Source organism: Humulus lupulus, chromosome 7, assembly GCF_963169125.1.
Source record: "Humulus lupulus chromosome 7, drHumLupu1.1, whole genome shotgun sequence".
Lineage (NCBI taxonomy): Eukaryota > Viridiplantae > Streptophyta > Magnoliopsida > Rosales > Cannabaceae > Humulus > Humulus lupulus.
This window is the reverse complement of record NC_084799.1, coordinates 4,158,220-4,220,142: the sequence shown is the minus strand read 5'-3', so window position 1 is coordinate 4,220,142 and position 61,923 is coordinate 4,158,220. Positions and strand designations below refer to the sequence as shown.

Genomic DNA, 61,923 nt, shown 5'->3' with positions numbered 1-61,923 from the left:
TACAAGTGGTTCTCAGTACAAAATGGTCATTATAGTTGTAAAGTTACAGTCTCGCCGACCTAAGCAGCAAAAATAGGGTAAACCCCCTAGTTCCTCTGAGAACACCTTGACCGTGGCGGTCAAGTGGCCGCATATGTACACGTCACCACATCAGCTCTCCACTCAAGGCTAGGTGAGCTTCTCTTTCCCTTTACCTGCACCACATAGCACCCATGAGCCAAAGCCCAACAAGAAAACATAATACTTTTCATAACATCATCAAATGATTATCATTATAATCACACTGAGCATAAAGCTTTCAAACAAATGAATAACACATGATTTTAGCGGAAGAGTGGCTGTTAAGTAAGCCACTAGCCTCCAAGCTCTCTTTTCTAGCGGGAGAGTGGCTGATGGGTAAGCCACTAGCCTTCAAGCTCTGTTTTCTAGCAAGAGAGTGGCTGATAGGTAAGCCACTAGCCTTCAAGCTCTGTTTTGTAGCGGGAGAGTGGCTGATAGGTAAGCCACTAGCCTCCAGGCTCTGTTTGTTCATCGACCCTCAGGGTCGGTCAGGCATTAATGCTCCTTGAGTCATTCAATGCTAATGGTCGATTAGATCTAATCTCTGTTGGCTTGCGTGATTCACGCTAAGGCCATTCTGACAAGTAAGTCAGCGCTTCCTGACCTGTGTCCAGTAACACTGCCGAGCCTGACAAATAAGTCACAGCCTCACAGCTGATACTAACACTTTTGTCGATTCTGTATTCAATCCATGTCCATATTTATACAATCAACATGCCTCACAAATATCCATGCATGTCACACTTTGGGTGCAATTTTCTTACCTTTGATTCGAGCTAGAATGAGCAAAAGAACAACCTTTGAGAACAATTTAGCTTTTAGTCCTTTAGCGGTTACCTAATCACAACACATTTGGGATACCATTAATAATCAAGATAATCAAGGGTTCTCAAACCATTATCTAACCTCCAAGAGGTCAATCCAAACTAATCCAAGTAGCAAGGACATTCTCGAGGCCTAAAACTAGGTTTCCGGGGTCAAAACGAGCAAACAGGGCGAAAACAGGGCAAGGGCTGCGGCCCTAGCACCTTGGGCCGCGACCCCCAGAATTTTCCAGAGGCAAGCGCCGCGGCGCCCAGCGAAACAGAAAGGCCACCTGCTTCTTCAAAGAAGGGCCGCGGCGCCACAAGAACAGGGCCGCAGCGCTCCACCCTGGGCCATTCCCAACCGCGTTTCTAACACTTCAAAGCCTCCAAAATCATCCGTAAACATTCCCCAATCATCAAAACAAAGTTCCCAAGCTTCCCCATGCATCAAAACCCTCAAAACCCAAGGCTCGAACGAACAGAAAACTCAAAAATTCACAAATTCAATTCAAAGCTTAGAAACTCGGAAAAACTCAGAACTTAAACTTCGATTACCTTCAATTGGGTTGTTTTCCGTCGAATCCTTCAGTTAAGAAGCTTCTAATCTTCCCTAGGATCGCTATGCCTCGATCCTCACTCGATTCTGACTCCTAGAACTCAAGATTTCGTCAAAAAGGCTTAAACGGTAAAACGAACTTTGAAAAGGGAGAACGGAAGGTTTTCTTATCGTATGTTCTATCTGATAAGCTACTTCAACCTTAAGTAACCTCAAATAAAACCTAATGCTCGGGGTCCCGAAAACACCCCCGGGGACATTATAGTCAAAACCTCCAGAACTTCACCCTGATCTCAAATATTCCCAATGTATCATGAAATGAACATTTCTATTACCCCAAAATTGACCCCATTATGGTAAAACCGCTAATCCACTAAAAATAACCGTCTCATGTCAAATAGCTCGAATATATCTCCATAATAATGGAATCTCATTCACAAATCACATCATGCACCCAAATACACAAATTACCCTCAACGGGCTAAATTATCATTATACCCCTGTAATTGTAAATATGGACTCATATGCATGCATTTCACATCATATCATAATATAATCAACATATACATGCATTTAATCAATTAATAACATAATTAAGCAAGTATGGCCCTCCCGGCCTACTATTCACGCCGTTAAACTCATCGGAGAATTCGGGGCATTACACAGGCGTGAGGTGGCAGGAGCTTCATGCTGGAGGTGTGATGTTGCATCAGGCGTGAGTGGCATGGTGAAGCTGATTGGCATTGGGCATGGGCCTGGCGAATTGGGCCTTGGTTGAATGGAGGATTGGTGGCATTGGCCATTTGCCACTTTTCTTTCTTGCAAATGCCACAATTTTTCTTTATTTTTCTTTCTTTTCAAGAGCATAAATTCCCTACAAAATAAATATAAAATAAATCATAATACAATATTTTCAACTATAAAATAAATCAATTTAACTCTTTGAAAATATTAATTATAACTTAATTTATATTTTATATTTAAGTTCAATAATACAACATTTTTTACCACTAACTTAACAATAATAATTCAAATAATTAACTACAACATTTTATAACAAAATAACTATAAAAACACATAAAAGTATATAAAATCATGATAAGACTAATAAATTCAAAATTACTTAAAAACTTAATAAATCAATTAAAATCTCAAGAATTAAGCAACAATTTAACACAAAAAAAAGTGGTAAAATAACTCTATTTTGTAGAGTTATCACATGACTTCTCTATTTATAGAGGAGGATTCAGAATACTATCCCACATATTTCGGGAAGTTATCCTTTATATGCAAATAAATTTAATGGTATTCAAAGCCTATAATCCTATATACAAGGAAACGTCCCCTGAAGATCAGGGGGTGTATAACTGAACAATTAATATCCCCTGATTATAGGAGATTTTATAGCAATCAATGTAGATCGCGTCTCTCATTAATGATTCAATAAAGATATTCAAAGTTACTATCTTATATTGCCAAGGCCTTATTCACCCAGGTCTCTTATTGACTCTCGAGCTATGGCATCTTCCCGAGGTCACATGACTTCGACCTCATACGCGTGTCAGGCTCGAAGTCCCGATCCGAAGCCATCCCGCAAACAGACACACCTCGAGGTCTGTCTTTCGAGCTTGTGAGGATCCCGAGGCTACCATCTGCGAGGTCGTCTCTGCTTCGCAGGCTCGATGCCTAGACTTCATAACTTTACGAGTTCATTCATTATGAATCCAACTTTCGAGGTCACAATTCTTATGGTTCGAAATATGGGTATAACATTTTGCCCCCTTAAAAGTATTTGTTCGAATCCTATGAGGAGGAAACTTTTGAACTACTTTCTTCGGGAACCGCACCGTCATATACTTGAAAATGTACACGCGTCAGTTGGGTATTGTTCATTCAAGGTACTCGAGTACCTTGGAAATCCGCCCACGATCGTTCGCCTGCCACCTTTCTGGTACCATCACGTCACCAATCCCTATCCATTGGATTTTATAAGGATTCTGTTCAATGGCTCGGATTAATCCTCTTTTACCATCTATATATAAGGCTTCAGTCATCGTCTTCCTTTTATTTTGCATTCATCAAAAGAAAGAAAAAGGCAAAACCAGAAACTATCCGTGAGAAGCTTTTGCTTGCACATGTTTTCTCGGCCGAAGAAACAAAGGACTGCCAGTTTGTACGAGACCGTAAGCTCATACCTGCAGCCTCTTCTCCAATCAACGGTCTCTCTGCAACCGCCATCAGTGTGTAAGTATCTGATTATCTTCTATTATTATTTATTATGCCAGTTTTTGTCTGAGTTGTTCTTGTTATTTCTGGGAATGCACCAGCTTATTCTCTTAGTATGATGCGCTAGGAAACTTTAGACCGATAGGCTTTCATGTTTAAGTATGGGCTAGACCGTAGGGTAAGCTGGTAACGAACAAATCAAAAATTTTAAATAATATAATTAGGAGAATATTATCACTCAGAATTAAGATCGACTTAATATATGGTCAACGTTGTGACATTGATTAGATTTGATAACAACGATACTTATTTATCAATCAATAATCAATATTGGTCCTAGTCCGATGTAACTTAATACATCTGATCTTATCTACTTAGTCAATGCCTTGGACAAGACATCACACTCTGAATGTGTAAGTAGATCATATCGTAGATTGCCTGATCAGTGAAAATCCAATGCACTGATCTAATCTTAGGACTCGTTCTTTTGAACATATAATTACAACTATAATCCACTGTGACCAAGTCACTATAATTGTAACTATCCATATGTTCGGGATTTTATAAATATTTGTATTATTTCAATAACTATGTAATAAAACAAGCAAGCAACACGGTTGTCAAACTAAATGATTTCTACTACTTTTATTGCTAATATGAAATCGTACTACATGTCCGACATAGTTTTATAAGGGCATAAAACCCAACAGGTATCCCATATTCGGTTATAACTAGGTGACCGCTAAGGAACTTAAATGTTTATCGTTCTCAAGGGTCGTTCTTATATTAATTCTCGCTCGAATCAGAGGTAAGAAAACAACACCCCATATGTGACATGCATGGTTATTCATGAGGTATGTTGAATGTTTAAATGTGGACAAGGATTGATTATTGAATGCTTAGCAAATCTTGCTCATTTGTGCATGGTACTGACTGAATAGTTAGAATTGGCAAAGGTGTCAATATCAACTGTGAAGCTGTGACTCATTAGTCAAGTTCGGCAGTGGTACTGGGCACTGGTCACACAGTGCTGACTCATAAGTCAGGAACGACCTTAGCGTGTTCAACGTAAGCCAATAAAGATTAGATCTAATCGACATCTGCATTAAATGACTCAGAAGAGCGTTAACGCTGGATCGACCTCAAGTTCGATGAATACTATAAGCGCTTGTCTTGCCAAAGGCTAGTTATTTAGAGCCACAATGACTATTTAGTCACATGGCTATGGGTGCCGAGCCCCGTGTGACTTACCCATCAGTCACTCATCTGTTTAAGCTAGTGACTTACCCAACAGTCACTCATCTGTTTAAGCTAGTGACTTACCCATCATTCACTCATCTGTTTAAGCTAGTGACTTACCTAGCAGCCACTCATCTATTCAAGCTAGTGACTTGCTCGTCAATCACTCATTATGGTTTACCAGAACCTCAAGTGTTAAACCACTCATTTGATTAAGAGCTATAAGCTCCTTTATGGTTAATATAACCACAAAGTGATATTCACTCTGTTCAGAGCTATAAGCTCTGTATGATTATCATGATCATCATTTGATATTATATGTTTGCATTATTGTGTTTTCTTGCTGGGCTTTGGCTCATGGGTGCTATATGATGCAGGTAAAGGGAAAGAAAAGCTCACCCAGCCTTGAGTGGAGATCTTAGGTGGTGATGTGTACATATGTGGCTGCTTGACTACCACGACCAAAGAGTTCTTAGAGGGACTAGGGGGTTTACCCTATTTTTGCCGCTTAGGTCGGCGGGTTTGTAAATTTGAAACTGTAATGACCATTTTGAGTTGTAAATAACTTGTAAATGTTTTGATGGGCCCATGAACAATTTTATGTTTTAAATAAAATATATCATTTCCTTTTGACTGTTTTTCCACCTTAACCTATTAATAACACTTAGAAGCACGTTTTTAACCAAAGAACTCGGGTAGCGAGTTAAATTCACGGTTCAACGTACACCGTAACGGTCTTGGGGTATCCAGGGTGTTACATTATTATACTGTGTTATGTATATAATGAGTGAACAACGAGTGACCAGGAACGGCAAAGGCCGAGATCAGCGTTAAGCACGCTGAGTGCAGGCCGCGGGAGAGACCCTCCTAGGGTGTTGAATCCATCCTCGCGTGAACCCGGGGCCTGGTAAAACGCCTGGGACAGCGTAGGCCACTATGTGTTTAACCCGTTGACTGTGTTTGCTGTATATTGTGGATTGTTATATTATATGTTATATGTTGAGTTTTCTTGTTGGGCTTCGGTTGACGAGAGCTCTATGGTGCAGATAAGGGCAAAGGAAAAGTCGACCAACCATGAGTACGGAGAGCGTGAAGCGACGGGTACATGTTCGGCCACCTGGCTGCCACAGCCAATGTTATTTTGAGAAAAGTACTGTAATGAACTGCTTTGTCACTTAGGTCGACCATAATTATATTTTTAAGTTGTAATATGCTTTCTAAACAATATTTTGGGATTCCAATGATATAACTTTCTATGATTTCAATGAAGGCCCAAATTTGTATAACTAATGTCAATAAACGAGTTTTATTTCAGTTTGGTCACACTTTTAACCTAAAATCTCGATTAGCGAGCTAATGACACATTTTTAACTCACACAATAATAGTTCTAAGGAAGCAGGACGTTACACTTAATAACCTTTTTTATTGTATAAAATTGTCTCCCATTTTATAAGAAGTTTATTTTTAGTTTAACAAGCTAAAATTTAAAAATAAGACTTGAAAATACTAATGCAAATAATTTGACTTTAGAAATAAGTTCACCCAATTTAATGGTCCAGCTATTGATTACAAATGAATCATTATTATTTAAATCGTTATGGACGTTTGGTATAAGAGTTGAGTTTGGTGAGAGTAGAGTTAGATGATGTTTAAATTAAAAGAATGTAAAACTGAAATGTTTAAATGGATCAAGATTACCATAAAATCGAGCTAAAAATGATACACACTTAACACACTTACAAATACAAACACCAAAATTATTAATTTTTTTTTACCAAACATGGTTGAGATTTGACATTCCCATAAAATCTACACCTATACCAAACACCCCTAAGTAATCCAATAATAAAAAAATAAAATATTAAAAACTATGTAACTAAAAATTAGAACCAAAAGTTAACAACAAAAAAATAAATCAAAAGCCACCGATGTACTATTTTGTAAGAATCTTTTCGATTTAAATAATTTCAATTCAATTACAAAGATAATGTTAAATCAATGCAATAGCCGCCCAAATAAAAACAGTCATTTTCACCTAATAAAAGTGTCACATATGTACACAATTTTATTATATGTAAATATATTAATAATCATCATCATCATAAAAAAGCTCATATCGATTGCAACTACCCTCTTTTATTTTATTGACACTTTTTTTAGTAATACTTTTTGTCGCTAAAAACTTTTTTCTTTTTCCTATTGAAATACAAATATTATTTTTTAAGCTAAAAAAAAGATCTTTATTTATAAGCATTAGATAAAGTTTAAATTAAAGAGAGAGGTAATAGAGAAAGAAAAAAGTATTAATAAAAAATTAAGATTCCAATGTTCAACCTTATTGTTCAAAACTGTATTTATTAATTATGTTTCAACAAATTCCAACAATAATGATAAATAATTAATTTATTAATGAAAGTGTACAATAAAATTTCACTGTAATTATAATATTGGAACCAACATATTTTTATTAATAGGAGAAAGTTATTAAAAATATACTCATTTAAATCTAAATTAAGTAATAATTGATAAAATATATCAAATTAAATATATAAATATTGATGAACAAAAATAACATAATAATATCTCTTCTATATAATAAGTGTGTAGATAACATAAATTTTTGTTTTTAAGAGTTTTTTATATTTTTTTAATGTTAACTTTAACGGAATATTCTTATATTTAACATAATATTTTTATATTTAATGGTAGTTTATAAACACTTAAACTTAAAAAAAATTAATTAAAAAATTAAAATATGATATTTTTGAGATATTTTATAATGATAATTATTTAAAAATAATAAATAATTAAACAAACTAAAATATGATATTTTTTAGATATTTTACAATGATAATTATTTAAAAATAATAAATAATTAAACAAATTAAAATATGATATTATTGAGATATTTTACAATAATAATTATTTATAAATAATAAAATAATACATTTTATAACTTAAATAAAATTGAATTAAACTTAAACCCACTTATTAGAATAATATCATATTAAACTTATAATATAATCTACTGTCAATTAGCAACAATTTTTTTTTTTTAAAATCTAGCAAGAAACATAAATATGAAATCTACGTATAATATTTAATATTGCATTAAACATATAATATATAATCTCTTGTTGTCACTTTCAAATTAAAAAACTATAACAAACATAAGCTTAAGAAAAAATAAATAAATTATTTAATTAAAATAAGATATTTATTTGAAATTTATATGACATTAATATAAATTTAATAAAAATAATTAATAAATTCTATAAATAAAATAAGCAAACATGCATATTGCACGTTGCTTGTATATAACTACAATACATATCTATATAATATTGGGAATTCATAAAACTATTTTATCTGAATTGATAATTAATTTTAGGGAAATTTATACAATACACTTAATTTCGCTAAAAAAAGTCATTTTTACGGATTAACAAATTTTTTTTTTCTTTTCAATTTTACGATTTTTAGGAAATTTTTACATTTTTACGTTTTTGTCTGTGTTTTCGTCTTTTATGTTGATTTTTACGTTTTTTGGAAAACTGAAAATTGAAGACTGAAATTTGCATTGTGGTTGCGGCCACTGATACTCCTAGGTGCGGCCAGGGGTGCTGACAACCAATTTCTTTTTTCAATTTTTTTTCGATTTGAACGTTTCTAACATCCCAGATAACTCTCAAATCTCCATTTCAATTCCATAAACATCCAATTAAACATTTGAGGTATCTCAAACTCTATAAATAGGAGTCCAATGCTCACTTGTAAGACAACTTTATTTCTATCCACTATATCATTTTGCTAGAAATACACAAAAAAAACTTTATTATTCTAGAGAGTTATTTCCAATATTAAGAGAATCCCTTAGTACTTGAGATAGGGAGAAATAAGCTTTTGGACAAAAGTTGTAAACGTTGTTCAAGTTGGTGATCTCCAATGCTCTTCACTTCGGTTGTGTAAGTGATAGAGTGATTTTCTTCTTACATTGTTTTAGAGTTGTAATATCTTCTACTGCTTCTAGTTTATTTGTATATATTGTCTAGAGTTGTATTTTATATTATTCTCTTTATCTACATATTTCTACATTTATTTGTATTTTTAGTTATTGAGTTGTAATATTATTTAATCAATTATCTTACAATTAATTTATATTATTTTGGTTAGAGTTGTAATAATTTTTCTTATTTTATTATAAGCTATGTCAAAATTTAAGAGTAATTTTTTAAGGATTTTTATTTTAAAGCTCTCTTAAAAAAATAAATGTTTACTACTTTTTCTTTCAGAAAATTCTCACAATTTTAACGAAATTTTATTCATATTCTAATAATTCATGCCAAATAAAATACATATCGAACCAGCTAAATCCATGAGTGAGAAATAATACAAACAAAAACACATAAAAGCAAACTAAAGTTATTATTATTATTAAGAAAATAGAATGAACAATTCAATTGGCTAGTTCGATATAAAGATGGAGTGGGATCACAATAATCCCGGAAAAGTCCTTTTAAAAAGCCATTTTACTTTTTTTATTTGGAAAAAGGAAATGATATGATCACATTTAAAAAAATATATATATTCTAATTAATCAAATAATTTGAAAAGAAACACTAAACACCATAAGTTGTTTGTAACATTTACTTAGACAATGAGATAGGTGTAGACTTTGACATAGTTACACCCAACTTTAGTGGTACAAATATAAAATAGAATCTTTAAGACTAGCCATCAACTTTTGTTTCCTTATCCGATTAAACATATAAATTATAAATAAAATGAAAATTTGCATAATATAATAATTTTATTTCATTAAAAAAACTATATTTTCACGCCACTTTGACACGTTAGATATCTACCCATTATTAGAATATATTAAAAATGAATAATAATTACCAAAAACTTCAATATTCACCTCAATATTCTTAATATGGTTAGCATATATTTAGTTACCTAATTTATATTGATTGTTAAATATTTTGACATCAATTGTGGCTAAGACATTAAAATTATCACCTATATAAATATAGAATATCGATGACTCCATGCTCATATATTTATTCCTTCATAAATACCATAAAAGTAAGCAAGCGAGAGATTGGAAGATCATTTGAAAAACTCGTAGCATTTTTTTTAAGAGTTTCATGATATTTATATTTTTACCTTTTTTTAATGTTATTGTTATACTTATTTTTGATATAATGACGTGACAAACGATATTGACAAGATATGCTGGCGAGAAGATTGAAGAAGATCACCTCGCTCATTTAGGGTTTGCTTATAAGAAAATCGCTTGATCATTGTCGCTATGGCCCAAGGTTACTCGAGGCCAAGGTCGTCTAACTTGGATAAATTAGCCTCGCTATGTTGGACAAAGATAGCGACATTTAAGGGATAAGACGAACTCGGGGAAACCCGAACACCATCCTTTGGTCGCCTGCCCCTATGCGTGATCGCTAGGCAATAGTGCCTAGTCCCTAGTCGCCAATATAGGGTCGCCAAGGTATGGTTGCCTACATAGGATCACCTAAGTACGATTACAAAGCTCTGCTCGCAGGCTACGTCCTCATAAGCCTGATCACCGCCCGTGCCTCTATTATTGACGATGACCTCTTGCAGGGCATCATGGTCGCTGGAGCCTTTCCCATTGGCTCTAATCGCTAATTTCATCAAGCGCTATGGTCGTTGGTCCCAGAAAAGCATAAGGATGTTGATTATAACTCTTCATCAACCCTAAGCGGATCGTTAGTTTCAGTATTGGAAATGGTCACATAAGACATAGCCACAACACAGTCGAGGCTAGCGACTCCGTACTTAAGAAAGCTAATATGTAATCACAAATGTAACCAAAGCCTGCAAGCTCATACATCAATAAAAATGATTAAACAAACGTAGGTCTCATTAACAGCTAAACCTATCAAATAATTTTAACTTAAGAACATAAGAAATAATACAATAATACAATTCTGATTGAATTAATAAGTAAAAAAAATATTTTAGTAAATATGTGTTAATGAATATAATTTTATTTTAGTAATTTTAAGTAATATATATGTTTTAATTCATGGTTTAAATTAATTTATATTTTGTATTAATTAAATACAATTTTATTTAACTTTTATAATTTTTAAATTAATAAAAATATATTTTTTAAAATAATTAATGAGTCCTTAACAATATGTGCACTAATATGTTAACATAAAAAACTTTTATCTTAAAAAAAATTAGAAATTTAAATACTACTATATCAAAAAATCAGATACTTTTCCACTAATAACCAAAAAAAAAAAAAATCTTGTAAAGTAGTATTATAAAAATAAATATATTTTCACCGATTAATCTTATAAGATTATTAATACAAATTGGGCAATACAATTATAATCAATTTATTATAAAGATTATATCAAGATATGACATTAGCACTTACCTCAACAAGTATTGGACAGTCTCTAACCTTCCTCTAAAGTCGGTGTGAGTCTAGAGATAATGTACCAACCAGGGCAAAACTGGTAATAAGAACTTCTAACAGGGACAGAAATGGAAGCATGTACGTAGCCTTAAGCTCTACGCCAATTGAAAGCTGCCACGTAGGATCACAATCAGTGAAGAGCGTTTGTTGTCAGAGAAAGAAAGGCTTTTATTTTTATTTTTATTTTTATTTTGATTTTATATAGAACGACAAAGGAACTCCAAAGAGAAAATTATAAAAAAAAAAAAAAAAAAAAAGACAAGAAAAGAAAAGAGAGAGAGAAGGAGAGGAAGGAAGGAAGAGAGATACGTTTTTCTCTCTTTCTCTTCGGTTTTGCTTTCATCCCCCTCCGTAATCCGAATTCCTCTTAGGTTAAGGTAATTTTGAACGGTTTTTTTTTGTTTGTTTATTTTTTCGAAAAATTTAATCTCTTGTTTTGAATTCGTTTTCGGATTTGAATTAGGGTTTGATCTTCTTTTTTTTAGGCGGATTTTTGTTTTGTGTTTGATATTTTTCTGGTTTTGGTTTTGTTTATGCTTATAGGTTTTTATTCGATGCGCTTCTGAGCACCGAGATCGGTTTTAGAAGGTTGGCTTTGTGGAGGTTTCCTTATTAGGTTAGGGTTACTCTGCGTTTCCCCCTTTTATTTATACATATATATATATATATATATTTGTATGCCTATGTGTTTGTGTGTATACATATATTTATATTCTCTTTCTGACATGAGGATATTGCTGATTAAATTCAATGCTAGATATTATTGAAACAAGGTTTTTTTATTTTATGTTATATTATTGATATTGTGCATGATTTATTGCTTTCTAAATCTTTTGAGGGGGTCGTTTGGACATATAGGAGAATATTTTGGTTAGACTGTTGAAGGGTTCTGGTTGAAATTTGAATATGTGATTATCGAGTGGGATAGAATTTGTAAATGGGGCTTAGAGAAAGGGTGTTTTGTGTCACTTCAGAAGCTGCATGAAATGATCCGTGACCTGTTGGCTTTCTATTGAATGTTTATTGTAATAGCCTGCTCTACTACGTGTTTCTTGTTTTTATGCAAATAAACAAAGCTGTCTGTATAGGCTGTTTCGATTGATGTGTTTCGATATAGCTTACCCTGGAGCAAAATCAGTTGAAATGTTCTTAGTGATTTTATTTGTTTTGCTATTTATCTTTATGGAGAGTGTTCCCGAAATTGAATTGTCTATTATTTTCCCGTGTTGTTCCTTTTCTATATTCAAGTTATTTGATTGCAGAGAGTTGAGAAGATGGACCATGACAAGACTGGATGTCAAGCTCCCCCTGAAGGTCCCATTTTGTGCATCAATAATTGTGGGTTCTTTGGAAGTGCAGCTACAATGAACATGTGTTCTAAATGCCACAAGGACATGATGCTGAAACAAGAGCAGGCTAAGCTTGCTGCATCATCCATTGGAAGTATTGTCAATGGATCATCTAGCAGCAGTGGAAATGATTTACTGCCTCTTCCTGCTGCCGCAGCTGCCACTACTGGTGTGCTTATTCAAACCAAACCAGTAGAACCAAAATCTATCTCTGTTCCGTTAGTTGGCTTGGGATCACAGGATGATGAGCCAAAGCTGAAGGCTGGCCCTAAGCGATGCACCTCCTGCAACAAACGGGTAGGATTAACTGGGTTTAACTGTCGATGCGGTAACCTCTTCTGTGCAGTTCATCGCTATTCCGACAAACATAATTGCCCCTACGATTATCGCACCGCTGCACAGAATGCAATCGCGAATGCCAACCCAACTGTCAAGGCTGAGAAACTTGACAAAATCTGAAGTCTGATAGAATAGAGTGAAGATGCATTTGAAATGTGATGCTCGTTTACATTCATGATGAGATGCCTTCCAGAGTTTGCTGCAATATCTTATCAAGTGCTGTAGCTTACTATGTCTACTTGGAGGCGGTTGTGACATCTCTGCAGTTTGATGAAACTCTATATTTGTTGTGGTTGGAGAGAATTTCATATGTTACACCAGTGTCTTTTAAGTTGTAATCTTTTGCTGCTGGTTAGTGGATGTTGTCATGGTTACGTTGTAATATATCTGTTCTGTTCTATGTTTCATTTCGCCCAGGCATGTTGGTTGTGTGCAGATTACGAATGATATCTCGAAAAAAATCTTGGACAGTCCCCCATGGCAGGGCCTTGTAAAGTTTATGCATAGTTCTTTATGACTTTCACTAACCCTGCGTATTGAATCCTTGTCATCCTGACTGTTTGTCTAATTCAAAGTAACACTATTCTTTAATTCTCCAGCTTAGAAAACCTAAAAACGTTTCACTGGTAATAGCTAGAATGATACACTTGCAGCCTAAATGGGATATCAGATAGTATAAATTGATGGCACCTAACAGACAAGATGATTTGTTCCACGATGATTCTCCTTCCGCTAGTTACTATAGTTACAAATTATGCTCTTCAAATCACAGTTCTACAATGTAAAAGAGCCAATAGTTTGTGAATCACTAGTTCTGGCATAACTCAAGTCTGGCAATATTTTCTCACTTTCTCTGGATTTGGTCAAGAATGAAGGAAAACAAGGGAAGGGCTCAACTTTTAATTCAACAAGTTGGAATATAAGAGACTAAAACAACGTATGCCACGCCATGCACTGATGCACTTGTGCAAACAGAGATATTCTAGCACAAGCTATACTTCCATTACTCGTTCTTATAGCAGTGCTTTATACATACGTGTTTTTCTCAAACTTAAAACCAGAATATGCTACTCTATTATTAGCACAAGAGAAAAAGTAAAATTGATTTCAAAATTGTATAAACTCAATGGATTGAACTAGAAAATTATTTTGTTATATCTTCTAATCAGGAAGGGTTCAAACTTCAAAACCCAAAGATACAAAAATCAATTTGTCCAGAGTCAGAGAGAAATCCCACTAGACTCAGCCTCAAGATACTTGCATATCCTCTCCATAACCTCTCTACCCTTGGCACTATTTTGCACAAACCTCTCAGCACATCGTTGTTCTACCTTCTCTGCCATTGACGCCAGTGCTGATAAAGGCTTTATCTGAATGCTAGTCTCCTGTCGACAAAGCGTCCACCCATCTGGATTATCTGGGTGGGGATCGTAGCGGATCTTCTCCTGCACTTCAATGAACTTCTGAAGACTTATGTTTCGAGTGGTCAATTGCATCGACTTTGATTGGCCATCTACAACAGTTGATTCAACACAATGGCAGATATCCTGGCCTATGATTTTGCGAACGAACCATGGTCCAGGGGCGTGGATAGTGATAGCACGAGTGGTGTAAAGCCTTCCAGAATCAGGGTCAAGCTTGTGGTTGAGTGTATCAACGTCAAGGATATGGGATAGTGTCCGTTTGTTCTCAGGGTCAGCAAATTTTCGCCAAGATGCAGAAGTTACGCGCTCCCACGGGTGTCTGTATGTATACTCCTGTTTGTATGCTTTAACCATCAGGTTCTTCGTTGCTCCTATGCTAATAAAGAAACATTAGATTGGTTTGAACGTTAAAAGGTTAGATGTTATACTAAACTCATCATAGTTCCACAACACAAAGAAACCAAATAACAAAATATATATCAAAACACCACAAACTAGAGAAAAAGCTTTGTTCTGTAAAAGATTACAACTGAGGTAAACAAAAACAGCAGCAATGATTTTGATTCAGCAATTGATGAGCAATGTACTTGGATTACCCCAGATATAGGTAGACACAATCGTAAATAGGAATCTAATGAATATGACATCATTGATGTAACTTCAGTAAGAGTTCATCACTGGGAAGGATTGCCCATTTCTTCATCCAAATATCAGACCCAAAAGAGAAGTAAAATCTATTCTTAAACTCCAAAATGGACTTCCAATGTGACAGAACAGAACTCATGCCACCCCATACAAATTAGGAGACATACAATTCAAGCTCAAAATTGGGTCTTATAATGTCAGAGCTACAAGACAAAGGAACCCATCTAAGAAACTTGTTCGCTAATTCAAAAGAACTTTTGGACAGAAAGAATTAGCTACCTAAGTGGTTCTTAAAAAGCTCTAATTTCACCCAATAAATCCCGAATCCAGAGAAAAAGAAATGAGCGAACGAATTATATAAACCAAAATCTTGAAAACCCTACACCCAGTATACAAAATTAACAACACGAGGCAAATCAAATTAATTATCAAGAACATCTAAGCAATGCTAGTATGGGAAAATCAAGATTATGAAAAAAGAAAAAGAAAGAACAGATTAGAGATTATTACAATTAGGGAAGAGAAATAATGGTATGCTTCGTACCTTTGAAAGAATTGTGTTTCAGATCAGAGGAGAGGAGAGGAGACTCGAGAGAGTGAGGCGGTGAGAGAAAAATAGAGATTGACGAACTAAGAAGTTTATGGTAAACCATAACATAAAATTGCTTATAAATAATTACACGATCACTTTGCCAAATTTATAAAATAAAATAAAACTTATTTTAAAAAATAAATTAGTGGTAATAATAACACAGTTTTTAGTATTTTATTATTATCAATTAACTCATAAACTTGTAGAATGCCAAAAAAAACATAATTATTTTTAGTAAGTTTTTTTTTTAATGTTAATTTAGGATATTATATATGTTATTTTTGGATTGACATTTGTTTTTAAAGGAAATTCATATACTAAAATTTTATAATATTAATATTAAGTATAATTAATTGTTACTAGAAAAATATAATTAATTTTGATTGTTCTTTCTTTAGTAATGGTTGGTACAGAAGCTAGTGAAGGCAAATTTGAAAGAAAGGCCAGTAGAACCATTAAACTTGGCCCACGAAGCATTCTGGGCTTAATGAAGACATTTGTTAGGCTGGGTTGAATGTAAAATGGGAAAAGTTGATAAATGCCCAATTTAATCTTAGGCTAATCATAAAGGGAATTTTTCAAAAATAATTTGTATCAGAAAATTTATTACAGAAAAAAATAAAATATGGAAAACACAATTACTAACTAACTAAATATGAAAACTAAATTTAAATCCAAAACGTATAAGCCAAATAGGAGTACTATTGTAAAATTGGCATTCCACTCTTCTCTATCTCTCAAACCCTAGCCACACAAACCCTTTCTCTTTCCAAACCCAGCCACACAAACCATTCTCTCTCCAAAACCCACTCGCACCATCCCTTCCAGCTCCGGCCGGCACAGTCCCCTCCAACTCGGGCGACCCCAACCGAACCTAATTGTTCGAGACCCCAGCTCCGTCCGTGAGCCCCACCATTCGAACCCAGCTCCAACAGTTCGAGACCCCAACCGTTCGAGACTCTGGCTCTGCTCGAGCCCCACCTGTTCGAGAGCCCCATCTGAGCGTGGGCTTAGACACGACACCACCATCTCCACGACAAACCACCTCCAGCTCCGGCACTAGTGCCGATGCGCACTCAGATCCAAAACGACGGGCCTCGCGTGCAGGGATAAGGGGTTCTGGTGGTGGTTGGAGGGGAGGGAGGAAGGTGGTTCGTGGTCGGAGGTGATGCAGGGAGGTGGCCTAGACACGAACCCAGGCGGCAGAAAGGCAAGCGACAGCTAGGGTTCTTGGTGAGGGAAGAGAAGAAGATGGGAGAGAAAGAAAGAGGGTGGATTTGATTTTTTTTTTCTATCTTCAGGTCTGTGGTAACTAGTTACCTTTCTGTTCTTTGTGTGTATATTTATGGGGGTAACTAGTTACCTTCACGTTCTGATGTGTGTGTATTTCTCAGTTCTTTATGGTAATTAGTTACTTATGTTACTAAAATCATAGTTACTTCTTGTTCATTTTTGAATGAAGTGTTCTTCATCTTTTCTCTAAAAATTTGATGTTTCTTTTCATATTTAATATGAGTAATTCGTCACCCCTTATAACGTCATTTGATTTGATGTAATGTTTTTGTGCATAATTTTGATACATACACATACACATGTCATTACTCATAAAGAAGAAGATTAACTAAGAAACATGCTGGTATCAGTCGAAGGCATTCTACCAGTCAAGCTAGTAAGCTTAAAATGTAAAGTAAACCCAAAAGAATAACAATGAGTAAATTATTGGCTCAACTTCCACTGCTAAGTCATGATGATCACGTAAGATTGTTTTATTTCATGTGTTGTGTTTGATTCATTGGTAAAACAATTCTATACATACATATATATAAATAACATAAAAAAGATATAATAAAACAAATTATCATCATATGATCATAATTAATAAAAGTAGATCCAAAATTGAACATGATTCATAACTGTGTATACAAAACTTGGGTCCTCTACTTTCACAAACCCATAAAAACCCACCTGCATGCATGCCAATCCAGACCTAATAATATCCTTTAATTAATTCAATTAAACATAAAAATCAGATCCTATTCATCAAAAAAAAAATAAAAAACATATCAAAAGAAAAATAAAAAACATGTCAACTCCAGTACTCTTCTTGTTCCTTCTTTGATCCGCCTATAAGTCATTCCACATAGTAAAAATACCCGGATTCGACCCATTTCCGGAACCCGAACCCGACCCGGACCATCCTCCATAGCCACCGGAAGGCATATCATAATCCACCTTCACAAGTGCAAGCTCCTCCGCACTCCCAGAACCAGTAGCAGTGGCCGCCGCGGCCGCCGTATTATTATTATTATTATTCGGGTTATTAGCAGTTATATTGTCAAGACAATAACCGCCATAACTACCACCACCGGAGCTAGTCCCACCGTTGTCCATAACAGACGACGTCGTTCCCATATTATCCATGAAACCCTGAAGAAACGCCGGGTGGTGGCTGCTACTGCTGCTATTGTTATTATAGCCGTTACTGTAAAACTGATACGACGTCGTCCCGGGCTGTTGTTGGTGCAACTGGAGCTGAGTCTGAATGTAGTTTTGGTGAAGCAAGGAGTTGTTGGGGTCTTGATGATGGTGGTGATAAGGAGAAGTCTCGTGGTTTTGGAGAGTGAGGTGTGGGGTCATGTGATCGATCAAGCTGGTGGTCTGGGGCTGCAATAGTGGGTACGCCTGCAGACGATTGTTGATGGTTGATGATGGAGATGAGGTTGAGCCCGAAGCAGCTCCGGCTCCGGCTCCGGCAGCTCCGTAGTGTGCGAAGGTGGAGCTTAGGGCAATCATTTCATCGCGTTTTCTTGAAGACTCCAAGGCTTGAGCCTCCTTCAGTCGCTTGGCGGCTCCGCCGCCGATGGGGAGAGTATTGCTTTCGAGTATGCTTTTCACGTCGTAGCGATTCATGTCGAAGTTTGTCACTGCGTTTAAGCCTCGGAATTTTATCGCTGCTATGTCGTATGCTTCTGCAGCCTCTTCTTCCGTACCTGATCAGATATATCATCCATCATATATATCTATATATATATATATCATCAATGTATAGATATGTATCATCATAAAAAATGTATGAACTTACTGAAAGTTCCCAAGTAGAGATCTTTGTTTCCTGCAACTCTACCAATCCTTGCTTGCCATCTTCCATGTTGATGGTGTCTGAAACAAGAAACCATTATATATGTTAATATATAACTATGATGTATATGTATATATATATACATATTTATAGGATTCATTGTTAATGATTTACTTCATTTTAGTGTACCTTGTAACTCCACGATACATTGATGCACCTCTTGAAAAACCACTGCTCTTTCTGAAAATTTTCACCGAGAAAGAAATGAGAATCAAAATTGTTACAAATGTATAATCAACAAATATGTATACATAGATACATACACACATATATATACCTTCTAATAGAGGCCACAAATTCTTGTCTGGTCATGTGCTTCATATCCTCCAACTCCTTCTCATAGTTACTAATCTGCAAATGAAGTTGAAATTATTACAATAATTACTGATCAGGTAGTGTGAAATATTTGTTAATTGATTGCCTAATTATACATATAATTGAATTAAGCTATAGCTTGATTATTATTACTGGGAAGTTTGTTGTAGTGGATGTTCCCCAATACTTTAGTGCAGCCAAATCGTAAGCCCTAGCTGCTTTCTCTTCTTTATCATACCCACCTATTTGAATTTAAATTCACCATTAACAAAGTTGAAAAATACCAAATTAAAAATACTAATTGTTTTTTGCTTGAAAATAAGTACTAATTGTATTTTCCTCACCCAGATAAACTTGATGGTCAGACCAGGCCACCAAGAGAAAAAGATAGTCCACCAATATTGATAGAAAACAAACAGTCAGAAAATTTCGAGAACTTTTAAAATTGAAAAAACCCTAAAAGCAAAAAGAGATATATACATATAAATATATATATTTATGTATAATAATAATGATTTTAGGCTAATTACCTTGTCTTCCTTTCCTTGATTGCCCTTCCCTTCTGCAACTATTGTCCCAAAGATGAGCTTCATACCTTCCTGTCCACCTATGCCTGCAATTCACAAATGAATAAACTAACTAATCAATCAATTATATATACAAAACAGAAAAAAGGGTTTTCAAAAGTTATAGCTTTATTATATCTAAACATATACATTAATTTATATAGACTCATCACCTAGTGACACCACGATAAATTGAAGTTCTTTGACCAAAAGTATCCAAAGTCCTTCTCGGCGCAGCAGCAGCAGCACCAGCGGCAGCCGCAGCCGCAGCAGCAGGCTCTATCGCAGTGGTGCTATTAGTACTGACATTATCGCTACTGGTTTCACAGGCACTGGACCCTTTGCTGCCGCTTCCCATTGACAGCGTCAGTGACTGAAGATTGCTTGGATTTTCTTGAAAGTCATAGCTGGAGCTCGAACCATCTACATTAACACTTTGCTGCAACAAGTCTACTGGGACTATGCTGTTATTGGCGAAAAGGTAGTCAGAATCAGCGGCCTGATGATGCTGATGATGATGGTGGTGATGAATTTCGTTGAAGGGCATAAGATCTGTCTGGTTTTCAGATTTAGTACTAACACCGAGAAAATCAGCCACTTTTGGCACTTGATCATTGCTGCTGCTACTTCCATGGCCATTGATCAGATTCCACTCTGTGTATATAACAAATATCATCAATTAATGTCACAAATTTATTCATTTATATATATATATATGTGTGTGTACCTGAAGCTTGGTTTTGAAAAGGGTTGTCCATGTCATCATTGACTAGCCCTAGAGTGAATTGATGAGATGGCAGAGAAGGATGAGTAGGAGAAAGAGGAAAAGAGAGCCAGTTGTTTGTGTTCATTGACCCCATTTTCTTACACTGCGCAGAGAATTAATAATCAGAAACATTAATAATAATACAAAACATTTCACATTAAAAACTATAGTATAAGTATAACTAGAGATCTGCCATCACAATCAGATTAAGAACAGAAGAAAGAATGTGTAACAGTACCAGTACCTTCTCTTATACCACTTCCAAATCAAGCTTATTCGTTCTGCAGAAAGAAAAGAATGTATTTGGTGAGAGAAGTGAAAGAGAGAGTGTGAAAAAGAGAAAACATTGAGAAAGAGACAAGGCATATATATACTATACTATATAGTATATATATAATATATATATGTGATAAATATCAGTGATTAGATAGAGATACACATCATGAGCTAGCTGTTGTTTTGTAACCCATTTTGCAGTGGTCAATCTAGGATTGTCTGGCTATATCCACCGCAACAATATTATTATCTTTTTTTACATAAACTAATGAAAGGACACGAGTGCCTCATACTTATAATATATAAAAAAAACAACAACAGCAACTGAGAAGCTTTAGTTCACAGTAGTCTTTGTACTAAGACAAAAAAACCCACAATTCCAACTATGAAAATCCAAACAAAACCTCTCTCTCTCTCTCTCTCTCTCTCTCCTCTTCTCTCTCTCTCTCTCTAACCCCACTTGGTGAAATTTGTTGGAACTCACGTTCTCGTTCTTGGCAATAAATGACTCCCCAAAGCCCAGCATTCCCACACTCTGCAAATAATCTCTCACTCTTAAAATATATCGACACTCTACGTAAAGTTAAGCTACCTCTCTCTCTCTCTCTCTCTCTCTATTTCTCTCTCTCATCCAGAGAAATGTTTAGTAGCATAGAGAGAGAGAGAGAGAGATTATTTGGGTGATGAAGACGATCAAACCCACAAATCAGAGAAGATCTCACTCCCAAAACGACTAAGTAAGCCTCATCGATCACCAGAGAAAAAAACCCCAGTTGTGGATCCCATGCATGTGTTGAAGAAGTTTGTGTACGGACATGCAATATTCTAATCTAAAATAAAAATCCGACCTATTAAATATTCTGGCAAAGTATGAGTAAGGTTTACTCTTTTTTATAATAATTATTATTCAAAATATATATGTATATGTTTTCATAATATCTCTTTTATTTCTCTCTAGAGAAATTTATATACTATTATAATAAAAAAAAAATGGATCTCAAAAGAAATTATTAAGAGAGATTTGGAGATTTAGTTTGGTTTCCCAAGTAGAAATCTGTTGACCACCTAATTGGTTTTCGCACCCGTCAAATGTGTAGAAACTATAATATATATATAAATATATAAATAAATTAAAGTAATTTAAAAATTGTTGTAATATTCATGTCCTATACAATAGAAGCTTGTATTGTGCCTTGTGTCAGTTTTGTTAGACAAATATATAAAAAAAATATTTATAAATTACCATTGAATATATATATATATACAAAGAAGACTACACAATATATATATATATCTATAAATATATAAAAATTCTGACTATGTCTGGACTAATCGATCATCAATTAATCTTAATTAAAGAAATGAGATATTATATATTTCTATGGATAATCTATATCTGACTCTCATTTTTCTTGTTAAAACATTCTGACAAAAGGTATATTAGCATTTCATATAGTTTCTTTTTGTAAAAAGATAAGCAAAATTTTAGTGTGATTTCTTTTTCATTAGAGTTTTGTTTAATATATTTAAAAAACAATTTTTTTTTTAAAAAAATGTAGAAACATACATAATCTCTAATCTAGACTCCCATGTATAAAATATGGATTTGATAAATCTTTTGTACAATATTAAAGTACTTAATTAATTATATTATATAATATTATGATTGAGTGATAAGAAATTTGAGCATGCAAAATCCCCCAAATAATAAACTTAGTTTTTTAATTATATCTATACAATCGAATATATAATATTCTATTATAAATTATTCTTTAATTAACGTACAAACTGAACTGTCGATCAAAGTTTCAAACGATGTCTCACTGCTAACACAGAGAAAATGAATAATATATTGCCTGCATTTAAAAAAAAAAAAAACTATGATTAATTAATTAAAAATAATAATTATATATCACCTTCTGCCAAAATCTTTATGTATATTTATATGAGCAGCTTCTTTGACTGATTTGCACCACAAAAAAGGAGGCAAAACCCACTTCTCTCGACTCGTTCTTCAACCCTAATAATAATAAAAAGAAAAAAAAAATCATCAGAAATGAGAACTCAAAATAATAATGAATATTATAAAAGCCTTAATTTTAATAAGAAGAAGAATATAACAAAAAAAACCTAGTCAATCATCTCTTACAAGTTTTAGGAAAAGGAGTATATAGTCGATGAACCAAAAGAAAAAAATAATAATCAAAAGAAAGTGATGATGATGATACAAACTTATAGGGTTTATAAATATATATAAAAAGTTCAATAAACGAGAGTCTCTCTCTCTTTCTCTTTCTTTCTCTTGATGATAATAATCTGTTTGTTTCTTGAGAAATGTGGAGCGAGAAAATTAGGGTGGGTGGTAGAGAGATTGACTATACCTTACCAGTGGCTATTTGTGGTATAAATTCAGACCCTCTCACGCCGTTTCAGGTTTTCTGTGACCAAATTCAAAGGAATGTGACTGACACGTGTCAGTGTTTGGGTACGAGTATAGCACCATTATTAGGGTTTTGAAAAGTTGTATCCATCCAGTAGAGCCAATTATCCAGTTTGCATGCTTAATTGGACAAACACAAACACAAATTAACACAAAAGGAAAACACTTTGACCACTCTGTCTCTTACTATGACCAAAATTGTTTCCCACTCTCTCTTCCATTTTCTTACACTTATACCCTTCGACCCTTTCTATATTTTCCTCCTCTTTATTTGGTAGTTATTATATCTATTTCATTTTTCACCAAAAGAAATAAATTGATGGAGTGTCTACACAACAATTCTAACTTATTTTTTTAGGGAAAAATAAATAAAATCTTGGGATTATTGATCGAATGCTCTATATCTATATATATATATATATATAGGTTTTCATTTGGATTCGAAAACCACTGAATTTTTCAACCTTAAAAACCAAACTTCAATCCCGACAATAATATGGTCTTTTTATAGGTCCATGCACTACTATATATTGTGTGTAATATATAAGTAGTGTTGAAAGAATTATAATTAAGAGGTAAGATAGTATGTAATAGCTATATATATATAGCTAGAGAAGAGATATAGATCTTTAATTAATTAAATAAATAATTTTTTTTAGTTTATTCTTTCTTTGGTTTTAGGTTTAGGGATTATTTGCAAAGTTTTCAAGTGCATAAATTTACTAAGAATGACAAACGCCAATCGATAAGATCAAAGAACTTATATATATATATGTATATGAATAGGTAGGCTTCTATATATAATCGGACAACAAATCCCGAGTTGGAAAATTAATACAAACATATGCAAATATATTAAATTTGATTATTAGTAGTATCCAATATTGGATTTTGAGAAATCTATGCTATATATTTTTCTTTCTTCATTTGTATCATTGCACATTCTAAAGCAATGGATATGTGTATATACATAGTAATTACACACTCACAAGTTCATGCCTTACAAAAATCCATGTGTATTGTGTTCATGGTGGCCATATGTATATGGTGCATATAGATATATATATAGGAAATTTCTACGGTATCCTATCAGTGGGACTCTTTTGTATTCTGAACCCGTGAACAGTTTTTGGCACGATTTTATGATCGTGTATATTGTAGTTATTTAGAGAATCATGCAAATTTTCAGAAAATTCCGAATAATTTATGGTGCTGAAAACTATAGTATAAAAACAGGTTGTTGCACGCGTGACTAATTTTTTTATGCATGTGGAAAATAACATGTTTGAACTTAGTTTTCAGCACTGTAAATTATTTGATTTTTTTTGAAAATTTGCAGGATGCTTTAAATAACAACAATATATACGATCATAAAAAAAAATCACGCCGAAAATTATTCACAGATCAGAAATACAAAAGAATCACTTCAGAAAAGTTCTTTTCCATATAATTATCCTCTATATATATATACATAATAAGTTATATGTTGAAAATGAATAAATGGGGGGTTTTATTATTATCATTATTATCATTATTATTATTAATTAATTGGTAAAAAAGTGGAAGTAGTAGGGTTAATTTGGGGTGAAAGAGGTGTCACGAGAATCCATAGAGAGAAAATTGCAAGTTTCCAAGACGAGGTGGGAGGAAACGCCGGGAAAGTGCTCGTGTCGCCTCGAAATGAAGCACTTGAAAAGGGAAAAAATATTTCTAGGAACGAACCCTTGTTTTCCCATACAAACCCTAACTTTGTTTAATTAATTAATTAGCAGGCTTAATTAATTATCTTAATTAATCGCATTTTTATTTTAGGCTAGCTATAGGGTATAGTAGTAGTAGGGTTTTGGGTTAATTAGGTTTGTTTGGTCTGGTCGACACCAATATAAATTAATAACTCTCTACATATATTACTTAATTAATAATATTAGCACTCGAAACTCAAAATAACAAAAAATCAGCACTACATATCTTGTTGACAAATTTTTATTAATTACACAATTTATTTTATGAAACAAAGAGAGTGAGAAAAAAAAACAATTTGTTTTTGTGCGTTATTATACCAAATGTACGAATATTACCAAGAATTTGTATTGTAATAATAAAAAGTTTAATTTTACGAATGCACTATATTAGCTTAATTAACACCAAGTGTAGATAATTTTATAGCAAGATCAACCTCATTTTGTGTTTTTAAATAATTTCCGGATAATATATAAAAAGGGTTTAATTTTGATTATATATCTTATTAGGAGTGTAATTATGATTAATGGTTCAATATATGTTATTTTTCGATGTTTAATTTGATCGAGTTCAAAAACATAGTGCATGCATTTTCGTCTCAATCACAGCCATGTTATATGTTTATTGTTGTTGATTAGCTCTAATTATATAAACATGTACTTAATTATGCTCATCTTCAGAGTTTTTTTGTTATAAAAAAAAATTCCCTTAATCAAATTTAAGATATTTTTAGAAGTTAATATATATAAGATTTGAAGTTATTATTATATATATATATATCACGAGTATACATATGTAAGTATTTGTTTATTTGGCCGTCTTAGGCTATAACTCTTGTCTAATAATTAATTAAAATAAAGTAGTTCAACTTTTCAGAGGATATTTTTATTATTATACCAATATATAATATCTCAAAGGTTTAATAATCAATATTTTCTCTCTTTAGTCTCATAAAAAAATGCATTCTAAAGCTTTTTGGTGTCCCATGGCTATAGCCACGTCATGGCCAAGAGTAGTAATGACCACTAAAAAAACAAAAAACAACTTATAATAGTAATAACTTATATTTGTACATAAAGAGGCTTATTAGATTATTATTAATGAGTGATCAAATTAAAGAATTTGACAGAGCAAGGGTTAATATATATATATATTTATACGTATTATTTTTCTATATTTATATATAAGTATATATAATTAATTAATTGATCTAGCCACTTCCATGGTCTCTCGACAAACCCTCGTAAGTAATGGGAATTTCTCAATTTCGATAGCATATAGAATTAAAAATATCAACCATTCATGGTTAAACTAATGGGGTATATCTAGAGGGCATGTGCATGGCATTTTCTTGTTTTAAGCAAACCATTATTATTATTATTATTATTAAACATTAATTATTGATTAACTATAAAAAAAACCCACCATATATATATATATTCATGTAAAATACTAGTTTGGAGAGGGAGCAAGAAATCTCTAAAATTTGACATTCTGATATTTGACTAATTAACTCATCAACAAGACATTTGGTCTAATTGTACTTTGTGTTGTTCTTCAATATATTAACTGACATTTTGACCATATATATTTATAGAACAATTCTCATATAGGACATTCATTTTAAGCTCTATTGGTATGACTCTTGGTGTTTTCGACTTTTGAATAGTTTTTGCGTGATTTTTTGTTATGACCGTATATAGTGTAGTTATTTAGAGCATCCTGCGAATTTTCATAAAATTTTGAATAGTTTACAGTACCGAAAATTATGTTCAAATATGTTGCACGCGTTACTAATTTTTTTATGCACGTAGAAAATAATATGTTTAAACTTAGTTTTCGCTCTGTAAACTATTCATAAATTTTTGAAAGTTTGCAGAATGCTCTAAATAACTACAATATACATAGTCATAAAAAACAATCACGCCGAAAATTGTTCACGGGTCGAGAACACTGAAGAGTTCCACCAATGGGACTTAAAGTGAAGCCCTATACTAAAATTGTCATATATTTATGTACATATATACAAAGGGTCTAATAATAGGAAGGCAAAAAGAAAAAAAAAACACTTTTGATGAAGTATTAATAAAGGGGAGAAATTTGTTGTAATAATATCCACAATTTATTTTACAAAAACAATAATTGAGATTTTTTTTTTGTTTGTACAAATTTGCTTACTTTGAGAGATTATGTTTTGAAAATATGTATGTAATTTCGAAAGAAGACAATATATAATTGATAGGGGTTTCGTTATTAGTTTTGGATGAAATCCCATGTCCTACCTCTTTGTGATTAATTTCAATCATTAATTATCGTCAATTTTCATACCTTGATTTTGAAAGTTCAAAATTTTGTTACCAATGTTTTATGTTTTTTTTGAAGTGAAGTTAAAAGTGAAAATCTTCTGAAAAATGATGTTTGAATTTTTCATTTTATAAAAATACAGAACAAGGACATCTTTGTCAAACAAACTCTAAATAATAAAATGTCTGTAATCTTTAAAATTAATACGTCGTAAGTTTCTTATTAAAAAAAGAATAAGAAAAAAAGCTTGTGCTTTTATGTATCTTAATAAAAAAAAATTATAATGATTATAAAATATATATTTTTAAATTTTTTTGAAAAGATTATGTAGCAATGAGTCGTTTTCACTTTATTTATACAAAATATTCTTTATGAACGTGTGGGCGTGTTTTGACCCTAATTTTTTTTATGATTATGTTTATTGTATAACGAATAATTAAAATTCTTCATGATTATATATTTATATAAATATAGATTATCATAGTCATAGCTAACTTTAACAATGAATTATTATTACTACTTTATTTTTTGATAAATTAGTGGTGCATAACATTTTTTAGATGTAATTTCAAACATTCACATTTTTATCAAATCTATCATGATTTGTGATCACTAAGTAAGTCAGCAATGGTTGCTCCGTTGCTTTTTAGTATTATTAATTTTACAAGTGAAAATGACATTTTATATGGATTTTTTAATTAAGTTTTCTAAAATATGGCTTTTTTTTTACAAGTATTATTTTATGGCTTTTTAAAATTTGTATTTCCTTCTATGAGATTTTTTCCCCATAATTTTGTAAAAAAATCATTATTATGCCATATTTTTTCCCATAATCTGATTTTTTTTAATTAAATTTGTCAATACAAACCAAAAAAAGTTTAATTACCATATTTTTGCATATTAATGGCTAAAAAGCAATATTTATGAAAAAAACTCATTTTACAATTTTTATTTTAATTCAAGAATAAGAATGGCCCATTTCTTATGGGCTGAAATTCGGAGAAGTTAAAGCCCATTTGAAGGATGGAATATTTTGAAAACTACTCAATTATATTCTTCATTAACTATAAATTATCACACTTTTTTATTTTTATAATTAATACCTATAATTAGAATTATAGAAGGAGTGACTAAAAATACCCTTATTATAATATTTTACATTTTTGACTTAGGAATTGTAGTTTACATTTTGTACAGATATAATCGATACTTTTTTTAAAAAAAAATCGGTATAAAAACGAACATGTCAAAATACGGGTAGAAATTGAATGGATTTTCTAAAAGTGGGTATAAAGTCTAAAGGGAAATTTACAAAAATGCACTAAAAGTTAAAAAAAATATGAAAAATACGGTACCTTACAAAAATACGGAATTTTTGGATAAAAACACGGAATGGCAAAATTGTAAATACGGAGTGGCAAAATCATAAATAAAAGCTGTAAAATACAATTTCTTGTGATCAACGTTTACAAACTAGTAAATATATGTTACGAACTTGTAAATATCTGTTACGTGTTTGTAAATAATATTTACAAAATCAGTTATAGAATTGTAGATTTTTTTTTTTTTTTTTTGTAAATAAAACTTATAAACAAATTCGTAACTAAATTTTTTATTTTTGTAACAATAATTTACAAATCTAGTTTTACAACTAAGAAAGATATTTTTGTAACTAATATTTACGAAAATATTTTATAGTTAAGAAATCATAAACAAAATATACATAAAATTATTATACTTTTTCATATTGTTACAATATTGTACCAAAAAATTACATGAAACATCATATTTATGCTATACAACTTAAAAATATAAATTTAAGATATTCATTATTTATAAAACACTTTATTGAATATAGTGGTGAAATACAATATTTTTCTTTAAACAAGTTTTACATTTTTGTAACAACAATTTACAAAATTAATTTCACAACTAAAAAGTTTATTTTTGTAACTCACATTTACATAAATATTTATAAATTAATTTAACATGAATATTACAAAGATTTACAAAACTAATTTTTTAACTTTAAATATATTTTTGTAACAAAACTTGAAACTTGGATTAGATTATGATTTTGGTTTAACATGGAGTGTTGAGACTTGATTAGCTATGATTTAAAAAATATATATAATATTTTTATAAAGAATAATAATATTGTGATTATCTTTAACTATATATTGTAACATATAGTTATTAATGTTAATTTTAATTAACAGTATATTTGTAATTTGTATAAATATTTATTTATTTTTTGAGTAATTGTATAAATATTAATAAATATATTTATTTTAAATAAAATAAATTACTCTATTTTATTTTATTTTATTGAAGGTAGTAACTATAATTATTATTACTTTTATTATTATATATTTGATATGCCTAATTCTTATTAAAAATTGAAATAAAAAAGTAAAACAAAGGGTTAATATATATATATATACGGGTGGACACGGGTGATAGATAGTGAATGCCGTATTTTTGTAATTTGTTAACATTACCGTATAAAACGAATTTTTTTTTAGATTACGGTAGAAGATGTAATTAACCAAAGTCTAAATTCCTCTTTGTAGGAGTAGAACTGGATTAGCACAAGCCCATTTAAGATTGGCCCATTGCTTAGCCCATCTCAAAATAAAGATTTCTAAAACAATATCTCAAAATTCTTCTTCATACAATAAACGATTTTTACTTAAAAAATGATTACCAGTTAATTTTAAAAAAGAACACAATGTTAACAATGATCAAATAAGTAATTCAATAGTTCATTCATGTGATTCATAAAAAAAATGAGATTTTAAAAAAAATGAGATTTTTTAAAAAATCATTTTTTTTTTTAAAATACACATTTTTTTTGCTTTTTCTACTTTTTACTGTTCCTATTTTTTTTTCTTAAAAAATACACATTTAAGTTTTCAAAAATACGATTTTCAAAGTTTCATAATTACAAATATATGATTCTTAGGAAAAACAACTTGAAAGTAACTTAAAATCAACTTACTGGATCAACAAAAAAATAACAATATATATATAGAACAACTAAACATAAACACAACGTAAAGACAACTTGAAAAATATAAAACCGTAAAATTGAAAGAAAAAAATGTTTAACTGTAAAAAAGTAAATTTTTAGCAAAAATGAGTATTTTATGTAAAAATCTCATTAAAAAAATTGTGATTGAATTTGAAACTAACCCAAAGATTTGAAATTAGTGAACAAATAATAGTCTAATCAACATGTTATAATAACTTCAAAAACAATAATGTAAAGTATATAAACATGAAAGTGTTTTTTTTTTTTTGGTTAATAAAATAAGGATATTTATATATAATACCATCATAAAATGGCAGGTAGACTCATAATGCTGTGTACAGTAGTCAATCTTTGTAATCGTTTGCAATGATATTATACTTGAATTCATTCATATCATCAACCTCCACAATAATAACAGTAATAATTAAATACCCTAATTAAAAAAAAAGTAATTTGTTAAAAAAAGAAAAGTAATAATAAAATTCTCTTTAGTGTGGTGGCATTAACAGAAAGGTACAAATAATTTTTATTGTTCATCATGAAAAATATACATAAGTGGATTCAACCACTAGTACTTTAATTTACAATACAATTGTTCTTTTTTTTTCTTCTTTTTATTTTAAAAGAAATAGTTATTGTTGTTTAGATCAAGCTATTGGGGCCATATATACGGATTTATAATAGGAAAAATTACAACTAATACTGTAAATTTAAAAAAAAAAAATTGAAAAAGTCGTAATTTTACAAAAATACGGATAACAGTTTGTTATAGTTATGTAATCGTCTGTTACAATTTTCTATTTAGTCTGTAAATGTTATTTACAAAATTATAACATATGGTTACAAACTTGTAAATTTTAATTACAAATTTATAAACTTTGGTTACGAAAAAACTATATTGTTACAAATTTGTAAACTTTGTTTACAAAAAAATATTCCGTATTTACAATTATGTCACTTCATATTTTTGTAATTTTTGACGGATTCAATATTTATTTTATATAAAAAAAAACTTAAGTATTTTTGTGTATTTCCCTTCACAATATTATCAAACGTGTGTCAATGATTAGAATAATAAGAACTTTCATAAAATTTTGCTTAAAAGGGTTATGTATGTATATAGTTGATACTCAATCTATGATTTTCACCATGAATTAATATTGCCCAAAAAAGGGAAGAAAAAATAAAAAGACAAGAAAATGTATTGTGGGTCCCTTTGCAACTAGCAAGTTGGTGAACCATGCACCCATTTGAGAGAACAAAATAAAAACTTAAAAGATAAACTTATTTATTTAGTAGCACAAGTGCTTAATATATTTATAACCACTTTAGTCACTATAGAAGGAGGAGCCTATTCTAAACAAATCAGATTGATTTTTGGATTAAAAAAAAAAGTACTATTTGCAATTAGCAGGAAAAAATACTTTTGTTAGGATTTGAACACTTATCGGAAAGATTTATATATAACAGTCCTATTTTGTTAAATATTACGATGAATTAAAAATATATACATTAATTAATGGGTTTATATTTTTTTGGACCCTGTGTTTTGTCTCATTACCTGTTTGGACCTTGTGTTTTGACAAATTACTTTTTAGACCCTATGTTTTGTAAAATGGTTAAAATAGAACCCTAAACTCAATTTTGATGAAGAAAAAATTGAATATAACAACATAGTTTTTAAGCAGAATGATTTTATTTTTGTTTTAAATTGTTAGTTTGGTAAATTATTTGTGATTTTAGTTGAGAAAACATTGACCAAAATCGGGTTTCTGGTTCTATTTTAACCATTTTACAAAACATAGAGTCCAAAAAGTAATTTATCAAAACACAGGGTCCAAACAAGTAATGAGAAAAAATACAGCATCCAAAAAAGTATAAACCCTTAATTAAAACACATATATTAAAAAAAATTCAGTGGGGACGGCCGCCCACACTTGTTTCCATGTGGATCCGCCAGCGTGTGCACGTAAAACATATATTAAACAATTACACAAAGTAATACGACATGTATTTTTAATAAAGTTAAACCTATTTTTTATAAATATGGATGGTTGAAAAGATCGTAGTACTTATGTACACATTTTGTGAGTACGTATCGGTATTCTAAACCTAAATATGCATTATAAGCTAAAAGTAGTGTTATCTGTTAGTCATTGATAAATCGATTCTCACTAATCATTATTATTATGCATAGAATTTTATTTTAATGAACCGAGTTTTAGTGCTAATGAATTCTCTAAACATATAATAGACAATTTAGAATTAGATATTGATCTCCTATATAATTTTGAAGCAAATCTATACATATACATATACATCTATATCAATATGAATATAATATTAATATAGGTAGGATTAAAGGTCAAGGCTTGATCGTATATGCTTTCAAGTGTACCCTTTTGTTTACTTAATCAATGAGCAAATTAATTGCTTCTTACACACACACACACACACGAACACAAATGAGTCCCCACAATATGGACTCTCGTGAGATCATAATGAATTTGGTACGTTTGATCTTTTCTCATCATATCTTCTTTTTCTTCACAACAAAAAAAATTTCAAACCAACCAAAGACAAAAGGATTACTTGTGATGGCCGACAAGAGGCATCATGAAGAATACAAAAAGCTCTTTTTCCTTTAAACTACATTTATATATATATATATATATATATATATGTTCCTAACTTTGACATGGGTGGAAGAATATATATATATTTATATAATTAATAAGCAATATTAATTAATTAAGAATAAATAGTGTTGATTTCCTTTTCACTTTGAGAGAGCTTATTAATTAGGTGGAAGCTTACTATTTAACTTTTTTTTTTCTTCCCACCAAAATGATTATGGCCGACAAGAACACAATTGTGTGAAACTTCAAAAGTAATTAAATCAAAAGGAGGGGTTTTTTTGAAAAATTAAAATTAATTGGTGGGGTTTTTGTGTTCCCAACCCTAGGCTCAAAAATTTGCCAAACACAATATTTATTTAGTATTGGTTTAAGATCTTGGTGTGTAACCTAAAGTTGGAATATAAGGATTTTAGGTAAGAAGATATATCCTTTTTTTAATAATAATAATAAAAGAATCCATTCTTTATGTATTATTATAAGTTATTTATATTAATTAAACCTAAGTTCGATCTCCTCTCCCACACTCCATCTGTGCACCAAACACCCTCACTAAATAAATATTAATTAATATAAAAAATTCATAAAACACCAAGATAGAAGATTGTATATAATTTAGAATACAATACGAAATTGAAAAAAATAATTAGGAACACATACCTGATTCTTCCATAGCAATAACCGAAATTTGGTAGTGCAATACTAACTAACTAAGTCTTCCTTCCTAGATTTCTAAATAAGAAGCAGATCAAATAGATCAACCAAATATCACTATACAATTGCGATGAGACAATATGTATTTATAGAGTTAGAGAGGAGACTGTGCTACATAACCCGAGTTAGACTGAACCTCCTCATTAAATGCTTCGGCCAACTAGAGAGTCAACACTTCTTCTTCAACTACACTTCACACAGATGTTAAACTCATTAACTATAGATCACTGATTATATGGGTTAATACACCAAATAACTATCTCACAATACATATTTTAATAAAATAATAAAAAGTAAGTGTAAGTCCATATAAAAATCTTACAATAATAATATTAATTATATATGAGATATTATTGTATCATGTAGTTATCTTCTACGACAGTGTAGTCCAAACCATCATTATTTGGCTTTTTTACTAAACAAATTAGAAAGAAAAAAACTTTTATGTATATTTATGGTTATTATATGTTGTCACTTTAAACTGTCCTATGATAATTAAGTTATTAATAATATTGAATTAGTCACGAGAAAGAGATAATATAGATTTTTATCGTCCTTGAAGAGCTGTAAGCCATTATTTTGTTAACCCTTAATCAAAACTAATCATAACTCATCCAGGTAATTTATTATTATTAAGATTTTGGATTAATTCGAAATGGATTTTCTTTCAGTAGCTACATCTATTTTTAAATTTGCTAAAAGAAAAATAGGTTTGCAAATTTAGGTTGATTTTTTATTATTTATTTATTCATTTATATAAAAGTCTATGACTGGATCCAAAATGTGTCTAACCCTGTCTAAAAATACATAAATATAATAATACAAGTTGACAATTTTTTTTTATATTTAATCATAAAGATCGATTTATTAAAATATATTAAGTCATTATTATAAAGTAGATATAATTAAGTTTAACACTAGGCTTGAGATTGCTTATATATATGCATAATATTATTGTCGTCATGTGTGTACTATTTTTTTAAGCAGTAAAAATTGATCACAATTAATATATCTCGACAAAATAAATTATTAAATAATCATAAAATCGCCGTACGAATACAGTGCTAACCCAAGACAAGAAACAACAATAAAAAATTAAAATTAAAATTAAAAAAAACATTTATATATATTGATAATAAATGAGATATTTACTGTGAAAAGTAACTAAATTATTATTTTTGCAGCCTTTAAGATCTTAAGTTTTTTTTTTTTTGTCTGCGAAATTAACTTTCATTCATATTTTTTTGCAGTTGTTTATTTTGCCGTTAAGTCCACCACGTGATGTCAATTTTACTTATAATTTGAGTACTTTTACCACAAATATCTCATAACTAGAGTACTTTTGTCGCACATATTTATTAAATTAGTTACTGTCACCACAAATATTTATTTAATTTAGTACATTCACCAACATGTCACAAACACATTTAACGGTTGTAATAGATGACTGTAACAAAACACGAACGAAATATACTTTCACCGACGCACAAAATAATTTGACTACTTAAGTGCTACAAATGTAATAATTTGAATACTTTTGCTGCAAATATCTCATAAAATCTTAATCCAATCAAAAGTATAGAAGAAATTTATAGGTATTGGAATATATAAAATTTGTGTTTTCGAACTATCAACACTACCAAATTGTGTATCTTTGTTCAAAAAAGTTGCTGTGATTTACTGAAAAATTGATATAGAATTTTTTCATATTTCGTAAAGTATCGTCATTGGAAAGTTGTGTCTTCAAATTTTGGATATGAGACACGATTTGGTAGTAATAATATGTAACGCCCCACGTCACTATGGTTGTTTTCTAGAACAATGACTGGTCTTGCAAACCAACATGATTCTTTCAAGCGTGCTTTGTTCTCACTCGCACGCTTTTTGGGAAAATTTCTCAGGAGGTCACCCATCATGAGGCTACTCTAGGTCAAACACGCTTAACTTTTGAGTTCCTAAGTGATGTGCCACCAAAAAAAAGATGCATCTTGGTGGCAAAGGTAGTACCCATCATTTCATTTAAGCATTCTTCAACTGTGTATAGTCTTATACCTACACATTCTTATAATCATCACACTTGATCTTCCCCAGGTAATGTAAGATTGTACAACTTTTACCTAATTTTTCTCCCTGCAAATCACGGGATTCTGAATATCACATAATAGTTTTAAGTAATTTTTTAACAATTAAAAAAATTGGGAGACGATTTTGTAATTGGTAAAATAGTTGGGAAGTTGAAAATTCTATTTATTGTTATTTTGTCGTATATGATAGAGTACTATTATTATTACCAATATTTAAATAATACTGTATAAAATATTGGTGTATGAGTAATCGTAGTAATTAAGGCGATATACATAGATATATAGTAGGGGCCACCTTGCTTTGTGAACTGTGACAATCAGCACTGAATGCATCATGTGATATATTATTTACACTAAATTATATGTCTTTTTCAAATATAAATGTGTATATCTATATATGAGCTAATTTTATGTATTTTTTTATAAAAAAATATATAGTTGTATTAATTACTTTAACTCTTAAACTATTGTTAAAAGATATAATGGGAGAGCTAATAGCTAATCCAATCATTATATATTTTTATAAAAACAAACATTAAAAAAAAGGCTATTAAGTAGACAATTTTATTATATTTAATCTAGAAACAAAATTAGAAAAATTACATTGAGCCAAACAAAAAATGTATTGATTCTAAAATTTTAGGAGAGAGATGAGTACTCTATTCGAATATAAATCTTAACTTGGCAAATAATGAGGCTTGGTTGTAAATTACTACTATTAATCAGAATTCTATTTATATATTTCACTTTTTTTTTTTTGCATTATTTGTCATATCTTTTATTAATATTTTATACTATTGTAAAATATAAAACATTCAAATAATATTATTTTTCAATAAAAATACTTTAAATAGTGAATGAGATTACATCACGAGCTACCATGGCGTATTTTGATTGGTTGAATTTTTTAAAAATATATAATAAAAAAAATATTACAAACGAATAGTATTGTTGCTTGTCCTCGACATTGCTACTTTTCAATTATTTAGATTGTAAAGACTACAATGCAACAACTTTTTCGGTTATTTTTTATATCTCAATAATTTTTATTTTTATTTTTTATATATGAAAATGTACGTTGTACTTATTTAAGATTTCCTACAAATTTTTAAAAAATTATGAATAATTTATAGTACCGAAAGTAAAGTTTAAATATATTGTTTAAATCATTTGTATACGTGTATAAAATTCAACTGTTTGAACATTGTTTTCGGCATTATAAATTAGCGTTATAAATTATCTATAATTTTTTTTAAAATTTGCAGGATGTCTTAAATGATTACAACATACAATGTTATATAAAAAAAAATATCGAGATATAGAAAACACAAACTGACTCCATCGGTGCTGCCAAAAAAGTGGGGCTATGTGGTCTTATATAATATATATATATATTTATTTATATACATATTTAGTCATATATGTGTATAGCTAAGAAATTTGCTAAGTAATAAGTTCATTAACCTGTGAGCATCACATGTACTTATATATGTCTTTATGTGAGACAGTGAGACAAATTAAACTAGCCATTGTAAAAGACAACAATTATTAATTCATAAATTTATTTACAAATATATTGTCAGTACTGACATTTTCTAATTTTTTGTGAAATAGAAAGCAAAATTTGGCGTAGAATCTCCAAAAAGATATATATATATATATAGATAAGACAATTGCAATATTGGACATACTTTTGGATTAATTAGAGTTAGAGAGCTAAAGACCACCTACGATTCAATTATCAAATTCAATCTTATATATATATAAATAAAAAAAGAATAATATCCCAATTACAAAAGCCTCGAGACAAAATAATATATATAATTATAATTATTATGAGGCTAGGATTGAGGAATGAATATTAAAAAAAAAATTAGAGAATATATTTATTTAAGGGAAATAATTGATAATGGTAGGTAAAGTTGTGTTCACCAATAACACCAAACGGGAATCTGTGGATAATATTTTGTTTCGTCAATTAAATCGTATAATAAACTAATTAATTAATTAATATGTAATGGTTGAATCAATGATGTAAGTAAATTGAATTATAAGATTTGCAACATCCACTAATTCCACAACAATAATATTATTAGAAACATATTCTTCTTCTTCTTCTTTTTAATTTATTCCACTACTCATTTGTCATTGACTAATTAACATCTAGTGATTATAGATTTGCATAACAATAAGTGAGTTATTTTTTTTCTTTCGAATTGATGTGCCAAAAGATGCGTAATTATTATGTTTATGATATTTATGACATTTGTCATGATAATATTAGTAGTTGACTTCATGAAAAATAATAGTGAATGATCAAATATGGTTGTTACTACTATTGTTAATTTAAAAAAAAAAAAAAAGATTCTAGTCTCTCGAAAAATCTTGAATCCTACTAAAATTGTAATTATTTGTAGCCTTGAGCTTGGAACTTTAGGTTTAGGCCATGACTATCCCATTGTTATCGAAAGGAGAGAAGATCTCAATTTTTTAAATGGTAGTTCTTCTTTTTTTTTTTTATGAAAGATAGATGTTCTTTCTACAACCAATTCTTGGGATTAGAAGAAAACAAACAACTTTTTTCGTCTTCCTTCGTTTATGAACTAGAACTATATTCTATATATAAGATTTCAAATGTTATTTGAAATTCTTTCTCGTCTAACGATTGACCTGATTTTAAGTATGTTAAAATTTTAATAATTAATACGAAGATTATAATTGAACCATTTTATCTGGCCATGTAGTATGATTATGTAACTACATTAGAAATTAAAATAATATTTATCTTCTATCAAACATAAATAAATTTCTTCTCCATTTATAAATGTGTGATTCGAATAATATCGTGAATGTTTTATATATTAAATAGTGTAGTTTATGATCTAAAATGTTATTATATATTTTATTTTAGAAAAAACTATAAATAATATTTATATTTAATTTTTCTTTTATAATATGTTTATGTCATTTTTATATATATATAATATTATTTATTTATTTAAAATTTATATGACAATCATAAAAATTTAATAAATATATTTAATAATTTTTTTAAAATAAAACTAAGTAAATGTACATTGTATATTACTTGTATCTAGAATAAATATGATTTTTTTTATTAGAAGGATCTAGCATTCCTCTATGACTGAGTGAAACTGTAAGTGTTGACTGCGTTTTTAGCCAACGACGTGAGAACGTTAATAACGACAAGCCTTCAAGAGAATGTACACGACAACAGACAGTTTTAATAAAGAAAATAAAGAACACACAAGATTTTTATAGTGGTTCAGCCCCGATTGTCGGTAATAGCCTAATCCACTTAGAGTTGTGATTTATAAATCTGTACTCAAGATCAGATGGACTGAGCCAACTGAGTTTCTCCAATACAAGAATTCTCTCAAATGCCAGCACTTTCTCTCTCTACAATACTCAGACCCAAATTTTCTCTCTCTAGAAATAAGAAGCAAAAGAAGCCCATCTTTCATCCCATAAGCCCTCTATTTATAGGCTTAAAGTCATACAACTGATATCCCTTAGAATCGGGATATTTTATTATATTTATTACATTTAATTACAAAGAAACATTCAAAATTCAAAATGTAACAAACCCCCCATTTGTGGGAAGAATGAGAGATTCCCGCATATCTTGTTGAAGTTGTTTATGGGAATCTTGACTTAGTCTCTTCTAGCTAGTTGATCCACCTCCTACTGACCACTCATGCAAGTGCTGGTCGAACATGTGCATGGTGGTAGGACAAACATTTGTTGGTCGGACGTGCATGGTGGTAGGACATGCATGGTGGTAGGACATGCACTCCTCTAGGCTTTCCTTGGCTCAAGGTTATGCATGCATGGCTCTCCTCGGACCAAGGTGGTCCGAGGCAATCTCCTTGGCATCTCACCTCGGATAGGTCCGAGGCAACCTCCTTGGCATCTCACCTCGGATAGGTCCGAGGCAACCTCCTTGGCATCTCACCTCGGATAGGTCCGAGGCAATCACCTTGGACTTCTCCTCGGTCCAAGGTCCATTGGTCTCTCTTCGGACCACATTCTTGGGGTCTCCTAGGACCACTCTCTTGGGGTCTCCTAGGACCACTCTCTTGAGTTCTCCTCGGATGCACTCTCCTTAGCTCTCCTAGGATGCATTCTCCTTAGCCTCCTAGGATGCATTCTCCTTAGCCTCCTAGGATGCACTTGGTTTGGTTATGACATCTTTCAAGCAGTCCAAATTCTTCGTCAGTCTATCGGGTTACCTTATCACAACTCTGAAGAGTCAATGTATTTATTGACTATTTAATGTGTCTTTTACGGACCATGTACTGCCATTTGTCACCTCTATTGCCACGCCATTGATCTCCAATTTTTGGGTATAACAGTAAGAGAATTAATGTCTGTCTTTGATTTTTATTTATTATTTCCTCTACATAAATATATGCTTAGTTAATACATATATATTCAATATTAAAAATCCATTTATATATAAGAATACAAACAAAAATTTTATAAATATGTAAAAAAATATGTTTAGGTTTGATGCATGTATACATATGTACTCTTCTCAACATATGTACTCTTCTCAATAATCCATGGGAGAAAATTAGTGTTTTCTTTTAATTAACTTTTCTATGATTAAATAATTAAATTAGACTGAATATCATAATCAAACCCAATGAGAGATAAGAGAGTAGATCCTGCATATAATGCTGGACCACATACATATATAATTAAATATATGTGTTTATATATGTATATATATATATATTGTGCAATACATGAACAATGGTCAAATTAATCAAAGAGACAAGAGAGATAGGCCTAGTCACTACAAGCATTTATTATCATAGACATATTTTAGGTTAATTCATTTCAAAGGGGGACCATTATAATCTGTGATGGGACAACATACACTTCCCTTAATTTCATCACAAATTTATAATATATCATACAAATATTTTTTAAATTTATTTAAAATACATTGTAACACAAAATATGATAATAATCATCAATTTCTTTTACAATTTTTAATCCATCACAACCCACTAAAAATACTCGTGCGAAAGAAGTAGAAACTTTGTGTATATACACATATATATAGTCGTACCCTAAAATTAGTACAAGTTCAATTACTTAACTCGGATACAGCTGACAGATGAATACATAGAAAAATAGTCAAATAGAATATTTAGCTAACACTGATATGAACAACTAGAGTTTGGTAGTTTGACAGCACGATACACAGTTTATTATCAAACCACCTCTCAGGATAACAATTGAGCTCGATACTTGTAATGACCAGATCCAATTTTGGGCGTTCTGAGCTTACATTGGGCTAGGGCCCAAATAGTCGTTGAACACGAGCTCGGGTGAGATATTCAGCTCGTGGAAACCTGGACAAAGCGCATACTGAAGAATCACAAGAGATTCGGAGGCTCTTTATATGCTCATTAATGCCCAGACTATATCACATATCCAAACTTGTTCATGAAATTTCCCTATAAATACTAGGAATAATGGTTAGGAAAAGGGATGGTCATTTTTTGTATTGCCAAAACTCTACAAAAATTGAGAGAGAAAAATAATAATATTGACTTGTGAACTAAGTAGATTTTAATTGCTGAACCACGTAAAAATTGTGTGTTCGAGAAAATTTTTATTATTTCATTACGATTTATAATTTAGTACTAATTTATTTATTTAATTTCTTTAAACACTTATGACAAAAAATCAGGTGAACAATATATATATATATATATATATATATATAGAACTTTTTCGCCTGAGTGTTGATGGAACCCACAATTGGCCAAACAATAAGGCTAGCTCAATATAGTGCAACACACATGCAATGCAAGCTACCTAAGCTTATAATATTATCCAATAATACATTTTCTTAGAAGAAATAATTATATATATATACATGCACTCATGATTAATGAAGAGCTAGATAATAGTAATAATAATAATATGAAAAATAAAATAGAGGAAAACGACAGCATATTCGACCAGCAAATTAATTAAAACCACCAAACCAAGTGCACGTTGGAGATTATTAGATTATGGAAGCCATGTGACATAACCGTACAAACCATTTCTAATTCTTTTCATATTGTTTGGCTCTATGCCATATCTTTATTATTATATCTTTTTCTTTTAATGTCTTACACGTGTGCCTATATATATATATTCTTCTTTAAAAAGTCTCATCTTTTACCAACTCATTACACTTATGCCTATCAATTCTTATAATCCAATTTGTATATATATTATTATACTATTCTCATCTCAATATATTACCACACTTGTTATTATTATCTCTTCTATACTTTAATCAATGAAAATGAGTAGTTGTTTTTAGAGTTTCTTTTTCTAAATGATGAGATGATATGTCTAATTCAAATTTTAAGAACGGGTGTATATACTTAGATACCAGCAACTCAATTTAGTTTTATTTATAGAATTTATTAATTATTTTTATTAAATTTATATTATTGTCACATAAATTTTAAATAAATTAATATATTATATATAAAAAAATAATAGTAATATATTAAATAAAAAATTAAACCAAAATATTGTTAATGATTTTTTTAAAATATATATAATATGATTATTTTTTTAAATATAAATGATAATTTTTTAATAGAAATTAAAATTATGTATTATATATTATAATAATATTTAAATTTATATTAATAAAAGTGTTAAACATTATTATAATATTAATATTTTAAAATATTTGAATTCATATTAATATAATTTATATTATTATCATAATAATATTTTATAACATTTGAATTTATATTAATATAATTATCAAATATCAAGTCTTGTATCATATATTATTATAATAATAATATTTTATAACATTTAAATTTGAATTTATTATATATGTAGTCTTATAATAATTATATTTTATAATATTTAAATTTATATTAATATAATTAATAAATATTTATTTTTAATTAATTTTAAAAATATATTATGTTAAAATTAATAAAAAAAAAATATCGTTAAAACAAAAAATTTCTCTTATCACTACATTATTTTTTATATATAGAGAAATACAATCTAACCAAAGTTGCTAATAATTCATAAATGTTTCAAAGATATTTTGGAGAAAATATCTATTGGAATTAGAAAAAACACGAATGTAGGAGATAATATTCTTATTATTTAAATTCAAAATGTATTTTATTGTTGTAGTTGTAACAAAAAGGAAGTATCCCACTTTTACAAGGAGAATCGGTTGTGATCTCTTCACTAGGATGTTTTAGTACAATTATTCTCAATAAATAAATAAAGAAAAACTTCAAAATTTAAGTTAAAAATAAAAAAATTAACTAATAACAAATAAAATTTTTTAAAAATATATATATATTTCCATTATCATTGAACATTTATATAATGACTATAAAGTCCTTAAAAGCACTATATGAGACATGTCAAGCAAATATGGGTTGGAAAACAAAAAACCCAAAGGTAATAGTGCACGCAATTATCACCACATTATTTTAATTTTTTATTTTTTAAGTTAATAAATTAAAAATAAAAAGAAATTATCCCATATAATCAGGCGATTATAATAGTTTTTCTACAAAATACCAAATTAATACGCATTATGATTAATAACAACAAACTTTATAATTTTGCTTCCTACGAAATACCAAATATACCCTTCGTTTTTTCTTTTTCAATTTTAAAATTAAAATAAAAAAAACAGCTATAAAAGCCAAATTCCAACGCTAAAAACCACCTATGACCTCTTCTTCTTCATTAGTCTTCTTCTCTCTATCTGTCTTTTTCTCTCTCTCTCTCTCTGTTGAGATCACAGAACAGAAAAAACAAATGGATACACCATTACCTTCTTCCTCGCCGGAGCTCGAACTGGATAATCTCAAAGCTCTTAAGGTTCTCGGCAAAGGAGCCATGGGAACCGTCTTCTTGGTCTACGATCGTACAGCTGACCCATCTGCCCGCTCCCCTTTCGCTCTCAAAGTCGTCGACAAATCCTCTGTCCACAACGACGGTGACCGTCGTGCCCGGTGGGAAATCCGTGTTCTGTCGCGTCTGTCCCACCCATTCCTTCCTTCTCTATTGGGCTCGTTCGAGGCCCACGATTACTTGGGCTGGGCCGTGCCTTACTGTCCCGGCGGCGACCTCAACGTCCTCCGTTACCACCAGACCGATCGAGTCTTCTCCTACACCGTGATCCGATTCTACTTGGCGGAGATCGTCTGCGCTCTCGAACACCTCCATTCCATGGGGATCGCCTACCGTGACTTGAAACCAGAGAACGTGCTGATTCAGCAATCCGGTCACGTGACCCTCACGGACTTCGACCTTTCCCGAAGCCTCAAGCACAGAACCGTCGTAACCGTAATCTCAGCCGAAGACAAGTCAACTCTCCTCCCCGAAACTCGCCGCAAACACCGGCGGATCCTCACGCGCTGGATCGCCACTGCCATGCCCGGCGATTTCGGTAGTAGTAATAACAGTAACAGTAATAAAGGATTAAAGAAAGCCAAGTCAGCACGAGTCAGCCCAGTGAGTCGACGGAAAACGAGTTTCTCCAACGGCGAAAGGTCCCACTCGTTTGTGGGAACGGAGGAGTACGTGTCACCCGAGGTGGTCCGTGGCGAAGGGCACGAGTTTGCCGTGGACTGGTGGGCCCTGGGGATTCTCACATACGAGATGATGTACGGAACGACACCGTTTAAGGGAAAGAATCGTAAAGAAACGTTTCGGAACGTTTTGATGAAACGTCCCGAGTTCATAGGCAAACCCTCGGCTTTAACGGACTTGATCGGACGGTTGTTAGAGAAGGATCCCACCAGACGATTGGGTTACGCGAGAGGCGCCACCGAGATCAAGGAACACGAATTCTTTCGCGGGCTCAGGTGGGACCTACTAACGGACGTTTTACGGCCTCCGTTTATTCCGTCTCGCGAAGACGACGGTGAGCTAACGGAAAATTTAAAGGCTGATGCCGGTTTTGATATTCGGGAGTACTTCCAAAAATTGAGGTCACCGCCGTCTATGCCGCCGTCACCTGATTGCCAACTGTTAACGGAGTTCTAACGACGCACGTGTGAGAGAGATGGCTCACGTAAGAAGTAGTTACTTATCAACCTCCTTTTTCTTAAAAAGAATAATTATAAATATTAATACACATTTTTATTCTTTTTTATATGAAAAAAAAAATATTCGTCTCCGTGTTCAGTGTACATATAAAATAAGGTTAGAAGTTATAAAACGGCGTTAGTTGATATATAATTAGATTTGTAAGAGTGTATTAGTACGTAATTATATACAGTGTACATCTTTTATCAATCTCATTCTCCACGCACGCGCTACATAACTGCGTGTACTTCACGTCCCAGATTGTGCTCCCTCCCTGCAATGCAATGATGATAGTAATACGTACGTGGCTTATGATTTGAATCATTTTAAGGCTCTCTCTTTTGCTTTTCGGGAAGAAAAAGAAACGAATTTTATGCTATTTTTACTTGTTTGAATAATATTATGGTAAAAATCTAATTAATGAAGCTATAATTGTAGTACTCGATTTAAGGCGGGTCACAAAAACAGTGAAATTTACGTAATTCTTTGTTACCAAAAGACGTGTATAATAGCATGGTATATGTTCCGTGAAGACTGGTTTTACATGAGTTATACGTTATTAAATACATAATTAGGACCCAAAATTAAGATACTTTAACGTGATATCTATACATGTATATTGTAAAATTGTGATTTATCTTCTTAATTAAGGAAAAAAAATTATCTTTATTTGAAGTAATATACTAGCTAGGAACATGTGCTACCCATCTTTTTGGTGTTACCTATGATTTTGATAGATTTAGGCTTAATTAGTTTAATTGCTTTTGGTAATTACCATGTAATCGGGGGTTATTAAAAGATGCAATGTATACTAAGTCTATCATTATCTTCTAGTAAAATATAGTAGAGACTTATTATTATTATTATTATTAATTCGAACTAAACTATGGTTTAACTTAGTGTAAAAGAGTATAATAATGTGGTTAACTTTTTTTTTGTTCATAAAAAGATTACTTTTTAATTGTGGGATTAGTTTACAAACTTCGACGCATTAAAAAAAAAAAGGTTGGAGGCTCTTATTATTATTATTATGGGACAAAGTGTTCTGAATTCACGGGATTTAATTCTTAGATTATTAGCTTGGTTCGTACTTTACTAAACATTTCATATGACTTTCATCTTTCTTGTCTTAATAGTTTAGAATCATAATCATTACAGCTTTACCCTTTGAGAAATATAACACTCAAAATAATCTACAAAACTCCAACTCAAAATTAACATTAATTATAAAAAAAAGTAGCATGTTATGACACATATAAATTGTATTTATATATATATGACAATTTTTTTTATAGGAGTTTTACTTTAAGTCCTATCGGTAGGACTCTCACTGTTTCTCGACTCGTAAATAGTTTTCGGCGCGATTTTTTTTTATGACCGTATATATTGTAGCTACTTAGAGCATTCAGCAAATTTTCTCGACAGTACCAAAAACTAGGTTCAAACATGTTGTTTTCCACGCGCATAAAAAAAAATTAGTCACTCGTGCAACAACATATTTGAACCTAGTTTTCGGTACTGTAAACTATTCGGAATTTTCTGAAAATTTGCAGGATGTTCTAAATAGCTACAATATACATGGTCATCAAAAAAAATCGGGTCAAAAACTGTTCACAGGTTGAGAACACTGAAAGCCCTGCCGGTAGGGCTTAAAGTGAAGTCTCTATATGAGAATTCCCCTATATATATATATTAGGTAGAAGCAACACGTTTGCTTAATTTTCAAGTTATAAATATTGTCTATAATTTTTATACAAATTTGTTCACTATTTTTTTCAAATATATAATAAATTATAATTCTACAGTATATATAAATATTTATATTAATGATCTACATATATAACATCTAAACACAACGTTAAAATAGATATATATTTACAATAAAATAGGAATAGAAAAAGTTTAAACGGTAGTATACATGTATCAACTATTTTTAGTTTCTAATGTATCTCACAATGTCATTTGATGAAGAAAAAGAGCTCCAATCACTTGATAAAAGACAAACTATCACACAAATTTATAAAATAAAAAAATGATATGTATGCTTATATTATTTTTAAATAAATATAGTTTAATTGTTTAAATTATCATAAAATATCTTATAAAATATTATATTTTAATTAATTTTTATTTAAGTTTATATTTGTTCTAGTTTTTGAATTTAGTAGTGACAACAAAAGATTATATATTATATTTTTATATGTTTAATATAATATTGAGATTAAGTTTAATTAAATTTTATTTAAGTTATTAAATATATAGTTTTATTATTTTTAAATAATTATCATTGTAAAATATCTAAAAAATATCATATTTTAATTTGTTTAATTTTATTTAAGTTTAAGTCATGTTTACAATCTACTGTTAAATATAATAATATTTTGTTAAAATTAATAAAAAAAAAAAAATTATTAAAATTAAGAATTTACTTTATCTACATACTTTTTTAAGAGACGTGCTTAAGCTTAACATGATATATATATAGATAAATAATTGATGAGAAAACTAATTACTTTATAATAATTAATTAAAAAAGATAATTTAATAAAACAAAGAAGAAGCACGTGAGTGGCATAATTTTTCTATAATATAGGGACCACCCGTGTGCAAAAAAAAAAAGCAAATTAAAAAGTTTACCAGCTTTAACATATGGTTTGGAATTTTCTCGAGCCAAAGCAAAAAAGAAAAGATTAATATTAATATTAATAGTAACTACTTCCTTTAGTGGGGTTGAGATAAAAAGTTAGTGATGAAGAAAAAAGGAGAAAAAAAGTTGGATCAACAATATTTTCTCAGTGTAATAAAAGCTTGATTTCAGTGCATATATATTTATATTTATAGACTTGTATACACATCTCTATAAATTTTTATCTATATATATAGGTATATAGGTAAAGACGACAAAATGTTTCCTATATTATATGAATTAACAAAGAGAGTTATAGCTCGAATCGATCACATGTTAAATTAAAAACAAAACCCTAGCTATATATATATATATATATATATATATAGCTATTAGCTACAAGAATTCTAGAGAGCCAGAGATATCAAAATCAGTTAATTAAGCAAAATATTTTTTTTAGTTTTATTATTGTTTATCGAGTGTAGTATTATTGCATGCATATATATATATATATATTTAGGTATATAAATAAATTATAATTTTTTTTAAATATGACGGAATATATTGTGTTTATAGCAGATATTCCACAACTTTATTAAAAATTTAGAATAATTTACACTACTGAAAAATAGAGTCGAACAATTTGTACGTTGCACGCATGTTTTTTTCTATACGCATGCAAAATAGACGATAAAAAACCTAATTCATCACAATAAATTATTCAAAATTTCTCTAAAATCAATAAAATATACTTGCACCATCATATAAAAAAAATTTAAGTTATAATTTCTTTACGTGACGAAAACAGAAACACTATTACCGATAAAGATAAAAGTGATGGCCCTGTATTAAATCATGGTAGTAATAAAATTATGAAAGAATCATTCTCAATATATAAGAAGGAATTGGATACCGCCAAGAACATGTAAGAAAATAACATGAAGAGATATCATTATTCTATCTGTCGGCCAATCTTAGGCTATGCATATATATATATATATACACATTTCTATATAACTTTATTTATATATATATTTCTGGTGATGAGTAGATTGTATATAGGGGGTCCATTTTAATATTACTAGAAGAGTGTTTGGGTTGATGACAAATCATCAGATGTGGTACATACATTTACATGTGACTGTTTTAGCCATATGGATATTAATATGCATGAGTGAAGAGACCGATCACATTGGAATTATGCTTTTTATAATTATTTGTTGTGGTCCTCTTATATTATCACACTTCTTTTTCATCCATAAAAAATAAAAAAAACAAGTACGTACTCTTTAGTCCAAAAGAGTACTACTACTACTACTACTACTACTACTACTGATTCTGATGGTTTGTATTTGATTTGTCTCTAAATAATCTCCATACTATTCGATCTATATATATATATATATATCTATAATTATTATGTCACATTTATATATATATATATATAAAATTTTAACTCTATGTGTCTGTAATTTTACTATACCATGCATTAATTAGAACAAGGTTAATTAGTGTCAGTCAATGTTGCCGTTGATGTAGTAGTTTTACTATATGGAAAAAAATCGAGAACAATATATATATATATATATTATATAATTTAATAATTAATATATTTTAATAATTAACAGTGGTATGAGTATGATGCACATTTTACCCAAGATAATTTTTAATCCCTAAATGTTAAATGGAGCGGGAGCGGGATAGCATTCCCTGCCCCAACAGAGCTTCATTTAAACTTTTATATATTTTTATAATATTTATATATTTCTTTATGTGTGTATTATAGTACAGTAGTAATTTTTTTAATATTTTAAATTTTATTTAGGATAATATTTAATATTTTAAATAATAAATATTACATAATATTTTAATTTATATATAATTCATGATTTTTTATTTTAAAATTTATTTCTTAAATAAATAGGGTTCTCTGCCCCAATAAGATATTCTCATGCCCGTCCCTGGGGAATAAGCAGGTATGAGCGGGACAGAGGAATAAAAATATAAATAGAAACAGAGACAGAGGGAGCACTCCCTGTTAATTCTCCACCCTGTGTGCAGTATGAGGGGGAAAAAATGAAGATTATGATGATGAAAAAAAAGACTAAATTAAAAGTATGTGGCCAGACACGTGTAATATGAGTGCATTTAGATTATTAGAAATGAACTTGATCATCAATATTGTGTGGGGTTTATATATATATCCCGTTCATGAATAATTTTGATTTTTTTTCATGCTAATTATAATTAATATAATTAATCAAGCCCTTTAATTAAAGGTGATGACTTAGATGGATGTACTAAGAGCACTCCCAATGGATGCTCTACTCCATTCTTTAAAATACCTCTAAAAACACATTTTTTTTCTATTTTACCTCTAAGTTTTACATTATACCATATATTAGTTTCTCTATATATTTCTCACCATCTTTTAAATATTATATCTTTAAACATATTTTATTAATTAAAGTAAAATAAAATAATTAAAAAAAAGAAATAATAAATATATATACTAAATAAGAGAGAAAACTTATAAAGAAAAATAATATTAAAATATTATATAAATGATATGTAAATATAGATATAGATTAATTGGAGTTTGTGTATAACTATTATAAATATATGTATAAAGGAGCTGATGGAATGTGTTTTTGTGAGTTTTAGCTAAATATTATAGAGAAAGTGTATTATAAAATATATCACCAAAACATATATTTTTTTATAATTTATCTCAAACTTTTACATTATACTATATATCAACTTCTCTATTTTTTCTCTATATCATTTAAATATTATATTTTTAAAAAATATTTTATTCATTTTAAGAAATAAAATAATTAAATACAATAGTATCACACTCATATATATACAAAAGTTTATAAAAAAATAATAAAATATTTATAGCTTGATGAATAGTATTTCACTACATATAAAGAAATATTATTCATTTAGGTAAAAAAATATAACTTTACATTACCAATTACAAGACTATTTAACAATTTTTTCTCTATATTATAAAGAATTAGACATTTAACCTCATCCATTGAGGGTGCTCTAACTAGCTAATTTATATATAGTTAAATGCCACCAAAATATGGGTGATATTTTTGTGGATAATTATTTATCATATATATATATAAATCTACTACGCATGGTCATATAAATGTATATATATATATAAATATATGTTTGCCTTTTCTGACCACCATGACTGTCATTGACCCAACATCGAAACCCTCCATTTGCAATCATGCAATTCATTTCATTTTTGGACGTTCAACGTGGTATCTTTCTTATAACAATAATATATATATATAGTTTGTTGGACCATTTATAAATAATAAATGTATATATATACACTACTTATTATAAATATATAATATAGGATATTTTATCTTTTTCATTATCTTATTGATTAGTCAAAAAGAGCAAACAAACTTTCTAAGCCTTCCTTTTTTTTGTCCGCGGGAGTTTTAATAAGTTATTAATTTCATGAATCGATATATGTATATATATTAATTTATATACCTTTCTTCTCTCCTTAATTAGTGTAGAAAAAGAAAAATAAATGCAATTATTAATCAAAGCAAAGAAGGGAGACTTTTGAGGGTCACTAGGTATAGCTATACCATCATGAGTTTGAGTGGTATAATGAGATTTAAGTTTTGATAAGTTTGAACAACTTTTTCATATATGGTCGGTTCAAAGCCAAACTAGTAATTTATCAAAGTAGCATTTACACAAATATGAACGAATTATATATATGTAAAAAAAAAAAAAAGTATATTTTTCATAATTTTAATACAAATTAGCAGTACATATATAAGACAATTTTTTTTATAAAGGCTTTACATTTAAGTCTTAACGGTGAGACTCTCGGTGTTCTTGACCCGTAAACAGTTTTCGGCGCGATTTTTTTTATGGCCGTGTATATTGTAGCTATTTAGAGCATCCTGCAAATTTTTAGAAAATTCCGAATAATTTACAGTACCGAAAACTAAGTTCAAACATGTTATTCCACACGTGACTAATTTCTTTTATGCGTGTAGAAATGAACATGTTTTAACCTAATTTTCGGTCTTGTAAACTATTCAAAATTTTCTGAAATATGCAGAATGTTCTAAACAACTACAATATACATGGTCATAAAAAAAATTGTGCCGAAAACTATTCAAAAATAAAAAACACTGGAAAATTTCACCTATAAGACTTAAAGTGAACCCCAATAAAAGAATTATACTATATATATATTATATTGTTGGCTCTTTCGTATCTCCAAAGGAGCAGACATGACACAGCTTATGCGGATTTCTTTTGGAATACAAACAACCATTAATAATATATATACATATAGATATATATTTTATATATACATCTAAAGATGAGGATAAGAATTTTGCCACTGTTTGAGTGGGGAATTGAGGTTTTTTTTGTCCGATCTTCTAATAAAGGAAAATCCATATAGTGCAAATATGTATTATATATATATATGTAGGAGAGTTCGAATTAAGTTGATAATATAGTTCCTTTAGTAAAATAGTCTATTTTTATTTTAAGTCATTTTGTATTCTAATATAGTTTTGATAGTTTTTTATAAAAGGGAATATACTTTTTTGGTACCCTATATTTTTGCAAAATATCATTTTGGTACCCTCTGTTTTCAATAATACTCATATGGTACCCTGTATTTTAAAATCGTACATATTTGGTACCCTAAACTCATATTTTATAAATAAAATTTTGTCCATATGATCAAACTGTCATCAGTTGTATGTATGACAACAGTTTGATTAAATTGACAAAATTTTATCTATCAAATCTGAGTTTATGGTACCAAATATATACGATTTTAAAATACAGGGTACCATATGAGCATTATTGAAAACAGAGGGTACCAAAATGATATTTTGCAAAAACATAGGGTACCAAATGAGTATATTCCCTTTATAAAATAGTATGACAATTTCGACAATTGGCCAAAAAATTTAGAGATTTGTTCGAAAATTTTAGACAATCGGTCAAAAAATTTAGACAGCTGATCAAATTTTTAGATAGAGATAATTTTGCAAAAAATTATCAAAACTAGACTAGAGTACAAAATTACTTAAAAAAAAAGAGGAAATTACATTTTATATGAGATTTTAAATAGAGTGTGCAAAAGTATGGCTTTTTTTTAAGAAAAAAAATTAATCTATGGCTTTTTTTTTTAAAGAATTTTCACTTTTATGTGTTTATTTTCCTATATTTTTGTATAAAAGTTGGTTTATGCCATAATTTTACTCTTAATCAAGTTTTATTAATTTGGAAGGGTATGTTTGTAATTTGATTATTATTTTTTAACTTATTTGTTTTTTTTATATAACTAATTTTATATTAAATTTTTCTTTGGTTGTTTTGTAAAAAAATTTTGTAATATGAATCGTGTTTAAAATTATATTTTATTTATTATAAATTATTTTTTCTTTTTTTTAGATTATACGTTTATTTTTTCAAATCCTGGGTAAGGTAACCAGTTACTTGATTGATCTTTGACAGTTATGTAAAAAAAATCATAGAACTAGGTTAAATAACATCTACCAGGAGGAGTAACCAGTTACCATGAGAGGAGTAATTTTCTGCCATAAGAGGGGTAACCAGTTACCATAAGAGGGGTGACGGGTTACTCATATTAAATATGAAAAGAAATATCAAATTTGAAAGAACAAGAGGAAAAACACTTCATTAAAAATGGACGAAGAAGTAACTATGATCTTAGTAACATAGGTATCCAGTTACCATAAAGAACAGATCCACCCAATTTTTTCTTCTCTCTCGTCTTCTTCTCTTCCCTCACTAAGAACCCTAGCTGTCGCCTGCCTTTCCGTCGCCTGGGTTCGTGTCTAGGCCACCTCCTTGCATCACCTCCGACCACGAACTATATTCCTCCCTCGCCTCCGACCACCAACAAAACCCCCTATCCCCTGCACACGAGCCCCGTCATTTTGGATCTGGGTGCACATCGACACCACGAGTGGAGCTAGAGGTGGTTTGTCGTGGAGATGGTGGTCTCACACCTTGACCTGCGCTCAGATGGGGCTCTTGAACGAAGCTAGGGTCTCGGACGGGTGGGGCTTGGGCGGAGCTGGGGTCTCGAACGGTTGTAGTTGGGTTCGGGTGGTGGGGCTCGGGCGGAGTTGGGCTCTCAAACGGTTGGGTTCGGTTGGGGTCACTAGAGCTGAAGCGGATTGTGCCGACCGGAGCTGGAGGGGATGGTGTGGCCGGGTTCTGGAGAGAGAATGGGTTTGTGTGGCTGAGGATTGAGAGAGAGAGAGAAAAAAAAAAGTGGAATGCTAATTTTACAATAGTACTCCTGTTTCACAGATGTGTTATGGTTTTATATTTACCTTTCATATTTAGTTAACTAGTAATTGTGTTTCTCATATTTTATTTTTTTCTTTAATAAATTTTTCCATACAAATTAGCAAAAGTATATTCCTTATAATTTTGCACAATGATAGCATAAAAGCCCACTATGTGTAATTTGTCTTGATAATATAATATGTTCCTAACAAACTATAAGTCTATTCAGCTCTTTGAAGAGGAACATTATATATATATATAAATATATATATATATTGTCACATCAAAAAGAGCTAGCTTAATTTGATGTTACATAAATATAGAAGTATAGAGAAGGACCACCGACACATCAAGAAAATTAAGGAGAAAACTGAAGAAGAAGAAGAAAAAAAGAGCTTTAAATGCTATCTTTGCTGGCTTATATATAATTCATGGCTAGATCATTTTTCAGAATTTCAATATATATAAACAACAATCATATTAGAAAAAATAATAATAATAATTCAGATTTAGCTATATTTATATATAATAAGTGAATTGTTGGGAATGAGCTGGCAAAATATATATGGCTTCCATATGAAAGAGTTGCACTAATATAATATAAGTAGTCAAAGGTGGAGTTCTGAGTTGGTCCAAAATTAATAAAGAGCTTACCTACCATTTTAAGTAAATCTCTCTTCTCTTTCTGGGATTTCTACTGTACTATATGTATATATAATTATACACCAGCTATATCTATATCTATATCTATATCTATATAATTATAATTATAATGGTAATCAGTGATTAAATAAATTATTTGCTTGTTTTATTCGAAATATCCCATCAATGTACAGTTCCAACCACACCAGATTCTGCTTATTCTCATGTAACTTTTGTTTCAAAACAACTACTTAATTTGCTGTATTTTGTACTTAGTATTAGTATCATTGACTTGGATTTAAAGAGATACCACTAATACAAATTTGAATGTAATTTATCGATTAAAAAATTAAAATTTCATTCCATTCCATTCCGTATAGATAGAACGAGAAGAATTCTGTGGTACAATCCCGAAACACTTAGCAATGGGACGGTTGTTTATCTCTTACCGTCGTCTCATACTTACATGAGACGATGACCTCCTCCAAACCATTGTCTCATGCTCCAATTCATGTGCGTTGTATTGGATAATCCAAATTTATATACTCATTGGTTAATAATAGGGATAACTTGAAAAATACTCAGTTTTAAGATTAGTTAACTAAAAATAGCCACTAATAATATTTAGTTGAATATTACCCACTTTTTTAAGCACATTTCCCATATTACCCTTAAAACACTACTAGAAGTCCAATGTAAAAATCTAAATCTTTGCCGCTGTCGTGTCATTTACTTCCCTCTTTAAATAATATTCCACTGTCAGTTCTATTAGACCACTGTATAATGGGTAGAGTCATTAATAGTTTGGGTATTAATCAAAGAGTTTTAAAGGTGGGTAAAAATTAAAAAGGTTAACTTAAATTGGGCACTAGGTGTAATTTTCACTTAATAATAATCATCTTAGTATTTTAGTCTAACAAACAATGTTGAGAATTTTTTTTTTGAAAAAACAAGAGGTTTGCACTTCCAATTATTTAGTGACTATGTAAATTGACTACACTAATTAAGACTGTGCTTGCTTAAATGCATAGTTTTCTAAACATACCTGTTCTTGGGCCTATATTTCATGTCAATACATTGTTGGAACTGACTGGTATATTTTCAACAATATTTATAATTAAATTAAATATACTGAACAAAATTATAGTAGATTACACATATAAAGGGGCTTGTAAAACCCCAAATTCTGCACATATTACATTGATTCACTACACCAAAAATTACAATTAGTAACATTTTAATTAGTGGCATTTGTCAAAAAAATGTCACAATAATAGTATTTTAGTGACGTTTGGCAAAACTATCACTTTATTAAGAATAAATGACATTTTAATTAGTGGCACTATTTATATCATTTAGTGACATTTGATAAAAAAATGTTACTAATTTGTGAATATATAGTTTTAGTAGCATTCAAAAAATGTCACTAGAATATATTAATAGAGGCATTGTAAAAATGCCACAAAATATTAGAATTAGTGATATTTTAAAATGTCACTTAAATAAATATTTTTAGTGACATTTCAAAAGTGTTACTAGTGAAATGTTTTAGTGCCATTTTTAATTTAATAATTATTTTCTTTTAATTTGTTAATTTTTTTTATTTTACAAATTTAGATTAAGAGTTTAAATGTCACAATATTGTTGTTTTCATCTATCATTGTCGTTTCTGTGTGCAATTGTAGTTCATTTGAAATTTTTGTCGTTCTGTCAAATGTTCTTAATTCTTGTTTTTTTTTCTCTTTCCTGTCATGTTCTTAATAATTGTCGTTTTACTAAGCTAATATTGAAACATAATTAATGTCGTTTTCAAGATTGTTTGTCGTTTTTAAATTTTCTTAATAATAGCCGTTTTATCACTTGCTGTCGTTTATTTATGTTATGTCGTTTTTTGTCTGTCCTTCTTAATAATATCATTTCTTGTACTTTTTATCAATTATTGTCATATTCTCACTTGCGGTCATTTTTTAATTCAGAAAAGAAAGAGGATGATTTCACTGATTCTATTTTAATTCAATTCTTTATATTCATAAAATATAATTCTTGAACTTATAAATTAATACATTTCATTAATCACTGCTAATTTCATGAATATATTAAGCCATTGAAATTCGATATGATTTTACAAACGGTGTAATAACTAATATCATACTAAAGTTTTAGGTAGCAAACATTAGTGATATTAATCCTCATGGAAAACTAAAATTAACATTGCCAATGAATATAGAAAACAATGAGCAGCAGACAGTTTCAGTATATTAAATTAACCTTAAACAAAAGGGATATATTTGTATATATAATTTATGTATATATATATATATGTATATTCACGACTGAAAATACCAGTTACAATAAAAGGACAGGACTCTCTCCATACATACAAATGAGGCTTCAAATATATCATCTGATTCTCATGTGTACTTTTTGAGAAAGTTATATGAAGGGTTTCAATAAACAACTGCCTACAGTGGCTAGTTCTTTAGTTTATTATGATCTAAGCTGTGATGTTGAAATAAACAGTGTAAGATTCATCTCTAAAGCTAAACAATGGAGATAGTAGGAAATTCCTTGATGCCCCTTTAGCCACAAAGCTGATAGGATGATACTCAGTGAGTCCTTTCTTCATTGCAAAGCTGGCCGCAGCACTCGATGATGACTTCAAGTTGCAGCCTAGCTTCAATCTCCCACCAGCCTCATTGCTCGCACTATACACAAAGCAACCTTTCTTGCTTTCTGATTCCAAGGATACCGTCTCACTCCTTCCGTCCAATCCAGAAACAACGTGGAAAAGCGATGAAGAACCTTTATCGTTGGAGGCATCAGCCACCGTAAGGTCGTTGTCTTCTCCTTGCTGCACTACAACCATGCCCGGATGATCAAATGGCTCCAGCATCACTGATTTGCCAGAGATGTCATTTAAGATGAGTCTGAAAGTGGCTTTAAGAGCAGAATCGGTGCCAGTTTCAGGAAGCTTTTCCATAGTGATTGCTTTGTTTGAGTTTGTTAAGACGAATGTTGAGGTTTCATGGTCTTGGGAGAAGGACACCAGTTGATCATTGTGAGATGAAGGGATTGGAGTTATCCAATCTGAAGGAGAGCTAGCTGATCCAGTTTTTATGTTCCAATCACCACCGCTATGAGCTACAAGCAGATAAGGGCCATAAAGAATTGCCTGTATTGAAGCATACTCAGGCCGGTCGTCTGGATTATTTTGAAGAGAAAATTGGTCAGCATATATCCATAAAGTTATGCTGGAAAACTTGGCAAACATGTGAGTTTATAAAGGTGGAGACCCAATGAATCTACCTTTAATGGGATCTGTTCTTATAGTAATTGGTAGCTGAAGTGTTACTACGTCACCAGGGCTCCAATTCTTAGTGATTGACAGAAAATTACCTGCATTATTAGAAATGACAAGAGATAAAAATGTCAGCAGTTCACAAATTATGCAACACTTGAGATTCATATGGAATTGTATCTCACTCAACCTGGAGCTGGTAGAGAAATTTCTTTAGCATTTAAAGTTGCCTTTGCACCACTTAAGTGCGTCCAGCTTGGCACTCGCAATTTTAATGTCAAAGATTTTCCTGACTCCCCGGAAGAAACTGTGAAAGTCACTCGAAGGTAAGGATCCCATGATTTAACATTATCAACTTTCTGATTAAGCACAACCTTTCCGAGTTTCCAGTCAAGTGAACTTGGTATGTATTGGATGACATAAAGAGCAGGAACTTCTCCATTTTCTTCAAAATATATAGAATCTCCTAGCTTTGAAAATGATTCTATTCCTGAAAAATGATCAAGATGAAGACTTTCAGCTCAACTCTTTAACTTTATAGAGCAGAATTCACAAGGAACCACAGATTAAAAAACTATTCCATATGATGAAGTAAGAAGTAAACACAAGCTCTTACCTGTTCCATAGCAGCACCAGAAAGACTCGAATGGCTTTCCCCATCCATGGTAGCCCTTGTTCTTGGAAACTCCACGACCAAGTGGTAGCATGTAAATCATAACTCCTGGGTCGGTTCCTCTTTGAATTCCCAGCACACCATTTGTAAGAGCCCTCTCATAGTAATCTGCATATGCCATTTCTTTGGTCCACCTAAACAGATGGCGAGAAACCTGAAGCATTGTAAGCATGTACTTAAATTGAATTAGCAGGCAATAGTACTATAAGCGAGTTATAAATTCCAAAGAATTTCCAACTCATTGGCCCTTGAGTTGAAAAGAGAAAGGGATACCTTTAGCATGTTGTAAGTTGTACATGACTCTTCATTCTCAGTTTGCAGAGTTGTTGCCAATCTTTTGGGATCAGACCTATTCAAAGCAGATTAAAGTAAAGCCAACAAAGAAAGAAAGAAAAGTCAATGCTGGATCGAAACTAGTATGACTAGAACCAGCAATGTGCAAGGAAAGAAGTATAGCAAAAGGAAGAGTGCCTATGAACGAATATAATTAAAATTTAATGAGCTTAATAATAATACCAGAATTCGCCGACTGATGTTCCTCCAGTTGCATAGCTGTGAGACGAGTTCACAATGTTCATGAAGAATGTTCCTATGTCCTGGGAATCATTAGTTTGAATTAATGAAAGATTATAATTCACCAAAAGATCCCTGTATATTTTTTTAAAAACTGAAATAAGTTCGATACTGTTGGTGAGGCCCAAGGTGTTAGCCCGACTGTAGCCAGCCCAATAGAATTGGACTAAAGTGCAATTCAGCAGCAGGTGAAAGAATGGGAGAAGGACTCAGCTCAGCTAATCAAAGAAACTCCTGAGCGTGAGAAGTACAACGGCAACACACAAGCTGGAGATGAGGGAACCAGCCAAGAGAAAGAAGGGGAAGAAGCCAGCGACAAGAGGGAACGAGTGAAGCCGTGTTGGCTAAGGGATTACGTGATGTTATTGGGACATTGAGGAGAGAGAAAGATTGTGTAACCATATTCTGTTAGCAATGGTTTGTAGCTGCCGAGTATAAATACTTTTTTGTAATCTTTTTAAAACATTTTGGGCTGTTGAATGAAATTGCAAATTGCATTTGGAGATTAGCTCTGTGTCGAAGAGAGCATTTCTTAGCTAACATTGGTGCTTTCATTGTTCCCTTCCTTCTTTCAGCATGAAGAACGAAGAGATTGCGACACTTTTGCAAGCCATGGATCTCAAGTGGGAGCAACGATCAAAGACTTAGATGGAGACCATTAAGTCGATGATTGATGAGTGCTTGGCCCAGGTTTCACCTCCGCCGTCTCCGGGCACAGGTGGTGAGGCAAGCACAGTTCGAGATACGACTCGTGAGAGAGGACGCCGTTCCGATACTTAAAACAGATTTTTGTGACCTGAACTCCATTCTCAAGAGGGCGAAGGTTCCTCGCTTTGATGGTATGAATGTAGATGATTGGATTTATAAAATTAACAAATTCTTTGATCTACACAAGGTCGAACAAACTATGAGACTGGCAGTAGTACCATTTCATTTGGACTCCATCTACCTGGTTTCAGTGGATGGAAAAGGGTGGCTCAATTACGGATTGTGAACTCTTTTCTTAAGGCCTTGCAGCAATGTTTTGGGACTTCGATCTACTATCACCCATTGGGACGAATTTCCAAACTCACTCAAAACGGTCGTGTATCCTAGTATCGCGCAAAATTTGAATCGCTCGTGTTGCGAATCACAAGGGTGCCTGAATCAATGTTTTTTAACTTCTTTATCTGGGGCTCAAGTTAGAGATTCGAAGAGAATTATTGATGGCTCGTCCTGCTGATTTGGCCGATGCTATGGCCAAAGCAAAGTTGTTTGAAGATCGTAACAGTGATTTGGTGGCTCGACAAAAAGAGGTTACTTGAGCTGGTTGGTCTTTGAAACCATCCCTCACTAACCAGGGCATTCAACTAAAACTGCTTTCTCACCCTATAAGCACGGCTCGATTTCGAACACTTCTTTAGGCCAGTCAACTGCAGCTCAGTCAGGTATCACTCCCTTACATATCAAGAAATTGACCCCTGCTGAAATGAAAGATCGTAGGGACAGAGGTTTATGCTATACTTGTGATGAGAAGTTCAACTATGGGCATAAATGTAAAAATAAAATGCTGATTATGTGTGTACAAGATGATGATGTTCAGGCCAAGTTAGACAATGAGGGGCATGAATTCGGCCGAGGATGAAGTGAGCCTCAACTCGCCCTCAAATTCCATGAACGCACGGATTTTTCAGATTATGGCCAAACACGGCAGGGAATCGTTGGAAGTACTTGTTGACACGGGTAGAAACAACAATTTTATTCAGTAGGCATTAGTTAACCAGTTGAATCTTGCTTGAGAGGAGACTAAACGATTCCAAGTTTATATGGGAAATGGCAATTTTCTCTTGTATTCGAAAATTTACAAAGGGGTTGAGCTGGTTTTACAGGGCCATCGATTTATGGTTGATCTTTATGTACTTCCGATTTTTGGTCTTGATGTGGTGCTCAGTATGCAATGGTTACAAACTTTGGGACCTTGTGTTCATGATCACAAGGCGTTGACAATGGAAGTCTCTTGGCAAGGCAGTGTGGTGAAGTTGTCGTGTTCTACAGATGTGTCGGCACACCAACTGACTTATACTCAATTCAATGCTCTGCTGCGAGAGGGTGAAGTTAGAGGTCTATTTTGTTTGACTACTGTCACGAAAGATCCAAGTATTAAAGGACCTGAATTAGCAGAACTGGAAGTTGTTTTTCCGCCACAGGGCAGGGGATTACTCTCTAAATATGCAGTTGTGTTTGAGGAGCCCAAACAGCTGCCACCGTATAGAGCTGTGGATCACCATATCTTCCTTCAACCGGGTTCTACTATAGTGAATGTCCGACCATACAAGTGCCCGTACTTTCAGAAAGATGTCATCGAAAAATTGGCAAAAGAAATGATGAAAATAGGATTTATACATTCAAGTACCAGCCCCTATTCTTCTCCGATGTTGCTAGAAAAAAAAAAAGATGGAACACGGTGTTTTTGTGTTGATTAGAGAGCTTTGAATGGCATTACAATCAAGGATATGTTTCCTATTCCTACCATTGATGAGCTCTTGGATGAATTGGGTAATGCCGAGGTCCTTTCTAAGTTAGTTCTCCGGAATGACTATAACCAAATCCGTATGGATCATCGGGATGTCCACAAGATGGCTTTTCGAACTCATGGGGGACATTACGAATTTGTGGTAATACCATTTAGGCTTACAAATACTCCTTCGACATTCCAAGCTGCTATGAACCAAGTTTTTCCGAGCTAACACATACAACTGTTTAATCCTACTAAATTTTGTATAGTTTTAATTTAGAAAAATCTCAGAAGTTCAACACCATTTCAAATGGACAAGTAGTCTAGGTAGTAGATAGAGCCTATATAAGAGACTAATGAAGCACTAATTAAGCACCAAATTGAGCAATATAAATGATGCAAGCTTCATTGAAAACTGCAGGCAGATTCTCT

At 31.0% G+C, this 61,923-nt stretch overlaps 4 protein-coding genes across 8 annotated transcripts in view; 2 read left to right on the top strand and 2 right to left on the bottom strand.

Moving 5' to 3' along the window:
* Positions 1–11,566: 11,566 nt before the first annotated feature.
* LOC133790395 (zinc finger A20 and AN1 domain-containing stress-associated protein 8) lies at positions 11,567–13,578 on the top strand. 2 transcript variants are annotated; one of them, XM_062228020.1, is made up of 3 exons: positions 11,567–11,740; positions 11,907–11,979; positions 12,626–13,578. In XM_062228020.1, the coding sequence occupies exon 3, from the start codon at positions 12,638–12,640 to the stop codon at positions 13,169–13,171; it is 534 nt and encodes a 177-aa protein (XP_062084004.1). In that variant the 5' UTR covers positions 11,567–11,740; positions 11,907–11,979; positions 12,626–12,637; the 3' UTR covers positions 13,172–13,578. The 2 variants fall into 2 exon arrangements, with proteins under 2 accessions (XP_062084004.1, XP_062084005.1); XM_062228021.1 differs by having other exon boundaries at positions 12,612–13,578.
* Positions 13,579–14,031: 453 nt separating this feature from the next.
* On the bottom strand, positions 14,032–20,592 carry LOC133790393 (AP2-like ethylene-responsive transcription factor PLT2). Of its 4 annotated transcripts, XM_062228016.1 has the most exons (9): positions 20,460–20,592; positions 19,906–20,386; positions 19,697–19,779; positions 19,511–19,519; positions 19,320–19,408; positions 19,129–19,202; positions 18,981–19,031; positions 18,795–18,871; positions 17,561–18,702 (listed from the first exon to the last, which is right to left on the bottom strand). In XM_062228016.1, exons 1-9 carry the CDS (start codon positions 20,590–20,592, stop codon positions 17,837–17,839), a joined length of 1,863 nt encoding a protein of 620 aa, XP_062084000.1. In that variant the 3' UTR covers positions 17,561–17,836. The 4 variants fall into 4 exon arrangements, with proteins under 4 accessions (XP_062084001.1, XP_062084002.1, XP_062084003.1 ...); XM_062228017.1 differs by lacking the exons at positions 17,561–18,702; positions 18,795–18,871; positions 18,981–19,031; ... (1 more) ...; positions 19,320–19,408; positions 19,511–19,519 and adding an exon at positions 14,032–14,843 and having other exon boundaries at positions 20,460–20,583; XM_062228018.1 differs by lacking the exons at positions 17,561–18,702; positions 18,795–18,871; positions 18,981–19,031; ... (4 more) ...; positions 19,906–20,386; positions 20,460–20,592 and adding exons at positions 14,143–14,846; positions 15,665–15,810.
* A 22,882-nt stretch (positions 20,593–43,474) lies between these two features.
* Positions 43,475–45,105, top strand: LOC133790392 (serine/threonine-protein kinase UCNL-like). Its single transcript, XM_062228015.1, has one exon. It carries the CDS (start codon positions 43,482–43,484, stop codon positions 44,802–44,804), a length of 1,323 nt encoding a protein of 440 aa, XP_062083999.1. The 5' UTR covers positions 43,475–43,481; the 3' UTR covers positions 44,805–45,105.
* An 11,633-nt stretch (positions 45,106–56,738) lies between these two features.
* The window catches only part of LOC133790391 (uncharacterized), a 7,123-nt gene continuing 1,938 nt past the window's right edge, over positions 56,739–61,923 (bottom strand). Inside the window, exons 6-11 of the mRNA XM_062228014.1 lie at positions 58,941–59,020; positions 58,698–58,773; positions 58,368–58,578; positions 57,942–58,241; positions 57,760–57,849; positions 56,739–57,654 (exon numbers count right to left, since the gene is read on the bottom strand). Of these exons, the coding sequence (XP_062083998.1) occupies positions 56,948–57,654; positions 57,760–57,849; positions 57,942–58,241; positions 58,368–58,578; positions 58,698–58,773; positions 58,941–59,020 (1,464 nt within the window). The 3' untranslated portion in view covers positions 56,739–56,947. The remainder of the gene's footprint in view (positions 57,655–57,759; positions 57,850–57,941; positions 58,242–58,367; positions 58,579–58,697; positions 58,774–58,940; positions 59,021–61,923) is intronic.

Bases quoted from the DNA above. Each gene is read 5' to 3' on its own strand.
- LOC133790393 (XM_062228016.1), bottom strand. From the start codon at position 20,592: ATGGGGTCAATGAACACAAACAACTGGCTCTCTTTTCCTCTTTCTCCT. The intron at 19,203-19,319 runs GTAATAATAATC...CTTCATTTGCAG, and splicing joins CCACTACAACAAACTTCCCA to ATTAGTAACTATGAGAAGGA. The intron at 18,703-18,794 runs GTAAGTTCATAC...ATATCTGATCAG, and splicing joins TCTCTACTTGGGAACTTTCA to GTACGGAAGAAGAGGCTGCA.
- LOC133790395 (XM_062228020.1), top strand. From the start codon at position 12,638: ATGGACCATGACAAGACTGGATGTCAAGCTCCCCCTGAAGGTCCCATT.
- LOC133790392 (XM_062228015.1), top strand. From the start codon at position 43,482: ATGACCTCTTCTTCTTCATTAGTCTTCTTCTCTCTATCTGTCTTTTTC.